This window comes from Amblyomma maculatum, chromosome 8, assembly GCF_055883805.1.
Source record: "Amblyomma maculatum isolate TAMU_Amacu chromosome 8, ASM5588380v1, whole genome shotgun sequence".
Lineage (NCBI taxonomy): Eukaryota > Metazoa > Arthropoda > Arachnida > Ixodida > Ixodidae > Amblyomma > Amblyomma maculatum.
Genome location: NC_139351.1, coordinates 125,011,299 through 125,070,987, shown reverse-complemented (window position 1 = coordinate 125,070,987; position 59,689 = coordinate 125,011,299). Strand labels below are relative to the sequence as shown.

Genomic DNA, 59,689 nt, shown 5'->3' with positions numbered 1-59,689 from the left:
GGGTTACCGCACACGGTGGGACAACAGCACGTGTGTGGCGCCGGAGATGCTCCTTTCTTGTGAGAAGCAGGGTGGCGTCATCCATACTGAGGAAGCGTGGCACTGATGAAGGTAAAGTCGCCTGGAAGGTTGCAGAATGTGCAGAGCTTTGCGAACTCAGTAGGTCATGTGGGACCCACTCCATTCGAATGGTTTGCGAGATGTGAGTCGTCAGACGATGTATTATCTGGCAGATTTCTGGGCTGCGACTGGCGCGTCGGAGAAGACGTGTTGTTTGAAGGGCGTCGGTGTGGATGACAATTTTGGCTGTAGGTAGGATGCAGAGCGAAGCGCGTCTTGGACGGCAACGCGGTTTCCTCTATTTAGCGCCAGTTCAACATAAATGGACATAGTTACAGCAAACGCTCGCTTATTACTAATGAATTTTGTGCTACAATGGAACAGTGCATTACGACAATGAAAGTTATTTTCATCTACACTGACCGCACCACTAAGTTAGAGCGAACCTTGAAGATGCACTGTAAATCTAAGAAATAACTTTCGTTTTCTTCAATGAGACTGAAGAGCACCACGATGCAAAAAAAAAAAAGAGCTAATAAAAATCGTTGTTGAGAAGCGTACTCAACTGCCGATCAAGGGCATGCCGCCAAGCAATGACTGCACTACAGATTTAGCATACTTGAAACCTATAGCGCTTTACCGGGCGCTCTCTTGCACATGCGTACCGGCATATGTGTGGCAGATTGTGGCCGCTGAGTCCGGTAAGTTTTTACACATCTACGGTAGTACGCCACCGGTATGCTAAATCTCTACTATGTCAAGCAGCCAGTGCGTGCATGTGTATTGGATTGGCGAAACGTGTGAAGTGGAAGGCGAATCACGATAAGCGGGAGAGAGCTGCAGCTATGAAAGCGGCACTACTGCACACTGTCAGTGGTCAATCGGTGCTAGCGGTACGCTGGTTGGATTACCACTCAAATTATATGCACTGTCGATCGATCACGTGACATGCTTTGCCTGCCAAATTGGCTCTCGACCTTCTGCACTGCTCTGGCCTGCAAACAGCGTGCAGACGATACATTTCATTCGTCCTGATGTTACGTGCTTATCTTGAGCTAAGGTGTAAAGATAGTTATGTGGGCAACCCGTATCCTCAAAAGTATGCGGATATCTAAGGATGGAAAGTTGAACCGGCCTCGCTTCATCTCGAATGACTTCATTGGGGTGCCTGGTGACGGGCACCGAAGAGCCATCAACAAAAGTAACCTCCATACGTGATGTGCGAGCGCTCTAGGTCTCCCATCAATCGTATAAAAATGACCAGTAGTCCGGGCCACCAAATTAAGCCATGAAGGCTTTGAATGCGATTAGCTGGCTGGGAAGCCAGCCGATGTGATGTGTCTGGCCAGAACTGCAATCAAAATCCGTAGGTGTCTTTGCTCGATCGCAGATTCTGCCGAATAGTTTTACTTTCAACATTGATACTAAGAGTAACGCACAACCGTATGTTTCTTCTAATTTAGATGTTTTGCTCCGGCAGTACAAAACCGCGTCCACTTATTGACCTTGCGCGCTCAACTGCACGTCAGTGGCTGCTTAGCCAGCGGTTATCAACAGTTTCACTGTCAGGTACTTATCACTTTTTTGCGTCGCCATGTTCCTTCCGGGCTGGTAGCACAGGGACGGCGGATGCTCTTGGACGTAGCACCAGGCAGTCGGCGCTTCTCGACTGCTATCACGAGTTCACAGCGCCTATAAAGATTCGCTCTAAGTGAGTTGGGCGGAAAGAATCTGCTCGTTGTGTCAGAGATGCTATGCTGTTGTCCAAACACGTGTTCTTGCGGTAGCGCCCCTCTCGTTCGTAAAAAGGAAGCGTTCGGTGCAACAGCAGCCATTACAATAACGGGCTCGATTGAACATAGCGAGAAAGTGCATCTTCGTTCCTATACATAATCGCTGAATGAGAAGGAAAAGTGCTGAACATTCCGATGACCATGCTGGTCGCGAGAAGTGAGACACTGCAAAGGCTGAGCAAACAAAGGCTGTGATAATCCTTATCTGCGGCCCACTCTCAAGATGGATGCTTTATCTTGTTTCTCTTGCACTTCCTGTTGCGAGTAAACATAAGCGTAAGAAAGTCAGAGTGCTGTCACGTCATTCCTGTTTACCCAACACTAAGCCCCAGAGCAAGGTTGGTATTGTTTGACCACAGAGCGACCTTACGCTCAATCTTCGCGGACACTCGGGACACGAGTCGGCTGCTCTCCCGTCTTCACTATCTTATCTAAACCCCACTTGAGACAGACGTCGGTGGGGCATTGGACTTGGAAGTTATTGAACTCTTGCGGTCACAACTAAAGCTATATGAGAATGCAGGACAGATGACCGGTTATCACTGCAGGTAGTTGCACAAGTGAAACCACTGGAGGATTAAAGCACTAAAGCTTATAGCGCAGTAAAAAACTCATCCATTCTATCCATACATATCGATTATTCCTGTCAAAAACTTGCATATTTACTACAACTCGATATAAAAGCGCCTAATTCCCCTAGTAGACGGCGCTCCGACCTATGGCGTCGGCTCTTTGTCATAAGCTCACTGTGAATCAACTATGTTGTCCCGTTCACTGAGCATTGAGAAAATAAAGATTAGTCACAATTATTATTTGATTTTTGCATCGATGAAAGCAGATAAGCATACAACTACGCTTTGCACTTTGCAAGCTTCCTAGGTTATTTTGTTTTCTGGGTAAGGCTCAATACTTATCAACACATCTCTGTTATGAGCACAATATCTAAGGGATCTTGATTAGGCCAGTAGCATAGTGCACGTAAACGAACGAGGACCAGCAAAGGGAGCCGGAGACGAGTGTCAATAATGTGGTCGCATCATACCAATAAAGGCCATGTTTCAGTACAATTATCAGTGCCGCAGAATATCTCTGTGTTTTTCGGGACTATGTACCACGCACGTTGCAATGAAGCAATTACTCCGGTATAAACTCTTTTGTGCATTGTCACTGTAGTGGGAAGATTCTAGCGGATATTGAGATGTAATTGATGTAAATGTAGCCGATGAAGCTTTGTCCCACAGTCCACTCATTTGCACAATCTTCAAATAAATTTAGAAATATGGTGAGGGCGTCAGATGGAGAAGGCATAAGAACATCAATGACATGGTATGGCATGGTGGGGTACGGTATGGCATGTTATTGTATGCTATGGTGTGGTGTCGAATACGGTACGGTATATCGTCCAGTATGGTATGGTTTGCCAGATTAAATGTCCTGAAACGACCTCGGCTATTGAGGAAAGCCATAATAGAAGGCTAAGAAATAATCAACACCGCGCGAAGTTAACATTTACTGACCTATTTCACGGTACTCACGCGACTTCCGTTTCGCCACCGTGGAGATGCGGCCGTCGCTGCTGGCATCGAATCCACCTCTTTGTATTCAGTGTTCAAAACCTCTGACCGCTTACTCATCACGAAGGGCAATGTGACGGGGAAGGCAGGGTCGCTGCTCCTGGCCCTGCGGGGTTGGGACTGGTAGGTCACCGCCGCTGCATTACGGCGGGGGCTAGCCTGCCACTGGAATTTTGTCTATTGTAGGCCGTCATTGCATCCGCCACCACTTCGGTGGTGGACGACGGCTGTTGTGACGTGCGTCTTTCTCTCCCTTCTCTTTTTCTTTTTTCTCTATTGTCCTTTTTGTCCGCACGAGGCAGCGGATGCGACTCAGCTACAGAACCAATAGCAGGCCCGTGCATTTTCTTTTCCGTCTTCCTACAATCGTAACAACAAAAACAACAAAATCACGTGAAAATGAGCAAAAAACAAAAAAACAAAAACAAAGCGATCGAATGGAGGGAAAAACAGACACTCAGTAAATTCAGAACATAAAATAACAAGCACATGCAATGTCCTGGTTAGCATGATGGCAACTCTGGTCAATGCCATGGCCAAAGGGCAAGCAGCTTTATCGAACTCATTACTGGTAGAACTGCTGCTCGTAAACAAATGAACGACTCGGCGGCGTCAATATCAGCAATTCTCCTTTAGTGACGTCGAAAGGTCGCTATAGCTAGCCAGGTGAGGCGCCAGAAGCACCCAAAACTGTCTCGAATGTTGTAGAAGCAGTCGTGCGAGATTAACATACTTGAGCAGAAATTTGACCGCGCCTGGAATGGAAGAAAAGACCTCATGCCAGCGGCGAGGAACCGAGAACATGCGGGACGAACAAATGGAAGAAATTTTGCAGCAGAATGAACCGTTGTGGCTGTCAGCTGACGAAGTGCCAGGCGTTGGTAGTATAGCATATAACAGCGTGTTTGAGGCGACTGCCGAGAAATAATAATATTAATAATAATTGGTTCACGGAAAGCGAAAGGCGCAGTATCTGTCACACTTGTTTCTGTGTACGCCTGAACCGTGCCGTAAGGAAGGGATGAAGGCGGGAGTGAAAGTGGAAAGAGAGAAAGGGGAGCCGTAGTGGAGAGCTACGGAGTAATTTGGACCACCTGGGAATGTTTAACGTGCGCTGACATCGCACAGCACACGGACGCCTCTTCGTTTCGCCTCCATCGAAACGCAGCCGCCGAGGTCGGGTTCGAACCCGTGTACTCCGGCACAGTAGTCGGGTGTCTTACCACTGAAACACCCCGGCGGGGCCTGTCGAGAAAGCGCAGGGAACATTTTTTAGAGTAAGACAAATTCCTCTCTCAAAAAAACAACAACAACATCAAAATGTAACCACAAATTTGTACGTCACTCCGGATATGAAAAAGATGCCAGGAGCGGGGGTAAGGGGCCTCCTAAATCGGTGGAAATTAAAGTTTAATCATCATCAGAAAGATTGACATGTAGGAGGCTAAAATGACGGTTACCAAATGGAAGACGACACATTATTTGTAATTGTGCGCTATGAGGACACACGGGAAATGACGGATGCCGTAGGGATCTTCAATAACCTGATCTAATATCACACAAAACACAGCCTTTAATGTGTTATGTCACCATTGGAATACTGACGCCAAGGCGATGCCAAACGCGCGGCCTTGGAATTAATAGCCGAGAACACCAAGCCACTGAGCGAGGTGTAGCGCAAGACAAGAAATGTTTGTATGAAAAGGGACTCCACAGTTTGATCTCGAAGCTAACCTACAAACTGCAATTCTTTTTCTCCCCACGTGTTCAATTTTCCTAATGGTCCCCAGTACGCATCTCCCCCGACTTGCAAAGACACAATTTCTTCACTAAATTATTCTTTTCCCGATGTTTCTTGTGCCACTTGATTAGGGATCCGGACTGTGGCTTTGAAACCAGGACCAGCGACAGGTGCTTGTAGCTACACCCGACCCGCGCATGACACCCGAAGTGTCATGCGCGGCTCGCCAGTGAGAAGTGGAGAAAACAAGGAGATGAGTTGTGGTCCGGGCAATAGCATCTCCATCATCAACCCCCCCCCTCCACCCCCCCCCCCCTCCTCCCCACTTCCCTAGAAGCTCTTGAATTCTTCAGCATATGGTGCGGGCTATTATGGGATTTCCGAGGTACTTTCTTTTTATTCGTCAATTCTTTTTTGCCTGATTTATTTTCATGTGAGGTATGCGACTGAAATAGAGAGAGCGCTGTACTTACATCAGGAAGCCCAGGAGTGCTGCCAGATTAGATTAAGGTCGCTTGCGAACTGCTTCGAAGAAAAATGAAGAGAACTTCGCCGAGACACCGGAGGAGTCTGAGTCGCTCGGTATGGCGGAGATGTTAAGATTGGTGCCTACAGCCATAGCTGCGCATATTATCGTCGCACTGAACAGCTCATCTCGGCGGTCAAATTTGCACATTCAGCTCAATCACGTGCCGAAACCTGGCGAAGGAAACGCTCCGAGCTAACTGGACAGAAGCGTATTCTGGTTTGGTTTATGGGGTTTAACGTCCCAGAGCGACTCAGGCTATGTATGAGAGACGCTGTAGTAGAGGGCTCCAAAAATTTTGATCACTTAGGATTCTTTAACACGCACTGACATCGCACAGCACACGAGCGCCTTGCTTTTCGCGTCCATCCAAAGCGGCCGCTGCGGCCGGGTTTCGATCGTGCATCTTTGAGGAGAGTAGTCGATCACCCTAACCATTGCACCACCGCGGCGGGATACTTATTTTAATTATGATTGCGCGGAAATACAGGATTAACAAAAAGTAATTGCAATGTTACAAGGAATTGGTCAGGTTAATTGCATAGCTCGGGTGAGCGTCGACGGTGCTCGGAAGCGATCTTTGGCAAACCAGGCCGAAAAAAGACATTTTAGAATGAATGAGGACGGCGTGAAAAAAAGAGCTGAGTTATCAAATTTAGTTTACACGAACCGAGCACTACATATTTACACAACTTCTGAAAACTGCTTATTTTTTGTAATCGTTTCTTCTGATAGAAAGTTGATAGTTAAGCCCTTCTATCTGTCAACGTAGTCCAACTTCATTCTAAATCGCTGTCTTCTTTTGCATTGCTTCAGAAAAGTATGAAGGCCAACTAGTCCAGAAGAATGTGTTGGGTGACAGCGACGCCATGTTGGCTTATACACCACCACGTACACGAGTTCAGAAGAATTTTCTAAACCTGGCCGCACAACGTATAGAGCTTGAAGAATGGACGAATTTGGAGCTTCCAGGATACGAAACCACAAGGCTGCATATTTTCTGTTCATCTGAATTCGAGGCATATGCCTCGAATACCACGAAGTACTTCCTTCTGGGCGATATGGTTCATATTAGCAAGAAGGAATAAACTTGCGCAACAACTTGAGGAAGAAAGAGACATGACGACAGGAAAGAGCGCAAAGTACTCACATCTCTTTCTTCCTCAACATTTTGCTCAAGTTTATTCCTTCTTTCGCTCTGCCCCGTCGTCAAGTCTCTTCCTCAACGTTTTGAGCAAGTTTATTTCTCTTTGCGAATACCGATGGCAATTGCGCCTCTTACGGCTTCCGCCGTGGTTAAGAATGTTATGCTATACTCCGTCTGCAGCACTACGAAATATAAGGGTGTCCTTTACCATTGATCAGGGTGGCGCACACTACATTATTGTGCCCATGCTATACAATGTCGCCGTTGACAACAGAAGCCTAGGATCAGTAATTTTAGTGCGCGCTAAGCTGATCAATGGCACAGATAACCTCTACTTTTCGTAGTGTGGCAAACAGCACGCGATTGTGAGTTTAGATGCGGGGTGTCCAACCTCCGAGCTCCGAATGCATAGTATCTGCCGCCGCTTAACGCAAAATTTAAATATATAGGTAAAAACAATATTGGAAGATTTCTCAGCTATTGGGGGTTGCGTTTTTACATTGCTTTGTTTCAATTAGCACTACTACGCGCTATATACTCGGAAGTATGTGAAAGTCGCTGATGCCCTTAAACCTTGCGGACTAAAGGAAGGAAAAAAAGTCCATATAATCGGAAAGAGGCGCTCCTTGGCTGGTCTCACGAGATGAGGAGCAAAGAAGAGAGCGATATCTGCCTGGAGACAAGAGTGCGGCCGCTATAGCTGGCTTTGCCTGCGCTCGTTAATCGCCGAGAGAAGTGAAGAGAGAGACAAATCTGCCTTATCATCTAGTGGCGATGGCAGCTTGTATCACGTGTCCCCGAGCGCAACCAGTGGATGCAAGCCATGGCGGTTGTAAGCCAAGCCGCTCTTCGTTGCCTCCGCAGCATGCCATGCGCAGATGGGGCCCCAGCCTATAGGACAGGACTCGCGACTGCGGCCGCAAGCTAGGCATTATCAGCGACAGTGAGCGCTATTCTCAGAAGAACATGGCAAAGGAAAACGAAAGGCTCCCACGGATGCTCCATATCTGACCCAGAAGCGCGCATTGGCGGGACAGTCTTCAGGGGAAGAAACACTCTTGTAAGAGTACCCTTTGTTGCTGCATATCGTCCACGACAATCTCTGACGAAAAAAACCTGCTAACATTGTGTTCGGCACGTGTCTATAGCAGTAGTTTCCCTTCTAAAACACATGTCTAATGAAGTTCCTCTCAACAGGGCTCCACACACACTTATACACTCCAAACTGTATAGATTTGCATTCGTCTCACATATTTCAGGACGGAGACTTTGGTCTGAAGCTTATGCAGATTATTTTTTCTAAAGAGCGCGAGAGGGCACTACAGCAACTTCAGTGCCTGTCCTGTCTGCCTCGTACTTGTCCGCTACCGCTTTCACACTCCTGGTAAAACTACTGAGTTTCGACTTTATGATGTGACATGTCATGTACATCGTAATTAGGTCCTCTTGGTATCACAACCGCACTCAAACGTACATTCCGGTGCCTCAACAGCGTGCCTAATTTGGCCGGACTAAACGCTGCGGGTGTCAAATTGGAAATGCTCGCGTCCTGTCTCCCATTTTCCGTCTATAACCTCATCCGGGTATCGGAGTTGGTCCAGTAGCAAGCGCTTCGCTTCTCTTCGTCGCTTTAGCCCACAGCGACAGGATACCGGGACGACATATAGCCTAGCTTTAATTATTCCCACATAAAATTTATTCTCTGTTATATCATAGGATAAGCCACGAAACGACCCATACAATTTTTCCAGGTCTCTGTCCCTGTTAATGCGCAAATGGCCGACAGTAGACGAGCATATCGAAAGTTATAGTTAGAGAGAAAACAACAAACATATTCATTGCTGCATTTGAAGGTAGCCAAAACAGGCATTCAGCCTGATTTAGAACCCGCGAAATAAATAAGTATGTAATAAATGTTAAGCAATTAAGTCTGGCTTCAAATAGAGTTAATATCTGCAATTATTCGCTCCTGCGCACACGTTCATCCAAGAAACGTGGCAAATTCTCATCAACCTTCGAGATTCTCTGCACACCCCACTTGATGCGATTTCTCGTAGGACATGCTTGAGAGTTTCTGTTAAGATACTTCACTTCACAGCCGGTCATAGACGTTTTGAGATAGCGGAAGCGGGATTACGGCTTCTTCGAACTAACGGTTGGCTCTTGACCAGTGGAGTGGGACATGTGAAGTGATATTCGGCAGAAAAGAAAATAACACTCAGAATTGCGGTATACTTACACTCAGGTACTCGCTTCGGCTAAATGGTTCAGCCTGGCGTTCTATAAAACTGCTAGACAATCTGTGAAAGTCAGCGTTGCCTGCGGCTATGACGCTGCGTAGTATCTGTTTTCAAGATTTTAAGCTCCCACAACGGGAACTATGGCACGCAACTGGGACAGTAATATTCGTAGGGTTTCTATACCGTCTTAAAATTCGCCTGCTACGAGTGGGCGACAAAGCTACTGCACTGTGAAGGGGGAAAATGCGTGCGCTTTCGAGCATGTGTCATCACTGAGCACTGCGTTGATTACGAAGTGTCCAAGGGTTTTGACTGCTAGTCTCAAGGTCAGCTGTCTGCTTATCAACGGAGGCGGAACGCAATTACTCGTGTATTATGCTACATGAGGACAAGAGTAAAGATGCCTAACTTTGGCCCTAAATTATACGTCGCCCCTAATACCTTAAAGCACAGCTTAGTGTTGTACCCTATGTGACGGCATGCGGTACGAGATTGAAAACTTCAAGATTTTGAGGCATGTTTGAAAGAAACATCATTTCATCGGTAACCAAGGGAAGCCTGCTTAATTTGCACACTGCTCAAGGAAGACCTGTTCCCGGTCTGGGCGCACATATCATGTCCTTCAAAACATGAAACCCACAGGTCTTCTCCTCCAGAAAATGCCACTTGTTATGGCCTTAAAGACTTCAAAAACACAGGTCTTCTCTTCCAGCAAGTGCCACATGTCATGACCTTGAAGACATGAAAAACGTCTCCTCCAGCATGTGCCGCATGAGATGACACGTTTGTTTTCCTTCCACTTTAAAAAGTATCGTTATCGGGGTCAGACGGTGATGCTTCCAGCGACGTACACGGGCATCTCGGAGAAGACCGGACTGCCGCAAGAGATTGTCAAAAACAGGAAGTCTCCCAGCCCTCCTCTGTCTCCACGACAGCCAACGAATCAGCAGTGTTTTTCCTCGCTGCAGCTACCGCGAGATCAGGCGTCACCGCAGGTCTGAATGCGCTTCGCATAGCTAGACTGGAGGTCCTGGCGACATACATTCTGCTAGACGATCTTGGTCCGAGGACGGATTACGCGCTCTTACGTTGGCGACGTGAGAGGCTTTTCCCGTTCATATCAGCTTCTGAGGTCCGCCGCCTTTCGTCACTTAGCGGGCCACGGTCAAGGCTACTTAAGAGATCTCGGCAGGCGCTGGGATCGCCTTTCTTTCGCTCTGTGCCTGGCGGGAGGACGGTGTAACGCCGCCATGAAGGCATTCGTCGCTACCATCGGGGTGCTTCTCATCGCCCTGGGACCTGTCGCAGGTGAGTGTCCTTCGCACGAGTAGCTTCAGGAGATCTCCGCATTGTCCTATGAAGTCCAAGTTACACCACACGGTATAACTGGCAGGACTCATTGGCTACGAAGCACAAAAGTAATGGATACCATCACGGACTCTTCCTGCCGCTCGTGTCAGTGGCATCGCACCGTCCTGTGTCTATGATCTTCCGTTTCCACCGTGCATCCCCAGCAGCGTGTTTTGAACTATCGGTTGCATGGCTACGAACCACAGGTAGCATCAGCAAGTTGCGATGTTCGATGTGGAAACGCACACACTCAAAATGATATTATTGTAATACATAATGTGAAATGCGCTCATAATATCTACGAAGGGCATAGCAAAGACAGGTGGGGATAGGGGGAGTGGGGGAGGGGGGGAGGAGGTTCGGCGTTTGAAATCTTCTTAACGCAGCATCCCACCATTCCTTTCACCGTTTTACCTTTTTACCGACATTGAATATGAATAACATCTCCAGCCCGTGTACTGTGCGATGTCAGAGCACAGTAAAAAAAAAAACACAGGGAGCCGAAAGTTTTGGAAACCTCTACGGAGTCTCTCTTAACCTGAGTCGCTTTGATATGGTAAACTCCATAAACCAAATCAAACAATTTTCAGAGGGTGATCAAAAGCAAACGACGGAGCGGGAAGAAGCCTCAGGAAAAACGTCTTTGTCCAGCTCAAACCCGAAAACGTGGGTTTCAATGACCGCTATGTAGTTTTTCGTGCTTTAGGTGAAGTTTTCTTCCAGCTCCCCTCTCTCTCCCTTGTATAACATAACGCACATTGAGGTATTTGTCACTGCAGCCGCGTGTTTCACTCATATGCACGTCCATAGGGATTTCTTGTTTAGAAGTTTGCTCCACCATGGAGGACTGCTCCAACCATATTAGATTATAAGACGATGCATGCAATGTAATATTAAATATGCCGGCTATTCAGCTGACCATACATTTAACATATCTTTTGGATAGTTCAGATAGGATGTTACCCTGACCCCGTCGCTAAACTGGTCCTCATAATTAATCCTTTCTGGTGACCTTGTCAATAATTTTTGATTAATGGGGCACTTTCGTGTTGCTGAGTACCGTACTACGATTGCTTTGCCTTCTGTGGTGTTAATAAACTTATGACCATTCAATCTGGATCCTAATTTTTGCGTCAGTAGTTTTGGCGGCCTATGTGCCTCTCCCCCCCCCCCCCCACCAAAAAAAAACTAAATATAGCAGAGAATAGGGATGGCTTGATTGGTCTAAGTACAAGAAAGTGAGGCGGTTAAATACTGGCTGCAAAAAAAAATATTTGCTTTACATAATAATACTGGCTATTACGGCTGCCTGGAGTCAAAATTATCTGAAAATTAAACCTGTAATTAAATTCAGCAAATCCTTGTGGGACCCTCGACAAGTAAGTTCATACTCCTAATGATATAATGATATTTAAGAAACCACGTACATTCTCTCCAACTGGCAGAATACAATCACCCCATTTCTCTTAAATTCGTCTAAACTTATATAAAGCTTATATATATATATATATTCTCTCTCTATATATATATATATATATATATATATATATATATATATTCTCTCTCTCTCTCTATATATATATATATATATATATATATATTCTCTCTCTCTCTCTCTATATATATATATATATATATATATATATATATATATATATATATATATATATATATATATATATATATATATATATTCTATATATATATATATATATATATATATATATATATATATATATATATATATATATATATATATATATATATATATATATATATATATATATATATATATATATATATATATATATATATATATTCTCTGCACCCAAATCATGTGTGCACGGCGGTTCGTATGATTCGAGTAATATACATTTTATTACTGACAGGCGTGAAACATATCCTGACAATAACCGGTGGTGAACATCTTCCTAGCTAGAGTCATTTTGTTTGCCTCTTAAGCTCATCGTATACGACCACTCTGCCCTCAATAAAAGATGTCTCCAAATATGATAAAAGACTTTTTTTCCATGACGAATCTGTCAGAAATCATTCTGCTTGCCAGACGAGCTGCATTTTGAGTACGGATGGTGGTGGGTGAGTAAATGAGCAAGAAGGAAACGGTAGATATACATGGGCGTGGCTCTGCTGCGGTTTCCTAGCAAACCATGTTGTTGATTTATTTAATTCGTTGCCGTGAAACTTTCCTCAAACAATGCAAAAGCTTCCACATTAACACCGTCCGCCTGTATTCGTTTTAACTGCCTACATATTTTGCCATTAAAACTTCTTGCTGGGCGAGTTGGTAGTTCATCTTGATATAGGGTTTTTTTTTTTAGCTTGTGTGTGTACGTCTCACCTCTCCTGTCCTTGTCTTTGTTTGCGCTAAAAAAAACCCTACATCAAGGTATTTTCCTAAATCTTTGGGTTTCTACAACAGAGCTAGCTGTTTTCACTTTTATTTCGTAATTCAGATTTTAGTGAAACGTTGTTACTAAGTGTGGATTTGTTTAATACGTGCGTCTTCCTTTCTTTCGAAAGTGAAAAAAAAAAAAAAAGCTTTTGTTCTTTGACTTTTTTCAGTTATCTGTTGTGCACTCTCAGACTAAAACTAGGCGAAGTGCTGTAAGGAAGAAAGATTTCACCAAGAGGACAAGAACAGACAGGTGGCAGCAATAAGCCACTTAGATGAATTGCTTATTAACACAAGAAACGTGACGGTGCACAAGCCATAAAGAAATGATCAGAGTGGAAGCCCGGCAGAGCTGGCCTGTCACCCAAGGTTAAACACCACCGAACAATTATCACCGAACTAGACGACTCACGGCAGTTTCTTTCCTTATTCTCTATAAGATGTTACCTGATAGTTATTAAATATACATAGTCTAAAAAAAATACTACTACACTACAGAGATTAACCAAACAATAACTGCAGCCAAGCACGTGAGGCATGATTACAATTAGCGTCACTGTGATGTTCACGGTGGAAGCCAATGCACTGATCAAGACTGTTGTCACGCCAGGCAACGTTGAAAAGCAAAGACGTGGCAAAACAATTGCAGTATCTATCAACTTACTTACATACGTACCCTTTCACGGTGCCGCAAGCAGAAACAGAAGACTGAAAAAAAAAAAAAAAAAGGGGCGAAAGCCTTTCCTGCGACTTTGTATCCTCATTTGCTTCTTTGTTCTCTTTCTTCATTTTCTTTTTGTTTTTTCTACTTTTCCCTCTTTTCGTTCTTTTTTCCCCATTCCCATCTTTTCTTGCACAATTTTAACGTCTCTGGCTGTTTTGACGTCTGCACACTATATCGTTGTCCTTAACTATTTTGACATCTAATTAAATTTTGTGCTCTACTCAATTAACTATTTACTCCACACCAGCGTTATTTTGCACACAGACACGTTGCTTCACCCTCTACTTCTTACAGCCATTCTTTTACTCATCAATCAATTCATTTCTCGATATTGACAGTGTGATACCCTCCACTGGAGCACAAGGCCTGTCCACACTCATGAGCCTATCAAGGCTTCCGCCTCCTTATCACGCATGCCAAATTGTGCTCTACTGTTCGTTTAACTTACGAAAAAGCCTCACAGTTCACTTTGTCTCTCGCAGGATTTGAAAACGGCAAGGAATATGTGTATAACTACGAGGGAAGGATACAGACACTCAGTCTGGATCAGCCACTGCATTCCAATGGTTTCGCTTTCCGCAGTAAGATATCGATGCAGCCTCGGGGGGAGCTCACGTTCTTCAAGGTAAGACTTTCCAATTACGGTGAGAAAGCACTCATACGCTTACCATCAACGACCGTGCCGCCGCTCTGATTGGCTAAGCGGTTTCGTGAGGTCACAATCACGTGATGCCGCACGGGTAATTCAAAATTATTCTGGTATGTAGTAGCCCTGGCAGTTGTCGATCATCGAGGTTCTCCCCTCGCATCGGCGGCAATCAATAAAACAAAATTTCCGGAGGAGGCCGAAGAGGCTGCCATAGCTTTAGCCATTACCTCCACCACTGCCAAATACATCCTTAGCGATTCTAAAACCGCAAATCGAAATTTTGCAAAAGGAAGGACCCACTCCGCAGCCATCAAAATTTTACAAAGAATCTCCCATACCCGCCTTATCACATTGATCTAGGTCCCTGCCCATTCGGACCATCCTGGGAACGAGGCAGCGCACCAATTTGCCCGAGGATTCGTAGTTAACCGGGAGGTGTGCTGCCCTGAGCTCAGGTCGGCTAGGGAGCGGATGACAACCTACAAAGAAATTACTACCCACTTCAAGAAAGAAAGACAAATCTTCCCAGAACCACATCAATCTCTAAGTAAAACACAACAAGTCACCTGGCGGCAGCTTCAAACAGACACTTTCTTTAATCCGTACATGTACTCCATATGGTTCCCAGAGCAGTCCAGCCCTGTCTGTTCTCTCTGTGGACATCAAAAGGCAGACACACCACACATCCTATACTCATGTAATCAAGACAAGCCATCACAGAGTCTGCAGCTCTCTACCCAATCTCAGTGGGGGGCCGCGCTGCTCAGCTCCGACCCGGAGGTTCTACTCCGAGTCACGGAGTGAGCCGATGAGGTCGCCGAACGACATCGTCGGTCGGCCACCTGGCGTCCGGCCTAGAAGAGGAGCCCACCGCGGGGACGGGAACGCCAACCCACCCCGCGCCTCCGACCTCTTCTTTAATAAAGTTTACCTCCTCCTCCTTCAGAATGCGACTCTCTCCGACGGGCCTTTTAAGTTCGCCAGTCAACAGAGAGAGTGATGGAGCCTTTGACTGAACAGTGACCAGTGACTAACCTCTTGACCTCCTACACTATTCTCACGCTATAAAAGAAAATTGGAGGGTCTCTAAGGTGTCTCTTAAGCGAAGAATCGGGAAAGCCTACCCTTCCTCTCCTATCATTTGCCTCTCATTGTTTTCCTTTTATCGGCGTTCGTTGCAGTGCTATATATAAATATAATTGATTTAGAGGAAAAGAAAGGGGCAGTATCTGGCACACTTCCCTGGCAAGTGTTTGTACGGTACACCATCGCTCCTGTCGCGTGGCGTTCCTTGGCACATGTTCAAGTGTGGCATTGCAGATGGCAGAAACGCTACACAAGAACTGTATTCTCATGGAATCTCGCTGAATACGACAGGTCTCGCGCACAAATCTCGCGAACAACTCTCTCGCAGGGAATTTCTTCCCATCAGCCTAGAAAAGCTTTCGCCTTTAAGAAGAACAGCGGAGCTAATTTCAACCGATTGGTTTCCAGCCTACATGGGTAACGTGAATGCAAGGGTCCTGGCAGGCTGAGTCTGATATCAACAACGCACCCACCGTCTTCTACACGTATGCTAATGGAAGAAAAGCAATGAGAACACCCCCACGCGGCGACTGCTATTGTCCGAAGCGTGCGTGTTTGTCAGTAGTTTAGTTGCTTCACTATTATTCTTGTGGCAGTGGCCAGTTCGTGAGGTCGGCTTGATCAAGAAACAAAACTTACTGTAGTGCAAAAAACTGCAGACTGCTGCGGTTTGATAAATACTGATACTTATACGATTGCTGCCTTCGCGAGCATCGCATTAAATAGATAATCGGAGAAAAAAAAAACACGAATCTGCCCCCGAGTTATTTGTTTTTGGCAAAATATTCTGATCCTCAACCTGATCTACTAGCTGCGCTGTCAAAAGAACTGTTTCTTTTTTTTTCTTTTGCCATAAAATGTTATCAAGTGTCGAGAGTCAGCTTCGGCTAGCAGACAGAGTTGCTGGAAATCTTATTTTTTCAAACATCAGTCATGGCTAGTAGGCGAAAAGAGCTTAAGAGGTTATCTTATTCTCATTCATCTGAAAGTTTTTTTTTTAGGTAGACAGTATACCATTGAGCATTGTTTTCATGTCAAAAGCGAAACGTTTAACAGCTTATGAAGGGTATATACATACACACACACATGTATATATACCACAACGCGTTCACAAGGTGCACCTCTAACACTCCTTGTACCAACGACCCTTCTTTGCCTAAGCACAGCACGCCCGCCTATCATGCAGAGGGCCTGCGTTTCAACGTCTAGGCGACATATGTGTCTCGTTAAATTGCGTATTTTTCGACACGATTTTATCAATTCTGGATTAAGGTGACACTTTTTCAATGAACTAACGAGAAAACCTACGCTGCTCCGATGTCGCCCTAGCCCATAGCCTATACCCTACATCCAATTTCCCTCTCCAAAGTCAAATCCCGCCCTTCTACTTCCTAGGGGAGATTACGGAGAATTTCTCCGGGCCCGCTGTTAGTCGCTATGGAGAATTCCCCACGTTTTTTGAAGCCTTTGGGTGCTTTCGCCTACGGGTGCAAAACACAGACCAAGCTTGTCCTGTCGGGACCAAATCAATTATGTTCGATTGAATTGAGCCTGTTATATCTATTGGCACAGGTCTACTTTACTTTTGGCCACCTCACCATATTTAGTTGGTTGGTGGGGTTTAACGTCCCAAAGCGACTCAGGCTATGAGAGACGCCGTAGTGGAGGACTCCGGAAATTTCGACCACCTGGGATTCTTTAACGTGCACTGACATCGCACAGCACACGGACGCCTTGCTTTTCGCCTCCATCGAAAAGCGGCCGCCGGGGCTGGGATTCGATCCCGCGTCCTTGGGAACAGTAGTCGAGCGCCGTAACCACTGCGCCACCCCGGTGGGGTACCTCACCATATTTGATGATGATGTATCCTCTATTGCGTAAACATGTATGGCTTTAAACAGTCAATTGAGTAGGATATGCGAACGCATTTGCGCACAAGAGGAAGTTGGTGACGAAAACCAGGGTGCATAAACCACTGTATCTTCATCAGAACCTGGCCAATAATCCACTGTCATTATCTTGCCATGTCATCATGAGGGAAGAAGAAGGATGGCGCATTGCAGGCGGCGCATGGGGCGATCCGCTGATAGTTACGACGTTTCGCTCTCGCTTCCTACGGAAAACTCTTCAGTTTGACTCTGCTCCACAACGACGTTTATTTTTTGTTTGTTTAGTGCGAAAGCATTGCGAACGAATATACAAGCGTTTTAGTGTTTTCCAACAACTAAACGGAACTGAATAACGAACGATATTTTGCCGATTGTAAGCTGTTGCGAGCCAGTGCGCGGAAAGATTGTAGTCATTGTCACGTGGTGTGCGGATAATTCGCATGCAGCATCTTTTGTATTCTTTTTTTAGATTTCAGACTTCGTGTTCGACCAGTTTCACGGCGAAACAATTGACCTGAGGACCCACGAGTTCAACTTCCACCATGACGATGCGCTGACCGACTACCTGGAAAGGCCCTTCGCCGCAGCATTCAAAGATGGCAAGGTGCGTTTCCGCTTCCGAAAGGAAGTAGCTTCAAACACGCTGGCACTCATCCGACGGCACCTGCCTTCCGATTAATTTTTTTCACGATTCTGCCTAACCCATTTTTCGAAGAGAATAATAGGTAAGGATCATCGATCTGCATTCGCTTAGATTCCTTGCATTCGATAGGTGTCTCGTTAAAACATCAAGCACTTACCTATGACATCATCGTTATAGAGGAAGATGTAAAATTGTGTGTGTTAGGACTGCACAGTCTAAGTTATGACTGCAGAGGAGCTCAATACTTTTTTTTTTTTTTTGTTGCGCCACCTATTAAGGGCAACCTTTTCGGGTTTGAAGCTTTGCCGGAATGCAGTTACGTCAATCATGACAGCCCTGGAGTACACCACTTCGTGCAATACTTAAAGTGACGTCGCGTCTGGCAAGACAGTGAGGTCGCTTGAAATATATGAGACCAGGTGGAGGTCGCTCTCCCCCCATTGCATAATGAAATGCATCTCAGTGCATTTTTTCTCTTTCCTTTTTTTTTTTTTTTTGGCTGTTTGCGATTCCCATCAACGCTTTCATTCCGATCGTTTGCATCTCATTCCTTTTAGTTCCATCGTTATATGCTCGGTGGTCGCTATATTATGCGCCTCATATTTTTTGTTTTCTCTGGCTCTGTTATATTCAGTCTCTTTCTCTCTCTCTTATAAATGGAGTCCGAATTATTGACCAAGTTAAGATATTTAATTCATCAAATTAGTAGAGGGGTTTTTTGGAGGAATGTCCTGAAAAAATATAGCGTTCGGGAAGTCGTTAAAAAGCTCAGAAACAGAAACCACATAAACCTGATTCCAAACATAAAGAAAGTTCATCCTCTTGGCATTGTTTCCTCTGCGTGGTCCATGCATCCGCTGAATGGTTGTGGATGCAAGAGAACGAAATGAGGTTTTAAGAAGCATCACAAGAGGAAAGTGAGTAGGCCCTGGCCGTTATCATGCGCGAGGGAAGTGAAAATTGAAATAGAATCACGCGAGTCCAGGATTTGGTGTGTTGCGAGCATCTGAGCTCATTGTGCACATCGATCTCGGTGCAGTTCGAGCACGCTGAATTGGGCAAGGAAGAGCCCCTCTGGTCGCACAATATCAAGAGAGGCATCCTCAGCCTGTTCCAGCTGGACCTGACCAAGCGAAGCCAGATCAACCCCCTGGGCAACGAGTTCGTCGTCACCGAGGTACGGAAACAAATCTGAGACGAATTGCTTTGACACTATCAACTCTAATACAGAACGACGAGTCAAAAAGCACCATAAGTGTTCGTAGTAACCTAAAGGCGTGATTTAATCAACGTAGCGTGGCCTTTCTGCACATTATTGAAAGCCGATAGGGAAAAAAACATTAAGGACTATACCAAAAGGGGCTATGGTCAAGATTATTGGTTTGAGACTAAGAACGCAATTCAGAATTAGTTTAACCCGTGCGAATAGACTTTTGGTAGAACCGGGCTAGGCCTTCTAGTAACAATATGTGGCAGGTGAAAATAAAAAATGCGCACAAATAAACAGGACACGAAAGGGCGCTAACGAAAAGAAAATATACAAATTTGAACAAGTTACTAAAACAATAAGGTAGTCACTGTAGACAAATTCATTATGCTAGAAAAGGAGCAGTAAGCGGCGATATTTCAAAACAAAATATCAGGTGCCCTAACTTACCAAAAAAGAATTTTCAGCGAATTATTGAGCTACGCACAGCAGCGAAAAAGGAGAAATCTCTCCCATCTTTTCAGCATTCGGGCATGCCTGTTGGATGTCCCGCCAATTAGATGAACATCAGGCGCCGGTGGAACAATCTCGTTCTTTCCATAGCGGCTAAAACGAAGTTACCCAACCTTTATTTCTTTCTTTCTCCCCTCGATCGGTGACAGGACGGTCTGAATGGCATGTGCCACACGACCTATGTGGTGAGCGAGGAAGAAGGTCGGCTGGAGGTAACGAAGGTCAAGGACCTGGAGAAATGCGACCGCAGGCCCTTCCACTTCACTGGCACGCACAAGGGACGTCCCTGTGTCGGCTGCAAGTCGGAGAAATGGGTGAGCACAATCGCCTCGGGGCGCCACTTTTGGTTACTCATCTTAAAAAATAGAGGTAGCCAGACTGCCTTGCCGTTGCTGGCAAGCGAGTGTGAAAACCCTTGGACGCCACTACAGTGACGGCGACGTGTTAGATAGGCTTTGGATGTACAGTACGGTCCACTCTTAAAGGGAACATGAGGCGACGTTGCTGCCGCCCTTTGCAAAGCACTCCCGAGAGAGCCAGCTACAAACGACGGTATAATGTGCTTGCGCAGTAAGCATGGCTGACTGCTCTTCCTGAGCATGCACTTGGTGCTATCCCTTCTTGCCAGCGGTTGGTGGCAGCGCTTTGGTAAGGGTTTAGGCCATACGATCGCATGCTACCTTTAACAGTGGACCATACTGTACACACAAAATGGCCCTCGCTTCTGTGGTCGCAACTCTGTACTCTTCCCTAAAGGTGCACGAGCGACAAGATGTGCTTCCAATGCTAACCACACGAAGGTAGTTACATGACTTCTCGATGGAAGGGCATATAGTGCGCTTTAAAGGAGTAACCGTTGTAATTGCTGTATTGTGCAGCACCAAACTGCAGTACAGTTACACAAGCGGTTTTCTTTCAAGTTATGAACAAGTATCAAGTTTATGTATTCAAGAGCAATACCTGTAGCGACCTTAATCAATGTATTCTATAATTAAATATTTTATTTTTTACTATATACCATATTGGTCAAATAGGTCATAGCAATTACAGTGCAAGACTAAAAATTCGAGATGGGAAAATACGCTTTATACATTTAAGCATTCCCCATGCGCGCTACAAACTCTCTTTTTGTGCAAGGGGAAAAAAATATGCTGTTCTTATACGTTTCTGTGCCAGAAAAATTTCAACGGCTTTTGGTCCAAACTGTGCAATTGATTAATTTATCGTGATTTCCCATCTGAACCAATAGGTATTGTGAGCTCAATTCCTCTTTCGCAGCAGGGAATTATTGAATGTCAATTCGAGAGAGAGAGAGAGAGAGAGAGAGAGATGGGAGCATGGTTCTCGCTTTACGAGGGCTGGATGACATACATTTTCCTCGACGGCCCAATGCTGAGTGCATCTTATCGTTCTCGCCTTCCTTTAAAAGTTGGTGATAAACTGACATCATCATAAGTTAGTCGTGACGTAACTTCCGACTTGTTTATCTTGTAGGCATGCGGCGCCACGCACCCGCCAGAGCATAGACTATCCTCGTTGGACAACGTAAACTTTTGCGAGAAACGAAAGCCCATTTCGCCTAAAGTAGCCCTCCATTGTTTCTCTTCTGTGTGGAGCAAAACAGTGAAACACAGGAAAACTTAATCCAGTTACTATTCTCAGTAATAGTTGATTATCCGGCTATATTTCACTCTATGAGCTCGTATTCAGAAAGAAAAGGCTAATTTATCAGCTAAAAACATTTCGATGCTTTAACGGCATGATCCGGCAACACCTTCATTCTCCTCCCTACTAGTCGGGGAGCAATTTAAACGATGGTTTGGCTACAAAGTGTCTGTGAATGCTTCCTCGAAAGGCAATTTACCCAGCCAAAACGGTAAATGATTTCGGTGAAGTTATTGGTACTGCGTCAACGTTACTGTACCCAAACATTTGCTGTCACCTCTCGGCTTTGTTCACCGCTAGATTTCCGACTATTCTGATTTAAAAGCATCTCATAATGCCACCTAAAATAAACACGCCCCCCAGGGAGTGTTAGTAATTTAGTTTCTCGTGAATTTTATAGAAGTGGTAAAAAACCTGAAGAGTTGGATTTGTTCCTAGAAGATTCTTTTAGCTGAAATAAAAAAGGTTCAAGGACATGTGGCGCCGTAGCAGACGTGCCGTAGCTAAGGTGCTAAATTCATCTACTCTATGGATATTAGAACGAGGACATAAAAACAGGAAATAAAAATATTGTATCGAATCATTCACCGTGAAGTTAGCCTTAATAATGAAACGTATCTGAAAGCTCCATGTAGATTGAACTCCCTTCTTAATCATCTCAAATAATTCGACCATATTTGACCCAAATTAACGTATCTCGCTGATATTTTCACCCTGATTATATTGAGCTCTGGATGGAGGTAACCGCTCATGTTACAAGCCTTCAAGGGTAGCAGCATTTGTAAATTCACTTAATGACTCAATTTAGAAATAAAATTGCTATGTTTGTTTGTGTAATTGACTGCAAAATATTTCTTTTTATACAGAGGGTAACTGTACAATAGTGTGAATTGCATCACTGTCTTATGCTCTCCTGTATTACATATTTGAAGTGATTTTTCGTTTTCTTGTGTAAGCTTATGTTTGCTTTTGCGCGTCCTTATATTGATCATCAAGTGAGGGTTGACCGCATAAATAAACTGAGCAGACAAATTGAACCGAATCCTCCGTTGGATGTTGGTCCAGAAATGCATCCCTAATTCATTGCGCCGCAGAAGCAGCGACAGTAGGCATTTTTAATTTCGCTTTATTCGTTTTCAAAAGGAAAACGAAAAAAAAAAAACATAAAACAATTTGTCCAACATTTCAACGAAATTGAAGTATGCTCTATTTCTATTTAGAACGTGATATACGATAATGAAATAGACCTGCCCAGGTTTTCTTCGCAATCCGCTTAAATTATCGCGAACCATTATTCTAAACGCACTGGCGCACTCACCCCCTACTAAAACACAATGTTTCCTCGCGCAGTTCCAACCTTTTGCTAAATCGATTAATAGATAGCCACAAAAACGTTAATCTCTGATCACATATGGGCTGAACCTGCCTCCAGCTCCGTCTCAACAATAGCTCCGTTGTATCAGGCAGCTATTTCTTTACGAGGAAGACTAAATAGGAAAGTGTAGAACAGCAGGAGCCGCTAATAATCGGACGACACCAAGTTCGTAACTTGTTTTCCGATATGGAGTACAGAAAGTATGTGTTTGGTGTAGCTCCAGCCAGCCTCTACAGCGGATGTCTAGCTGAAATATCTTAGTCTGGGAACAAAATAAAACTCACTACGTAAAATATGAACCAGCGCACTGTCCCTGAACATTTGCAACAGTGATGGAACTTAGTTTTGGTAGTACGACAAACACTTCATTATTTGTCTAGACATTCTATGAACATTGTGTTGCATTGCTTTCTTTATGAGGGCAAGCTGCAGGTGATTTAAAGGGTTGATTTACATGGACACCCGCTGATGTCCACAATGAACACTAGCGGATACTAGCTGGTGTCCCTTGTGCCTCTTCTTCTTTTGTGGCTGTGTTTTATACAGCCAAGAAAATCATTCTATATGGCGCGTGAAGTCTCTTTATTTCAAACAACTAGGCTTCGTGGTAATTCCGCTTGCAGCTGCCGTTGACAATGACGTCGGAGGTGAAATACCGCCTTAAAGGCAGCCGAGAAAACTACGTCATCAACTGCGCCTGCGGAACCTCTGACCAAGTGCTGGCGCCTTATGGGAACGGCAAGACCTTCCATGTGCAAATCAAGTAAGAATAGTGCAGATATCGGTGCTTAAAATTTTGCCAAAAATAAAGGTAGTGGGAAGAAAAAACGTGCTTCCTCGAGCTAATCTACTTAAAGAAAAGTTCAACAGTAAAAAGAAATTTTCTCGTCCCGACCACCGCAAAGATCCCAAAATCTACCTAAGAGAAGATTCCTCCAGACCCTCTCGCCATAAGCGCTGTCTTATATGCACAAATTCTCATTTTTTCCACGGACAATTGCAGACTGAAACGCCCTACCGATTGACTCGCCATTTTTATCACCTTCCAATTGAAGTGTGATATGTTCTATTATGCGTTGTTTTCTTTGTGTTATCAGTTCATCACTGTGTGAAATTATTTATTGTTTTATTGTTTTCGAGCTGGATAACATCTATTGTATATGACCTCTCCTGCTTGGGCATTGTATGCCTGCATTATTTTTTACATAAATAAATAAATAAAGATGTGCCACATAGATGTACAGTCTTTGTCAAAACTATACAGCCCAAGGGGTTTTCTTCTTAGCCCCGTAACGGGGCTCAGTACGCATCTGCACCGTTCGAAATCTAGTAGACGACAAATCTAGTCATCATTCTTCTCTTTGCTTACCTATATACTCCAGTATTGCTTCCAGGGGCTTAGTTAGAGTGCTTAGAAGCGAACTCCTTGGGCCGTATTTTTTTGACAAAGGCTGTACATGGTCATCCACCTCTCTAGCTGGAACACGGTCACTGTCCTCAAATCTCCAATGCGTCCGACGCGGCCGCATATGAAAGCAATGGGATGCAAACACAGAGCGACCTGGCGGTGGTGCTTAGCATAGCCTGCCCCCTGGCCTCACATGCGCCGCCAGATAGGAGAAAATGGCACTTTGTAGACAGCAATCGTTGTTGTTGTTGTTCTCCTCTAATGTGCTGGCACATACCCACATAGGGGGATCGGCCAAGAATTGGGGTGCAGAGATATTAGATTTTGAGATGTATAACTACATCGGAAAAAAAAATAATAATAAATGCTAGGGAATAGAAAAGGAAATGTAGATATGATAAACCAAAATATATAATAGTAAATACTAACGCACGCAATCGTGCGTTAGTATCGCAATCGTGTTTAAGCTAAAAGTGAACGACCCTGTACCTTCTTCGTTTCTAAAGCTTTTTTTTTTTTTTTATAACGGCATAGCCAACAGGGGACCGGTTATCACGCGACTGCATCGCGACTCTCTGCGACTCACTTTTTTGGTAGCGATTTTCTCTTTGTATATCTATCCTCATTTTTTTATTCTATGTGGTTTTGATCTCGCGGTAAATGCAAGTCGAGGTAAATTGAGACCGCGCCAAGTGCGTAATGGTCCAAGCACTATTTCGCCCAACTGCGCAAAGATGGCGCCCCATAACAATAACGCGACGCTTGTCTAGTCACACTGCGTTCACAATTCTTTCCATAGAGTTCCTTACGCTAACTAGAGGGAAAGCTGAGGGCGCTGCACTTCAGCCACCATGGGCGCGCTAAGAATCATGGGCCGCTGTGCTACTTGTTGCGGGACAGTCGGTTTTTCTCGGGTACGTGGAGTGGCGTTACTGCGATGTTTTTTTTTCGTCATCATCATCATCATTTGAAGGTGCGTACATAGACCGCGAAAGCCATAGTAGCGAAGGCGCAAAAGCAGACGTCGCCAATAAATGGCTTCTGTTTTCAGAAATGCCACTAAAAACTTCCTTAAGTGATTGCACAACCATAAATATTTTCATAACATTTTTTTTATTTCAAAGTTTGCCTATTAAGTTCGAAATATTGGTATTTGTGCTGCTCAAAACTAAGCCAATAGGAGAAAGAGCCGTCGCTTATATTGGATAAATATCACACTTGCATGCTGTTTCTCTCTCTTTTTGCAATTTACAGTCACAATATTCAATCTTAGGACATTATTTATGGTAAACAACGTTTATCTTTGCATTAGTTTTGGCCAAAAGTTGTAGTTCTGCACTCGGTAGCTCTCCGGCCCGTGATGCTTTGAGCGCCCATGGTGGCTGAACTTGCCGTCTGGAAACTCCATGTAAACTCCCATAGACGGCAGCACAGCTTTCCCTCTAGGTAAGAGTAAGAAACTCTATGTTTCTTTCTCTCTTTAAGGCTTAGGTCATTATAAGCTCATGAGTGTTTACAGGATTTGTTCGCCCGCCGAGGATGTGACACCATCATGGTCGAGAATGAACTGATTGATGAGTAAAATAATGGTTGCACGAGGTAGTGTGGAAAAAAAAATGTTTCAGTGTGAAAAATTTTGTTGATCAGTAATGATTATTTAGAGCTATAAAATTCATTTTCGCTTCAAAATAGTCAACGACATCGACATAGTGTGCGCGCGGCAAAACAACTATGGACGTCGAGATGTGCAAAGTACGTCCAAATTGTGCAAAAAACGCGCAAAAACCTTGCAAAGCTTAAATGTCAAGCCTAGTCATAGCGCTGCAACATCGAAAACAGTCAAGACTAAAAGAGGGGAAAAAGTAGTAAAAGAGAAAAAACAAGGAAAACAGTAAAGAAAGGAAAAAACACAACCAGAAGAGAAAAAAAGTTTAAAGAATAAAAAAGAAAAGAGGAAAAGAAGGAAAGAGGAGAAAGAGAGAAAAAAGAAGCAAATGAGTGCAGAGTCGCAGGAAAGACTTCCGCCTTATTGCACTTAAGAGAGATCGAAATGCCTCCAATGAATTTTTGCTCACTTTTAGTCCTTCATTATAACACCTTCGCCAAAGTACGGGAATCGCACCCTTAACTCCTGCCGTCGAAAAAGCGTAGTGTGCACTGTTCAACCCTTTAAGCCTATTGCAACCCTTTACGTTACACCCCCATGAGGCAGTAGGCAGTGAAACATGGTCCACACCTAAACAAACATTTACTTATATTCCAATCAAGTCCATATGCCAGAACCACCTTTATTACAAGGAAAAGTGTAGCTAGCGAAAAAACCATATCAGTCTCAATAACCTCATACACATGTCTCATACTAAACTCATACAAATCTCCAAAACCTCATATATTTCTGATATATTGATTGATACTTGTGTGAGATGATATGAGATTGATGCGAGTTTAGTATGAGTTTAGTATGAGAAACCTATATGAGGTTATTGCGACTCATAGGTTTTTTTCACTGGGGTGATCTCATGTCCCCCACTTGCCTCCTTAATGACTACTAAAATAATTGTAATAATAAAGGTGAGTAAATGTGTAACAAGTCGAATTCCTTCTTTGAATCAACGCAATAGACGGTGTTATATTACAATGGTCGCGCAGCTTCGCTATCGAAGCTGCCTTGAAGACTTCGCGATCCAGCTGCTCTTTGTGTTTAACCAGTACATAGCATTTGCAGAGCTCAGCAGGCGTACATGTTTCTTGACGGACAGTCTCTACAACTGATACCTAGATTTCTGCAAGCTTGGTCAAAATTCGTTTTGAGTTCTAAAAGCCTTTCGTTCAGGTACATGCCAGTCTGTCCTGTGTATGACAAGCACCTGAGGCGCATATCGTGGCTGGTTCATGGCACGATGGCAGGAGTATGAACAGGTGCATGAACAAAATGAAGGTACAGTTAGGTGCGTGTGTGTGTGCAAGGGTTATGTTTATGCGTAATTAGTAGTAGACATGAAAGCTGGCACGAGGCTGGAGAGTGGGTGGCTAACGGGCAGCCCATGTGGGTCCCTTTCACAGCAACACAGCTACTCTCATTGATGAACATGACAACGCCGCGGAGATCTCGCTTCCAGAGGTGGAGAGCCACGAGCGTCTGTCACACGTATTTCCCAAATCAGAAGACGCCGTCAGCGGGGTGGAGCTGCAGTCCTCAAACCACTACGTCCATGAGTTCGGACTCACCGGAAGCAAGGAAACGGTAATCTGATTACAAATTTGAGAGATGATTAAGAAATCGACTTGCTTCAGCATGCGTGGTATCGAGTAATGTAGTGGGCATAATCAACTAAATTTCCAGCTTATTGGTAACTAACCTCCTTGATGCTCAGAATGTCAGGAAGGCGAACCTCAAATATACGCGGTGGTCTTGAGACTGTTCCTTTTTTGAGTATTACAGCTCACATACGTCTTGGTGTCAACCCTCTCAAGGCGGCCGGTCATTCGTCCGGATTCAGCCTGCACGACCCCCCCCCCCCCCACACACTTCCTTTTTCGACAGCTTAGAATAGTATGTGGACTAAATGGAGTAGCCATGCAGGCCGTCAACGATATGCCGACAGAATGACACGAATAAAGAAATTCTATTGTGGAAGAGCGGAAAGCAGTAACTAGCACAGTGATGACTTCAGTATGATTTTCACACAATCACCCCTTATCATCAAATCACTGAATTGTGTAACGTTAATATACTTGAAACATAAAAACGCCGTGCTGAACGGTGCCGTACGTTCGTTCAGAAAAGATTTCATAAGTATCACCCACAAAAACGGAATGCGATGCGCTCTGCACTTTTAAAAAAGTCTTGAGCCTCAACATAGGTGCAACAGCGAGGTTGTCCACAGTGCTTTCTTCCCTCACCAGTGTACAAAAATATATTGTAGCTTTTATGCTAAACCAAGAATTACGTGTGTACGTCAAGTGTATTATCCGTGCTACGTCCGAAACGAACACGAAGGCGAAATGATGCAGCTGAAATGCCTGAATGTCAATTAGAGCACTTGAAATGAAAAGAATAATTAGAATATTCGGTGATACGTAATCATTAAATTCTGACTCAAGTTTCACCTTAACAATGCTCTCATTCTGAACAGCTGTACTCGTACTAAGGTTCCTTTTGCAAGCGATGAGCATAGAGCTTTACATAGATATTAAGCGTTAAAAGAACGTGAATAAGTTGCATGACGTACAAGATATACCATCTTAGTTCTTGAATATTTTTGTAAGGAGTACATATTATCGACACTGTACCGTAGAAACAGCCGAGCATATCGAGTGGGGGCTATTTTCCTTTTTTTCCAACTGTGTCTGTTCACATCAGTTTATCGAGGGACTGAAAAGGCTGGCCAGCGTCGAATACAACGAAGAGGATTACAAGAACATGCGTGACAAGCCAAGCGCAAGCTTGCTGTTCCTGCAGCTTTTCTCCAACTTCTTGACTTTCTCGTACGAGGAAATATCGGACACCTACAACCAGCACGTGCTCAATGCACCCAATGGAAACAAGAAGCACATCAGGTTGGTATACCCCCAACTAGCAGCTTCCGGTATTCGGCGTCAAATGCCTCAAAAACCGCACTTGAACTGTAGCACTACCCTATATAGCGATCCAGTCTCAAGTGTGCGTGTATCAAATGTACCAAATCAAATTTAGGAAATGTATCAAGTGGGAAGTGTACATGACCGACGTGAGAATCTTGCTGATCCTCGCTGAGTTATCCATTGGGATGAAGCCGAAAACGAAACAACGTGATTACCGCTTTGCGGCAAGAAGACAGCAGCACTACCTAAAAAAACAACCCTATTCAATAATGTATTACTTAACATGCACTGTGTAACGCAGATGGAAGTTGTTTTCTTAGGGTCATATATACAGTATACGTTAGGAAAGAAGATGTAATCACGGGGGATAGAATGCTAGATGGAGAGATCGTGGTGGGAGATGGGCTAGTGCGCGGAGAGGGCCAAATTGGGAAATGTCTCTGTCCTTGCTCATAACAATGGCACAATCAATGCACCCTTCACAGGAACGCTTTCCTGGACCTGCTGGTCGCATCAGGAAACAACCCCCACATCGCCTTCGGTCTGAAGCTCATCAACGCTGGACAACTCAGCCTGGACGAAGCGGATCGCCTGCTGCTCAAGATGACTAGCAACCTCAAGGAGTTCAGCGTCGCTGTAGTCAGCGAAATAGCGGTGAGCAGATGTAGGGTGGGGTAAACTATATGCTCGAAACGACGGCGCAGAGAGAAGAATTGGGTCAGCTGGATAAACTCAGTCTCTAAAGCGTTCATTCTTTTCCCTTCAGGTGATTCCAACCCATGAAAGTTGGCCGAGTTGCAAAAAAAAAAAAAAAAAAAGAACGAGAGAACACGAATTAAATTTGAAGTTCCCCTCACGATCTTGACGTGCCACCAGTTCTACCGGCCTCCAAATGTTGAGAAGAATGTTTAATGCATTTCTGCCTTAGCTAACCTACCCATTTGGTTTGAGTTTTATTTTGTACCCGTTTTACGACGCGCCTGACTACCGAGAAGGTGTGGCAGACTTAAAAGGAACTTTGCGCTTTACGTTGACATGACTTCTGGCTTACGTTGCAAATTTCAACTGGAACTGCGGAAAAATAGGCCCATGCAACTTAGGCTTATGCTTAAAGTGCTGCACACACGTCGGCACGTTTAAACAGTTGGCTTATAAACTAGTCAGTATTCATTCTCTGCGCGGTGTGATATGCCAAAGAGCAAAAAAAGAAGCTGGATAGCAAAAGAACAGAGGCGGCTTCCTTACATTACTTATTCATGCCTTTCTTTCCTGCCAAAGGCAGACTTTTTCGAAGAAAAAAAGGAGCTCAGATACATTTATATTGCGTGTTCTCTGCGTGGACCATTCTTAATCGCTTTCAAATCTAACAGCACTAGCGTCTCTTGGGCGGTGTGCCCAAGCATTGCAATTCCAAGCGCGAATATTCCCCACAAAAACTTGGCAATGAAGGGTTCTACGCTTTTACTTGCAAGACGAGACCCACAAACTCGCGCTTTTGGCGGAGCCTGAAATTTTTGAAAAAAGAAGAAAAAATTGATTGATTTTTCTTCAGGCTTAGCTTGACGAGAAGTATGAACAATGACGTGGGACACAGCGCAGGTTTTCATTGGGAAAAAGAGCAAAGGGGCCTCGCGGCTAAATCCACCATTTATTTTGAAGTCGCCCTCTTCTGGTAAGCCTTTCGTGTTTTACTCATATTTCTTCGCTTCGCTGAGCGTACTGGTCTATAACACTGGCTCTACAAGTCGAAGTACAAAATTTCCTTGCCTCCGTAAGTCTCAAGTGAAAGCAGGAATTTCGGCAATTTTTACATTTCTTCATATACATGTTAGGAGACTTACGTGACGGGCAGTGTCAACGCCTACGTATTCACAAAAAATGGAAAAGTTAACTTAAGCGCGGTAGTCGGCTCTGGTACAAGGCGCCAACTTCTCCTTATACGTCCATGTAAAAATAAACAAATTGGCGCTCTTTGTCAGGCCACCATCTCATCCGTAGTGCTGCTCAGAGGCTGTTTATTACATGCGTGTGACTGCGCTTCGGTGCAGAGTGTGTGCAACTCGGAGTTCGTGTCCGCCAGCGAGCCTCTGCGGTCCACGTGCATCCTGGCCGTGAGCGCGCTAGTAGGCGGAGCCAGGTGCAACCGGGCCACCAACCTCCTGGAAGCAGACTCTGGACTCTGCTCGCCGCACATTGTGGAGCTCTTCTTCAACGTGAGTGCTACCCCTATTATCTCCTCAGAGCTTTTTGATTGTACCAGTTTAGATGACCCGCCTAATGAAATGACCAGGTTTAGTGTCTATTTGGGTGGTTTTGGATTGTAGCGCCTTCTAAGAGCGGCCAGAAAAGCTTTGAGCTGTTGCCGCCTTCGCCTTCTGGAAACCGATTTTCTTTTTCTTTCTTTGCCTCTAAACTATCGCTATGGTTGTTAATTATATTATATTTGATACTGCGTCTCTTCAACTCAATTTATCTGCCAGGCAGCTCTTTTTTATCAAAACTCTGACAGCTTGCAATTCAAACACAGTTTACTTCAATCACCACGGAGGCCACTACTATCTCTAAACAGCCGCATTTCGACCTATAACGATCATATTTTCCGTATACGTGAACCCTATGGGAAGTTTGTCTAATAGATAATGTTACACAGTAATGCTTCCCCTGGGGAAATAATCAGTGATGACGATGTGAGGATGTTGCCAATATCTGGTAAAGATATGCTTACAGTCAATTGTTATCTATTTGCCTTGTTTATATAATATACTCACCGTGGAACATCTAATTGGTTGTATGCGGAGTGTATGTATGGCTTGGTATATAAGGGCACAGTGCGTGACTTCAAAAAAAAAAAAGATTAGGTTTCACAACCAACTTAAGGATGCATAGAAATAAGGTAGTGAAATTAAAATTTTATGCTTATATATCCAAACCAACTAGAATAACATCTGTTTTTTTTTTTTTTGTTGTTGTTTCATTCTGCGTACGGGCGCAGTGAAATAGTGAAATAGCCAGTATCTTTTCTTCGTATTAAAGAAAAACGAGAGAGTTACGAGCCCTTGCATCTTCTTTTCATGATTCGAAGCAACCGGGCATAAGGCCTTTAGAAAAGATTTCACGATTCGTCAGACATTTCAGTGTGTGCCCTTTCATCGCAGTACTCGGTGACGCCTGATGATGTGCGGAGCCGCTCTGAGCAGCGGGTCACCTACTACATGAATGCGGCGGGAAACCTGGCTACGTCTTCGGCTGTGCGATACCTTCAACGCTTCGCGCACCACCACCAGCCCATCACACGCCGCACGGCCGCCCTGTGGGCTCTGACCCGCACCGCGCCCTTGAACGCAGCCCTGGTAAGCTGCTCTTCTCAACCTTCTCTCTCTTCCATTCTCTCTTGCCCCGCCGGGGTGGTGCAGTGGTAAGACGCCCGACTACTGTGCCGGAGTACTCCCGCTAGCGGCGGGGGCTAGCCTGTCACTGAATGTTTATCTGTTGTGGGCCGTCGTTGCACCCGCCACCGCTTCGGTGGTGGTGGACGACAGCTGTTGTTGCGGCGCGCGTCCCTCTTCCTTTTCTTTCTTCTCTGCTTTCCCGACTACTGTGCCGGAGTACCCGGGTTCGAACCCGACCTCGGCGGCTGCGTTTCAATGGAGGCGAAACGAAGAGGCGTCCGTGTGCTGTGCGATTTCAGCGCACGTTAAAGATCTCCAGGTGGTCGAAATTATTCCGTAGCCCTCCACTACGGCTCCTATTTTCTCTTTCCACTTTCACACCCACCTTCCTCCCTTCCCTTAAGGCGCAGTTGAGGTATCCACAGAAAACAAGTGAGACAGTTACCATGCCTTTCCCTTCCTATAAATCAATAAATCTTCCCTCGTCGATTATTCTAGAGCCCTCCACTATGCCACCTCTCCCGCATTTTGTTTTCCACTTCCTTTCTTCCCTCATGCCAAGCTTAATGTGTCCACCGATTTAATGCGCCTCTCTTTACATAAAAAACGAACAATTTTTCCCACGTCCTTCCCTTCTCATACGGTGCGGTTAAGGTGTATTTAGAAAAAAGTGTGGCAGATACCGCGTATTTCCTTTCCGGTAAGTCAGTGATTGTTATTATAAATAATTTTACCCTTCACTGGTTATGACGCCCTACTACTGAACAGGAGAATCCTGGTTCGAACCTGATGCCGGCGGCTGCTTTTCGATGGAACCGAAACGGAGAGGCAGCCGTGTTCTGTGCTGTGTGAGTGCGCGTTAAAGCGTTAACTTAACTTACTACTTAGTGTAGGTGCGTTAACACCACCTAGACTAAGTAGTGTAGGTAGCGTTGGTTAAAGATCCCCAGGTAGTCTAAATTTCAAGATCCCTCCACTACGGCGTCTCTCATGACCTGAGTTGCTTTGAGACGTCAAACTCCATAACGAAACTAGACCTTTCTTTCACTTTTCACTTCCAGGTTCCTCCCATTTATTACGGCGCTATTCAGGAATCTATATGAAGTGTGACAGATAATGCGCTTTCCTTTTCTATAAACAAATTATTATTATATTATCATAATTATGTTTTGTCGTTTTGTGACGATGTGCGTCAATTGCCTCTACCGAGAAGGAGACCGTTACCGGGAGCCGGCTCTCTTCGTAGCCTGACGCATCCAGTACAGGACTTTCTTCGTCCTGTTTCTTTTCGTTTAAACAATAATGCCTTCACTGCCTAGCTTCAAAGCATTTATAGTATTGGCCTATGAATCGGCCACTGAAATGACCGGGGCAGCGAGGTGTAATTCTCTTTCGGTTCATTATAAGCCAAACAAGGTGCACAAAAGCTCAAGAGTAAAGCCTGTGACACGCACACACTGCACACGATCCCCGCCACCAAAACAGATCCGCAGGTGGTGGAAATTATTTCGAACCTCTGCCTGCGGTATCACGTTTTCTCTTCCTTTTTCCATTAGTGCATGTTGCATCCCTTGCCACGAGAAATGTAGACCGCAAAGCGGAAACCTAGGTCTTTCTTTTCCTCAAAACCAAAGCCCCCTCTCCCCGCCCCCCCTTCGTGTGATCAATTGGCAAAAACAAAAACCCTTTGAATTCCACCTCCATTACAACAGCAATGAAAACCATTCTTTTCTGCAATGAACTTGGACGTGTGCAGTGAGAGCATTTGCGTCGCTGCATCTAATAACGAGATGTAGGGTAGTGATTGCTGAACGGTATATAAAACATTGCACAGTTTCCAATGCAGCGAGGTCATCCGTGAACGACAATTACATTACATCATTTATTATTATTATTCTCGGTAAATTATTGTCTAGCAGCAGTGTCTGTAAGCACTGGAAAGACATTTCAAAGCTGTCGACATTATTTGTAAAGCGTTCAATTTAATTAAATTGATCATCTCTGAATTATTTTTGACATAAACATAAGAAGCTTGGAATTGCTTCCTGTCATGTATTACACGCAAATATGTATCAAAGTAACTGAACAGAAAGTGAATAGAAAGCGACGAAACGTCTTCATGCCAAAAGAAGATTCAATTCCAGCTTCCATCAGGGTTAACAGTTTGAAATTAATCGCACATGTAATAATAACAAAAAGCGGGGCAAGACTACTGTTTGAAGGTTAATCAGGTCAGTAATAGTCCGTACAAATAAGATTTTTGCTGTCACTGAGATAAGTTTACGTGCGGTGCCTGCTACGTTTGCAAAACGGCTGGTTTGAGCACTTTAATGACATCTGCAAATGCACAAATTGATAGATAATAATGTTATCAGCATGTCTACCTGCGTCGTACCGCCCATTATGTCAAAATATGGACGGTATTTTATGACAAAAGAAGGAGGGTAAGTACATGCCGCTCGTAGACGACCACAGTAGCAGATCCAGGGAGAAATCAGCATTGCGATAATGGCCTCCAAAAAAAGTAGAGATGCGTCACAACTGATACAGACACGAAAAACGCCTGTTATTAGCTATAAAGCGCGACATACTAACCGACTCTACAAGAGCAATAATAATAAAACCAGCTTTCTGCCTTCTAAAAAAAAAAAGTGTGTCTTTCGCAGGTGCGCTCTATTGTGCTGCCCATCTATGAGAACACGAGCGAGCCGTTGGTAGTTCGTGCTGCAGCTTTCATCAACATCCTGCTGACGGAGCCGGACGTGTTCTTGCTGCGCCACATCGCACGCAGCCTCATCGACGACCCCAGCGACCAGCTGGTGTCCTTCGTCAGCACCACCTTACGAGGAATCGTCGACTCCAAGTTTCCTTGCGCGCATGCCATGTAAGATAACCTTAGAGCTGCTACTACTATATCTTACAACACGCGGTACTCGTGACAAGAGTAATCCATGCTTCGTTCAGCCTGGCTCCGCCTGTGTCCTTGATGAGACTCTAAAGCACCGCCTCAACCATAGAGGACCACGTGAGGAAGTGGTGGGGAATAAATACTCAGAGCTTATTCTCTTCTTTCTTCTTTTACATCGCATCGGTTCACACCCCACCAGACCACACACCACACTCCATCGCACAACCGCACCAAACAAAGCACCACAGCGCACCACACAATCACAGCCTTCAAGGCCACACCCCGCGACGCCACAGAAAACCAAAACCAAACCTCACACGCCAGGCCAGGCCAGGCCAAACCCAAACACCACACCTCACCTGCTCATCGGCCTGCTCATCGCATCACGCCGCAAAAAAAAAAAAAAAAAAAAAAAAAAAAAAAGAAAAAGAAAAAAAAATCTCGCCACTTGACACGACATCACGCCACGTCAGACCATGCCACGCCACGTCACCCTAAATCAAACTACGCACCGCACAAGGCCACATTGACACAACTTAAAATTACATTTGCCTTAAAAGCATTTTTAGTGTGTTTGATTACTGTAGATGTGTTCAGGAAGTGTACTGAACGGTGGCTGATGGCAAGGCTTGTTGGAGGTCAATAAGATGTTTTTGACCTCTAACGGGCTTAGTTATGTTTTTAATGATGGTGCTGGTAAACGGGCTGTGCGAACAAGCAATCTAGTATACCCAGCAATCCCTGTGCCTTGGATGGCTAACAAGCGACGCTTGTTATTTCGCTGCGCAGGGCAGAGAAGCTGCGTTATGTGCTTCCTCTCTGGGACAACGTGAGAAGACTCAACAAGCCAGTGGATATCACACAGTCAGCAACGTACACAATGTCGGGATACAGCCGTAAGTTGCACACAAACCCGACAGTTCATATTTCTCTCTCTCTCTCTTTCCTCTCTCTCTTTTTTAATTGCGAATGTACGACTTGCCAGGATCAATTCGGAAAACTGAAGCTTTGACCTTTGACCTCAGTTCACCCCCCCCCCCCATAAGAAAAGGTCGTGCCAAGGGAGCGAATTCGAACCCAGGAATTAACCATTAGCAATAATAAGGAACCAAAAACTATTGCCGCAGCCGATATCCACGCTACCTTTATGGCCACTCTCTCGCGCTGAGCATTTCGCGTCGTCATTTATAGCAGCTTCCGTCACTGCACAGTGTATAAAAACTTAATCCGCTATCACATTGCCTCCTTAGGGTGCGTTAAAAGGTCCAAAAATTGCATACTGCAGCGATATTAAGGTCTCCATCAGCGATATAGACAATGTTTGCCTGAAGCCTGACCTCGAAACCCTTGCGTTGAACCGAAAGCGAAATGAATCGCTACGTGCTTTGACATGTATACTTTGCATCTGAACTCTGTGTTTGGCTCACGATGGCCTTAGCTGCCTATGCACCCCAAAATCCAACCGAACACAACTTCATATTTGGACAGCTTTGCTAAATCGGCTACTGCCTCTTTCTGTTAGCTGTATGGTCCCTGAACAGTAAGCTCAATGAACAATCAGAAGAAACGTAAGTTTTTGTTCAGTTAGCATAATATAACCGAAGAGGTGCACTCCCTAACCGAGTCTCAGATAATGTAAGTTAACGTGTTCAAGCCCATATGACATTATTATTCATTGAGAATATGACATAGCCCCGTATTTAAATCTGGTAGATTTAGTGTTGCACGCATGCACACAAGTTCTATTTTTATCTGTCCTAATAATAGTTCAGTGCTTTTAAGAATGCCCGACGGGGAAGCTTAATTTAATTAATGAGTAATTGTTCAGTACCATCTCCACGAGCGAGGTCATACGTTTACAAAGAAAAGCTAGACAACTTCTTGAGGTGATTTGCATTTTTAAAAAATTCGCAGTATGCCTAATCACGGTAAATGTACAGTGAACAAGAATGTACAGCGTAGTAAGCGAGAGGGATTCCGCACGGGGTGCTTGCCTTTGCAAATAGAGAGCGAAGAGGTAACGCTGCTGTCGCCCTCTCTTGAACGCGTTGCTATGGCGCCGACTGTGTCTCGAGTTCGTCAGCAAACAACAAATCATATCCTTTTTGGAGCGCAGTTTATGATCCGCTATGGTTTTGGACAAGAAACGGCAGCCTATCAAGTGCCATAGTAATCCGTAGGTTTCTGGAGACGCTGCGAGCGCAGCTTCATGAAAAAGGGGCGAAACAGGCGATGTTTTGAGGGGACCTGGGGAGACCCCCGTCTGCAGTACTACATGTTTTAGTTCGCTGTAGTGTAGGGCTGGCTCGACTGTGTCAGCAGCATTTTATGAAGAATGTGCGTGGTCAGATTTATGATTTAGCCATCACAACGGCCTCTTCTGAGGCTATCCTGCGATTTTGATGATTGTCATTCTCTAATTTATCGTTAGGCGCCTCCGCTTCTGGACATTTTCACCGCTAGTTCCCTCTCAAGATCGCATTTTACCTCGCGCCATTGTATCTACACAGCAAGCCTTTTAGTGCTCCCGCTGTAAAAAAAAAAAAAAAAAAAAAAAGAAAAAGAAAAAAAAAAGAAAGAAAGAAAGCAAATGTGTGTCAGTAGTCTGACGTATCCGAAATAACTGCCCCAATAAAGTTACCAGCATTTCGAATGCACTTTGTTCACACTGCGTTTCCAAGGGCTCGAAAAATTTATAACAAAAACATGAAAGTACTTCCATTGACGTTTCCTTGCAACTATTCCACAGTAAAAATGGCTGAACATTTTGCGCTAGCTAAACCTGGTTGGGCGAGACGAAAGCATCGTTTTCCTTTTATCATGCTTAGGTTTAGATATGGGCAGACATTGGTGTGCAGCAATTAAATTTGCCGAGACTGTGGAGTCTAGGACGCCGTCGACTACAAGAGGGAACACTGATGCTGTATCTGCCCTCAAAGGTCAAGTGGTGGTACATCCCAAGGGGGTACCATAATTAAGCTATGGACCCACACTGCGACATCTGGCTCGTTGAAGGACAAGCGGCCTGCCAGGTCGACTTTAGCTGACACATGGCGTAGTGAAGCTTTCACTTCAAACATTGTGGGCACTGTTCGGTGACTCTTCGTTCCTGAAGTTTTTCTCCGTGCAAGCAACTATGTTCATGATTCCACAGCTGCTGTCCTGTTGGACAATATACTTTGACATTTCCTTCATCACAGATCAGTACGACACAGGCAGCCAGACTATCGTGTCCATCATCCGCTCCGAAGACAGCTTCCTGCCACACTCCATCTACGCCAGCAGCCAGGTGTACGGTGCAGGCAACGTGTACGAGCTCTTCGCACTCACTTTCGAGCAGTGGGGCCTCGACCGGCTGGTAAATGCCTTGGTGGGCCCGACGCCCGGTTCTACCAGGAACCTGTGGAATGTCCTCGGAAGACGCCGCTTCACTCGACAGGCCTCCGAGACGAACCGCAAGCACATTGAACAAGCGGTGAGCGTTGGGAGGCCAAGATAGTAATGCTATATGGCCTCGAAAACTGAATTCCCAATGTTCTCGGAAGACAGTGAAGTTTCTAATCATGACATTCGCTAGTAGGGACAGATTTACTGTCTAGAGTTTGTCGTAGGGGCTGCGCTGAAGCGGGAAACATACTTTACAGCTATCGGATCTTACAGATTTTCTTGTTCTTCAGAGCCTTCGTCGCCTAAGATTTCTTCAGGACAGAATACTTAAGCAGTGATCAGAACAGATGCTGTCTATAAAGCATATTGAAGTTAGGATCGCATTATTTTAGCCGAGGAGGTTTAGACACAAATATTCCGCAGTAACATGAGCACTCATTACGCCCCGGGACCCTTGAACTTGAAGAAGGGATGCTGCACGAACTGAGCCGAGCCTCCGGTGCCAAACGGCAAGAGAGCCAATAATAACAATAGTTACGGGAGAAAAAGGCCATGTAATTATATCTGTCATTATGGCCGCCAAAAAAAAAGCGCCAATGTATAAAATATCACAACTAGAAGTCAGTGCCTTCTGAGCATGCTAGTCCCTATCCTAAAACACTAATAAAACCGATATCTGAAGAAGAGGCCAGCAGCGTCGAGTTTCGGTAATGCTGAGGTTTGAGCAGTTTTATTTCAATTCTGAAAGGCACAATTAGGACACAAGTACACATAAAATTAGACCTTGTAGTGCTTTGGCCTGCCTGTACTTTAAAATCAACATGTTTCCGCTGTACTCATCATCATGGACTCTACAATGGCTGATGTCTAACTCATCCAACTGGTCAGCACAGGAATATCCCGGCATGACTCTGCGACTGCTGGCGATACCATCACACATGGAATGTAGCCATAGAAAGCACAGTCAATTACACTGACGAAAGCTTGTTCAGCACAGAAAGTGACATCTGTAGGCTGGAGTTCAACTTATACAAGGATGCAAGCTAAGAGCTCTAGAGCAAGCAACCTCTCCGAGTACGCTGTTTTAGACAGGACTCCAAAACCTTAGCAGCACAAGTGCCTCAAACGAAAACCGTTGCTGGTATTACCTGTAGTCTGTTGGTGTTAATAGCCTATACTAATTAGTTAATATTTATTCGTGCTGTTAGCACAACCTTTAGAGTGTCTCTGATCACTTTGCATGCTTCTTCATGTTCCAGAACCGAAATAACTTCTGTAAATACAGTATATCGTGACTAGCCGGCGAATTTATCACTCTCTGCCAAGCCTACGCTGTCTCTCGTTGACTGCGCTTTCATCGTTCGCCGTTCGCACTGACGCACTTGATACCACTGAGAACTGCCTTAGCGTGCTACCAGTCAAACGGTGTTCCTTTTCTGAGGAGCCCTTTTCTCTCCTTCGCAGCTTCCCATCGCCGACCGCGCCTACGAGCCCCTTTACGGACGGCTCAACCTGCAGCTGTTTGGGCACACCGTGAAGCTGATGCAGTTCGACGAGTCTATACTCTCGGGAGTCCAGGCTAACGGTGAGCAAAGTTCTTGGAAATTATGCTTAATGCAGACGTGTTACAAGGCCTGAGGTTTCACACTTGTTCGCTATGCCCGAGGTGCTGTCTCTGAAAGCTGTAAGCAACTCATTAAACTGGGACGTCGTACCCTACTGTCATCGCGCCAAGGTAACGCCATATGCGGGTTGAAAGCAATGGACATTTTGTGCGCATTTCAGCAGGATGAAGTGTGAGAAAGACGACGGGAAACAGAGCTTGAACAGGCCAGAAAACGAAGTACACGTATCGCCACCGCTGGTCGTTTTCGCCAGCAAAAAACAGGTGACGTCAGAACAGTTTGCTTGGTGGGAATTACCAGAGGCAGGGCTGAACCGCCGACGCCCAATTAATGTTGGTGATAACATAATCACGGAGGGTTATAACAACAGTAGTGCGAAATGATTGACTGTAAAAAAAAAAAGAAAAAAAAAAGCTCTGCGTTTAACCTGAATATTCTTAGTAATAAATGCATGTTTTGTGCCGACCAGACATCACCGTAGCAGATATAATCATAGGTTCCATATTTAGGAAGAATGAAAATTGATCTGAGGTCGCACTAACCAGTCAATGATATATTTATTACATGTCATAAAATAACAATTCATTGCCCGTATAGGCATCTGTCACTTGAACGAGAAACTTCGCTGGCATAATTGGATACATAGCGTCACGAACCGCGTTGCAAGTTGTACTCGTCATACATCGTAAAAACATATCGGTTTTTGTCGCATCTATTAAAGAGGTTAAGTATGTTTATGTTTTCTTTTCAGTCACCTTATCATGAAAGCTATTCGGTAACTGCTTCTCAAGAAATAAAGAGACGCAGATAGGAAACTGAAGTAGGCCTGGTCACAGCGTGCCTCGTTTTAATCAGAAGGAGACAATTCTTACCAAAGGTATAAATTTCTGAAGGTAAAAATAAGAGCTTAAAACGAAATACAGGTATCGTTATTGCATACATTCTTTCGTAAGTAAAACGCCTACACTGATATCGACCGTTTTTCGCAGACTTCGGAAGCTTTGCTACAACTCCGCTCACTTAGAAACTGTGGAGGCTCATCCTTTTCAATGAAGTCATGATATTTGATCCATGGGCAGAAATATTTAAAACTAAAACGTTTCTCTGTAATAAACTTATAATTTCCGGCGAGAGCAGCCTCAACAATGATAACATAACCGGGAAAAACCTACATATAAAATAAAGAATACATTTCCTATGATTTCTTTGTTGTCAATAAGAGTTGACTTTATTTGTAAGTCTCTCATAACGAGCCCATCTTTCCCTTACATTCGTTTCCTGAAAAGCCGTACAAGGGAGTCAGTTGTGGTAGCATTGATGTTATGTAGCGTAAGAGGCTACCACCCTCCCAGTCCGATCTCATTCGACGGGACATTCGAGGTAATAGAGAACGTACTACGTTCGCCACTATGATGCTGACGAACACTCTCAAGAATTTGTCACGCGCAACAATAGACACCTAAGAAAGTAAAAGACTGAACAGCCGTCACCACGGCTGACTTGCTAGAGCACCGGTTTTGAAATTCAGGAGGTTTGAGTTGGGATCCAGCGGGCCGCACACGATTGTTTTATTTTATTCTTTTAATCGAATATTTCTATGATTGCATCATAACTTCGTACTGAATAACCCCAAAATTCTACTTCGCTTTCCTTGGTTTAGATGGCTCTCATGAAGAGCTCCTCGTTTCCATATATTCCCTTTCAAAATAGAAGTGTTTACAGTGAACACTTACTGCATGGAGTAATCCTCACCATGCAATTGGAGGGATTGTAATTGAAACTACGCTGTCTTTGCGGCAGAGCCTCCCGTAGCCACGGTGGCTCGCGCGCTAGGAGAGGAGGTCCATTCGAAGCACTTCAATCTCGTCGAAGACTTGATCGTGTTGGTGCCAACAGAAGTGGGCTTCCCTACTTATTTCGACGTCAAGACGGCCGAATTCACCTACGGAAACCGAGCCAAGCTGGACTTCGAACATACCGAGGATGGAAAGTTCGTGCTGGACTTCAAACGCCACTTTGTGTGAGTTTCTATCAGCCATCGTTATTTATATATTTTTATTTATCTTTTCAGCGGGGCACTCACGTAGCACTTTGCTCGTGTATCGTGCAATGGAGCTTAGCTTGTACTGAAGTACGCAGTCCATATATCACGCAACGTCTCCGCAAATCAATATCACAGCTGACTTGTGTTCATAATATTACAATTCCTAAAGCGATTTATTTAGTTATTTTGGTCCCCTTTGTCTCATTATTTTATAACTTGTTCCTAGTTATTTGGCCAGTTTTTCTTCGTTCTTTAAATTTGACTCTGTTGCTCAGTATGCTGACCTATATTCCTTGTGCATGCGTAAATTGTGTCATCGCTGGTTTGATTGTTGTTTTTGTGGCTGAGCTTTTCTGCCACTTTTACGTAATTCCACTATGGGAGCGTGGGTATATGTCACGGTGCCTTTGAGACATCTTTATCTTCGTGCCTCCAGCATCATAGCAGATTGTATATAATGTGATATAAATTAACTTCAGTGCAATCTAATTCTACTTAATATAATTTTTGAATTTCTCGCCCATCGCTGCTGGCTGTAGTGACGTCACGCTGAGCTTTTCGTCTTCGTCGCTGGCTGAAAGCGAGGGCGTGGCGTTTCTTCAGAAAATTTCAACCGTCGGACAATTGAAAAAAAAAAACGGTATTTGGAACGAATTCTCGTGTAAACAAACTGATTTATAGCTGGCATCATCAGCAATGAGCTTGTGAATTTATTGCCTTAGAGCTTCGCATGCGTAATCATTCATGGCACTAATGCCGCTAAGCCGAGCAGCGTATACCTACTTAAAAAGTCCTATCAACGTGTTGGTGTTTGCTTGGCAGAAAGTAGCGCATAAAGATGGAAAACATTGTAAGAGGAGAGATAAGCCCGAGGCCCTTCGCCGTCCCTCTTCTGCTGTTTATTGTCTCCATATTGTATTTTCTATCATGCACATTAACCAGCTTCCCCAACTTTCTGCGATTATCCGGTGTTAGCTTGCAGTGTCATATTTGACGGAAAGTTGAATATTTGTTTTTGTACAATTTTCTTTCTTCTATAAGAGTCAGCAACAAAGGGAGGAGAACATTTTTTTCTCTCTCTGCCGTTTGTCCACAACTGTCCAAGCCGTATACGGGGTTGCATTCTTAATGTAGAGTGCTCGGACATTCTTCTGTGCGGGAGCTCGCGGGGCTACTGCTACCTTAAGGTTGCAAACTGTACAATGTGCAGCTCAACCACGCAACTATAATTTGCTTCATGGTAGAAAAGCAGCTGTATACTATTTCTATCCAGTTCTGTTCATTCTATGGCAGAGTGTTTGACGCACCCACTCACTGCTGTGCTACAATCCCCTTATTTTGACCCTGCTGAAAAGCCAGAGGGCAAAATATTCAGATAAAATAGGCATTATACTCAGCCTTCGGACAAAAAGGAGGCACCGCTTGACAAGAACACCAAGAGTTCTTTCATGATTACAGGCATGTCATATACACTGCTATTTCCTGAGGACTAAAAGGGCCCATGATTTGTTTGTACTTTGTACAAACTTTTTGTACTTTTGTTTTTTCGTATTTATCCGATGCGCATGTGTCCTCCAGTCCACTTCACTTACGCTGGTCTCCGCATGCAGGCACGAGAGCCGCTCGTACAAGATGATCGGCCTCGCGCTGACCTTCAGCCGGACGTCGCTGGGCTCGGGCTACGACTCGCGCCAGCTACTGTCCGTGCCGCTGGAGTTGCAGGTCACCCTGGACCCTGCGCTGCGCAAGCTGAACATCAAGCGTCCCGTGTCGCTACCCATCGACCTGTTCAGCTACCACTTCCTTCCGTACAGCTTCCAGCTCCCCTACGACCGAAGCTCCATCGACGTGCCCCAACTGCCAGGGTATCCTCTATACGGCGGAGACGACTTATACAGGGTCAGTTGACGGGTACTGCGAGAGGCCAAGCGCTGTACATTTCTAAGCTCCCCTAACTTCATTCTGTGGTCGGTTGTTTAACGCACCCAATCACTGCGGCGCTACTTAGCCTCGTTCTTGTCAACGCTCAGATACAGATTAAATGGTATTTTCCGGATGGAGTTGATAGTCGTAAGATATTATTAATCGTCTATACTGTTCCTTTTAGGGTAAAGAAAAGGCAGCTTTGCGACATTTTCACTCCTAAATATTTTTTTTATTCGCTTGGCCGTAGCGAATACTGGTCACTCCAAATATCTTTTAAGATGTGCTGAAAGAGCGGACACCTAAATGACCGTTCATATGAAGAGGATGGAAATGTAGAGGAGCGTGTTTTTATTGGACGCCTCAAATTTTACTGCAGAAACAGCGGTTGTTAACCAGGTTTTCAGCAGTGCTGGGTGAGCCGTTCAAATAAAACCAACTGGATAGGAAAGACGTTTGCCATATTTATAAAGAAATTGTCTAAACATGCCTTTCATTTTTTTCTCGCAATCACGCTTCCTTTAGAGGCATTGGTTTCTTTTACGCTTTCAACCCATTTAATGTCTGTTTGGGCATAAGAAGGTTTTTAAGAAATATTAATGTTTTTAAAGCAATAATCCCTGAATGACCTTTGCAAGTTATTGAGAAAAATGCCTGACGACGATATCGCAGCAACAACACGCATCGCTGTTATACAAATGTATCTTTCGGTGAGATAAAGAAAGTTCGGAAGGTTCGGTGCTGAACCCTCCGAACCCCCCATGGAAATGGAAATGGTGGACGCTGAAATGTGCTTCACCACCAAATGCACAGAAGCAGTTCACTTCATGTTCATAATGACGAAACGTGATAGCTGCGACCGGCGGCTAAAGTTGCGGTATTGGATAGGGTGATTATTATCACAGCTGGTCTTGGAACAAGGAGCCCAGGCGTGTATGAGCGACGCGCATAGGAATATTTCGCCTACACTCATGAACCGAATATATTTTTCTGTCAGCTTGAGCCCAAATTGGGAGGAACACGACGTGCATCAAAAATATTGAAGAAAAAGTATAAGACACGATTCTCTGTTTCGCCTTTGGGGTAATTGTTGTGAGGGTGTTATTACGGTGTCCAATTTATTGTTTATTCAGAATGCACTTATAATTAAAACTCTGCAATGTAAGGACTTTGTCCTAAAATGGTGCTTGTGCAGTGGGCTGCAGTCGAGTCCTAAGCTCACCCCATTTCCGCCCTTCAGTTTGACCGGACCTACCTGAATGATACACTGGGAGTCGCTGTGAACGTGCAAGGCCACGCCCTCAAAAAAGACCTGAAGGACAGCTGGCGGGACTTCTGGCACCACATGGACCTCCGCGAGAAGCTCCAGTACCTGATCATCAACCCGCAATGGAGTCCACGAAGCTTCCGCGTCCAGCTCCTCCCTGCGGAGAACGACGCCACCAATCTGGTGAGTTCGATGTGTATGCCAAGGCATGGGAGCTCTCGTATACGAACACAGTGCCGGAAAATTGGCCGTGCCCTGCGAGAGGCATTCACGTTAGTCAGTGTTTGTTATTACACCAGTGAAGCACTGTGCCAGCAGAGTTCTCCATTCGAGTATGATCACTGTTCTAACGTAGGAGAAAGATGGCTGCGGAATTCGTATCTCGGGCCTCAATTGTCTTCTCTCGGTGCGCAACTCTATGTTCATCGAATAGTGCGCCAACAACTACAAGGACGTATATATATTCGGCTTCTTATCTGTTTTCGAGGTATAATTTTAAAGCTATCCTTAAAAATGTTTTCCTTTTCTTTTCTTTTTTATCAAATGCAATTAACCTAGGCCAAATCATTTTTAATGCTTCAGTTCGGCCGAGAAGGGAACAGGTTGCCGACCTTAGAAAGGTAAGTTATAGGTATTGGCCTGAAAGCTGGGTGCAGAATCACGGGAAAGGTACCCAGGAGAAATAACCATTACAGGAGTAATTCAAGAAAATGTTATCAAATTTTTCTTGTACTAGGAGGCCATTGTTACGTGATCGCTTTTTGTGTGACCTGTCAACTTGATATACTGTACCATTCGTCTTTTTTTTTTTTCTACATCGCGAAAATATGAAGTACTTCGGTCTCGCGCCGATAGGGAGCAAGAAGATAAGAAACCAACCTGCAGAACAAAGCAGAAGAAAACAAGGGCTTAGTGTCACTTAAGACTGCTGTACTAAATTCTGATGTCTTGCGACACTCCTATGTAGGACAAACTGGCCGTTGTGTAATTGAGCAAAAAAAGAAAACAAAAAAAAAAAGAAGGAGAATGAGGGCAGTGTAAAACAGGCTGAGGAAGGGTGCAAATTTGTGGAAGAATATTATTGCGTGTCCATCCGCATTGATGCAACTATAAAAAATGACAGTAGTTCTTAAAAAATCGTGCTAAAAGTGGTAAGTTCATTCATATATCAATACCTATTTTATCTATTTTTTCCAAGGTTTAGGAAATAAAATTTCTAAGAGAATATCCAAAATTTTCAACAAATTTACTCTATAGCCTGCGTTTCTATGTGCATTTTTTCAAGAAAGGTCAAGGTAAACGAATTGTCTGGCGCAAAAAGGAATAAGCCTGGATGTCTTTGAAAGTAAAAGAGTTTGTGCAAGAATCTTCACATGCATTCGCAAACGAACCTAAAAAGGTCGTGTCTGCACCAGTCCAGATCAGTGGCTATATTTTGCATTGACGATATCGTGAGGGTGCCCCAAGTACAGGTGAATTTAAGTGGCTGTGAGCCATGAGAAGTCATATGCATACCAGCATAAATTTAAAAAAAAATTAAAAAAATTGTTTCGCATCAACCTAATGTGGATGCTAATAGGAAGCAAGCCTGTAAGAATATGCGCATGTTCCACTGAACGTCTCATACCTTCCCAGGTATTATCACTCAGTTTGGATCAGCCAGTGATTGATGTGCTGTCCAATAAGTGTCGCACGTTGTCAAGACAACATGCGAGACATCACTTCCTTCGGACCAATGAGCGTGGCGCACTGCTCCAAGGTGGACTACGCCAACGACATTCACACCGCACAAAATGAGAGACGTGTTATCAATAGCTGTGACGACAGAATTCACCACGCATCTCTGAAACGCAGGTGGAGTTGGACCTGTCGCACCACTTCTACACTCCGGAGGATGCCGAGAGGGAGACGTCTTTCGGGCTGTCGGACACTCCACCGGAGAGCCCGGAGCATCCTTACACGCATGCTCTGATCGGCCAGCTGGCCTACAAGGGCGACGCTAGGGAACGGAAGCTCTCGTGGGAGCTGCGCTACTCTTTCAGAAAAGACCTGCTCCGGCACAACGTGCTCTTCTATTACGACAGGGTGCCGTTCACACATTCTGAGCAGAGCCATACCAAGGTACCTCACTGTTTCTGGCCTTACTTCGGAAGGATATATGTTAAGAATGACACCTTTGAACAGCTGTGGTCGACGGTTAGGAGACATACCATCTGGTCAGCAAACGTAGTGCAAGTTTCAGGTTTTTTAAGGCGATAGCCTTTAATGGCTCATGCTAGCTGATCATGCCCGTCCTTCCGTAACGCTTTCTTTACGTGGGAGCCGATAACTGGCAGCTGACATGGCCGAGCACTAACTGGACGTAGGGCGTCCTGACATTATGTTTGTCAGCAGCTGCCAACTCGGGGTTCTCCCTTCAAATGGGAGGGTGGTATCAGAATCAGCCTGCCAAAACCCTTGCATTCACGTTATCCCTAGGCCACGCAGGCACGTTCATATGGCTTGGTTAAATCGGGGCTTTATATATTGGCTGGTAGCTTCCACTCTCGAGCCATCGTGAAGGTGAGAGTGAAAACAGGGAGGGAGAAAGAGGTGCCGCAGTGAAGGCTTTCTTACCACCACGCGATGTAGGCTTTCGCCTCATCATACATTCAATATCATACATAATAAAACAAAACTGAATTTTCAGAGTTACATGCAATACAACACAACACGCCCCACCCGTAACAGACACGAACGGACTATCTTGATGCCACGATGCCGAACAAAAGCATATTCTTGTTCCTTCTTTCCACGCACCATTTCCGAATGGAACCGACTGCCAAGCGATATCGCCAACCTGGTATCTTCAGAATCTTTCTTGTCTGCTGTTTCGGCTCATGTATCGCAGTAGCGCGTCTAGTACACAGTGTATTTCGATTTCCTTGTTTTTATTCTGCCCACTGCCAAAGGGCAGTCGGCAGTATTTATGAAATAAATAAATAAATAAATCACAGTTTAGTGATCCAAAGCGTCCCTTAGAATTTCTTATTCGCAAAAATTGTGCTACAAAAATCAGTGCTGGGTAAACTGGTACAGACAGAACCCCAAAGCGAAGCTGTGAGGTGGTGCAAAAGTTCAAATGTCAGTGCCGAGCTTCATGAGATAAACTGGCATTCTTGAAGAGCTGCTATTTCATCGCCAGTTGTAAAGTCGGCTTCGCTGGCAAAAATGGAGCCTGAAACGTTAATCATTCGTCTCAAAACCAGTCAGTGAAGTTTGAGCTTCAACTTTGCAGTAAGGAAACAGATGCCACAATCTCTGAATAAATCATCTGCTGTATTAGCCATCGCTGTCGGAGCTGCGTTTACTACGGCGTTCACTCCATGGCCGGGGTGCAGTAGGGTAAAAGAAAAACCTTGTTTTTATTAAATGCAAACTAAACTTCTGCCTGTCTGCTCAATCTCGCAGCCATCTAAAGGGTCTTTTGTGACAACAATCTCGTGAACTGTTTTCAGGTATGCCTGACTGCGTCCGCTAAGTTCCCGAAGATCGATCCCACTAAGCTGAACCAGATCGCAGAGTTCCACCGAGGAAACGAGATACAGGCCTATCTCAAGTTGTACTATGGCAGCGAGTGCAACGAGGACTCCGTGGTGAGGAATATCATATAGATGTTTCGAAAGCCATCGTTCAGTATGAACGCAAGATGGCCATCATGTACAAATCATCCCGCGGACTTGTGTGTATTTGGGTGTGTATGTTTAATTAAGGTTTAGACGCCTGTTTACCTGGGCTCGAACTGAAGCCTAATCACATTACGCTGACAGGTTGGGCATTTTATCCTGTACAAGAACGTTGCTAAGCCGAATTTCGCATTCGAACCTCGGCACATATTTGCACTGATTTCTCTGAATTCCCTGCGCATTTTCACTGCTTTGGCGCGCTTCTTTGCGGAGCTTATACAGTTTCTGTGGTTTTCGGTAAGCCTTGATTTTAGTGTTTCAGCTGCACCTTACGCTAAAGCACGCGCACAAGAAATGCAGCACGGCTTTGATGTCGTGAGGTATGAATGGTACACTACCTCTTTAACACCACTATATACTAAAGCCTTAAGGTTTTCAACCTTCCTATGGACAAATATAACAAAACGGCAAGCCTCTTCCTAATTTTCATAGCATTTATTATGCCCCTCTTCACGACGCCCACCCAGATATACTTCACCGGCAAGTACACGCACACGGACGAAGACCTGAAGGAGATCGAAGCCATCGCCTCCGGTGCTGCAGGGTCCTCGAAACGACCAAGCAGACTACGTGAACTACACACAAAGTGCACTCAAGACAGGGAGCAGGGAATCTTCCTCAGCTACCACTGCGTTCACTACTTGTACCTGACCAGCCGCCTCGGAAAGCTGATCCTCGACGTGCAGTACAAAACCCAGGAACCGGTAAGATTGCTGTAACTTATCTTGCTTGAACATGGTCACCAGTGCTTTCGCCTGAAGGCTGTTATTTGGTGTCACGTGTAGCGCTGGAACAACGAAGAAATATACGAGTAATCCTCGAAGTCGACGAAGAAAGCGACCGAGCAAATTGAGGGAGCTACCACACCAAAATATATTCTTACCACAAAATTGAAATTTATGGGTACAAGTAACAAAAAAGGACACAGGACCGACAATAACGCTTTTTGTTTCGAGTGCATCAAAAAGAATTAAGGCGATGAGGCAAAGAGTCAAAACAAAAAAAAAAAACTGGTGCAACATTTATAAATGCAAGTCGGGTAGTGCAGATAGTGCTATTTTATGCACTCAGGATATCAGCAAAACGGTAGTTAAAATACCATTTCGAAAAAAAAAGGAATCAATCATTTATTCGTAGCTTTGCTAATGAATGGCGATGGCCTTTAATAGACTTTCAGTCGATAGGTCGCCAAACGGAATGACCACTTTCAATAAAAGTGAGGAATCCCGCCCATAAGTCGCGATGGCCACGTTCCCGGATACCGCTATGCAAAATAATTTGTAAAACGTAATTGAATAGCCGAAGTTATGGCTTTCCTAAGGATTGCAAAATATATATTAAATATATTTTAAATATTAAATTGCCGTGCAGTTAGTACTCAAAATTAAGGACTCTGCATTATAACTACTTGCGAAAAGTGATGCAGTTCGTTTCGTATTACTTTTTTGGTTCCCACGCTTTTAAAGAATTCCGCTGGAACAAATTTTACAAGCATTGCAGTTCCCTTAATTTATTGTGCCAGAGGACGAGGTAAAACAGGGGGGGAGGGGGAGAGAGAGCGAGGACTTTTGCTTTGCTTTGTAGGCATGAAGAGCCAAGATTCTACATGAATGATGTTGATTTCTAAATCAACTAATTTCGCTGCAAAATTACTGTTATTCCGTACTTCATTACAGTGCTAAGGCTATACCAAGTAATGATTCTATTAGATCCCAAATCGCTAAGAAAGGCAGTGAATTACTACTACACTATTTCTGTTGCGTTCTGTGACTGCCAAATCTGTGCCCCAGTTTCCGCCCGTGGTGCGGCACTACTTGACGTACACCCGGAGACATCCGAGCCGCCGTGGCTTCCTGAGCACCATAGCCTCCCACATGACGGGGCCGTCGGGGGAGCTACACGTGGAGTCCCAGGTGCCCGCTCACCCTGGGAGGACTCCGCACTCTGAGGTTGTGGTCACTGGTGCAGACGGCCACGTACATCACTACGACCACGTACCCACCTACACGCATCTGCTGGAGCCTCGCGTTTTCGTTGCTTTCCGCTACTCGAACATGGCCGAGTACTTCGCTTACTACAGACACAGTGAGTATGCGCGCGTGCGTGCGTGCGTACGTGTGTGTGTGTGTGTGTGTGTGTGTGTGTGTGTGTGTGTGTGTGTGTGTGTGTGTGTGTGTGTGTGTGTGTGTGTGTGTGTGTGTGTGTGTGTGTGTGTGTGTGTGTGTGTGTGTGTGTGTGTGTGTGTGTGTGTGTGTGTGTGTGTGTGTGTGTGTGTGTGTGTGTGTGTGTGTGTGTGTGTGTGTGTGCGCGCGCGCGTGCGGGCGTGCGTGTGAGAGAGAGAGAGAGGGGGATAATTTTTCATACAGGGCAGTGCGCACACGGTTGCCAAAAGACGTTACAGTCGGCCTAATGTTGGTATCAACTGGTTATGCTCGCGTTAATACAGTTTTTTCCTCTCTGCCATATTTGTACGAGACAAGTAAGTGGCTCTTCTCTCTTTACCTAATTCAGTAGAAAGAGAACGATCTCGTAGTGCGGAACACGCGCCCCTAGAGTCACAGCGCTCCTAGGAATTCGCTTTCTTTAGTGTTCTTTCTTTTGAGGGGGAGTTGGTTCTAGGAGGTAATCTCAATGCGGACGCCCCATTCTGCAATCGTGACACCGCATTTACTGCACTGCCAGAACATGAGAACCGTATTTTCTTTTTCTCAAATTGGGCAACACTACTCTCGTGGAGAGTGCTTCAGATCGAAGCGCGCTGATACTTTTCAGCCAGACCTGAAGCGGCCCCAGGCAACAAAACCAATTGACCAAATATTGGGTATACATTGATAAGGTCTGGCCCAACATAGGACCAGTACATCGCCGGCATATGACCAATATTCGTCCGATAGTTTGTGCTGCCTCGGGTAAGGGGTCTTGAATGCGGGGTATCAAGTTCCCGTTCCTACAGCACATAAGTGAGGCAGGTGATCCTACTTAGACAAAGTGTATTCAGTTTCAAACGTCAAAATAAATTTATACCACGCAAAATGCTGGTGTATATTATTTATGTATTTCTTTCTTTTTTTTTTTTTTTTGCTTCCACAAATGATTTTCTATGGTAAATTTCCATACTGATCGTTCGCCGCTGAGATTCAGGCTTAGCGGGAGGCTCCTGGCCCCAGGAATCCTCGTTCGAATGGCAGTTATTCCTTTGGCAATTGCTGCTCTGATTTCCGACCACTCTGAGAAGTGGCCTCTGGAGCTGCTTCAACACCCACATGGTCTGGACGTCACTGCTGACCGGGTTGATCATCTCGTATTATTACTAATATGTTGACTTCGTTGTCTTGCTAGTAACTACTGCGCCACCTTTTTGTTTGTCCAAAACTCAGGATACTGTGATGTGCAAGGCCATAGTGCGAAGACATTCGACGGAGTGATCGTCCACTTGCCCAAGACAGACTGTTACAAGGTGGTCGCGCGAGACTGCTCCGTGAACAAGCGTTTCGTCGTACTGGCAAGGGCCCTGGCCAACCCTGCCTTCCCCAAGGTAACAAACAGCACACAAAAAAAAAATTAGAAAGGTTCAAGGCTGCTGAACCGAATATGAAGCGAAAGCATTAGCTTCGGGTGACCGAGCGTCCTTCTTCTTCTTCGTCTTCTTCTTCGCATTCTTTTTCTTCTTCTCCAGCCCACATATAAAGCCCCGCTTTAACAAGCCGTATGAACGTGCCTTAGTGGCCTATAAGAGTAACGTGAATACCAGGGTCCTGGCAGGCTGATCTGACATATCACCCTCCAATATCAAAGTGGCGACCCAAGTTGGCAGCTCCTGCCAGGGGAGCACGGACACGGACACGAACACGATACACAGCGACTAGCGGTTAGACCTGGTGTAGTACTGAAAACCGAGCGCCGGGTAGCAAAGTATCGTGACTCGAGGAGCCCAATCAGGAACTTAATTCAAGCAGCGCAATATCCTCTGGGGCATTAATGGAGGCGGGAGCTCACAAAAGGTGTACGTTCAGGCTGATTTGCGCCCAGTTCAACCGACTTTCATAAGACATGAAGCAATTTGTTCTGCTCTTATTGCGCTGAGCTCTAGCTGGGAGTCGTGACGGGCTTAGTGAACTCTAGCTAGGAGTCGCTCTGAAGTGTCAGTGACTTATTTGCAGCAGAAAGCAGATGACATTGTAACGCAGGACTACTAAATTGATTGAGGGGTCACGTGAACGGCACTCGATTGCCAAAAGTACTAACAAGTCGATTGATATCACGGTGACATCGTGGTAGCAGTCTTGGTGGTTTCGAGGCACTTTATGCGCTAAATTGGCTACTTTGCTTGCTCGCATTTTTTGAGGGAATACGTAGCAGAGCCTGAACATGGTATAGAATGCTAATGAGTGATGAACTCTAATGGGCAGCTCAATTATGTTATGTTTACCTCCTTCATCGGACGGTGATGTATCCTGCAGGGTGAATCTAGAACGCAGAATCGCTGACCTTGCTTTAAAGAACATCCAGCATACTAGAGCAGGTTAAGGGTAAGGGCTGCACAGCAAACCAGACAAATACCCACCACCCATCTTCGCGTTATTGCATTCAAATCTCTTCTTTCGCTGGTTTAATTTTCTTCTAAATCTATTTTTGTAGATCGACACTGTTTGGCTTTATTAACAGGTATCAAGGACAGCAAGAAAACTCGTAATGAAAACTTGTCAGAAGATTGCTTACCGGGATGAGAGTTCGTATGAATTAGGAGACGATAAGCAAAGAAAGTTTAGCAGTCGTAGAAAACGCATTCGAGATAAGCATCAGAAATAAAGTAAGATAGATGATATCGCAGAAAAAGCTATTGTGGACGCGTTTGCTGGTTCTGCTGCGTCGCCGAAACATTTCTCCAAGCTGATTGCTTAGTACGAATAGACGTCACGCTTAACGCCACTTAAACGCGTCTCGCTGAGTAATCCATGGTGACATCACTGTATAACGAGAAACATCAGTGCACACAAGATTTTAAACAACACGTGTATAAACGATGCTCAACTATCTCGACGAGCGCCTTTTCTTACGCAGTGTGAACTGCCGTGTTTGCCTTTTTGTTTTGTTTCTGCTTCTAGCATTGCGAAAAACATTCATGTTACGCGGTTGCTTCCCTGCAGGCCCTGAAGGTGTTCATCCACAACACGGAGATCGAGATCCTTCCAGCCGGGGACCACGCCGTCGTGAAAGTGGACGGAGCTCCTGTCACGTTTGGCGACGGTGAAGCCTACGCGCACGCAGTGGATGGCGCTCAACTGCTCACCGTCTCAACATTGTACGGCCTCTACAACATAGCGTCGAAGTCATACGGCCTTGACGTCTTTTTCAGCGCCAAGTTGCTCTTTGTGCAGGTACGTCGAGCTGCACACATGTGGCAATGGGCTTTGCCTTTGCCAGGAATGATTCGGTTGTTCAGACGTCGTAGTCGCTTTGTCTACCAGTATTACATGTACGCTACATATATCCATGTATACTAACACAACAATAAGGGAGTTATTGGCATCCACCTTAGCGCAAACATACGGCTGCATAGGAAAGCTGTTTTGCTTTCTCACAAACATCTTATATAGATTAAGAAAAGTTCCTTCTGTAGCAAGGAGTTCAAAACCGTGACCACCGCCTTTCCGAGGCAGTCCGTCTACCAAATGAGCTAACCAGGAAGGCTATCAAATGGCAGGACGAGAGCGAATTGATGAATAACTCGAAGTGAGATCGGTGTTAGTCTAAAGTTTAGGGACTATAATTAACTTTGGGTTATTGGACTGACAACTACCGTATATTTAAAAATTGTAGAGTTTCTGTGGCAACGCAACCACGTGATTTTCTGCTGGCACAAACAGCTGGTCAAAAGCATCGAAAGGAGCCAGAGCTACAAGCGCATTGTCGATTGCGATTAGTAAACAAGCAGGCGTCGGCGGCAGTCCATCCAATTGTCAAAACACACTTGTCCAGCCCCAGAGCGTAGCTATGGTCTAAGACTAACAGAGGCGTGTAGATGGTGATGCGTATTAGAAGACGCAGTGTAAAAACCCAAAATTAGAGACGCAAGAACAAATAATTTGTTAAGTGGGATTAGCTGAGGTTTACTTCAAAGATACATTGCATACGTATGCATAGCAGCGAAGGCATAAAAGAATAATGAAAAAAAAAATTACAAGGGTTCAACGCTGCTGAACCAAATATTGAGTGAAAGCATTAGCTGCGGGTGACCGAGCGTTCTTCTTCTTCTCTTTTTCTTCTCCCTCAGCCCACATATAAAGCCCCGATTTAACCAACCCGTATTAATGTGCCTTAGTGGCCTATAGGGGTAACGTGAATGCCAGGGTCCTAGCAGGCTGATTCTGACATAACCGTCCCATGTGAAACGAGAGACCCAAGTTGGCAGCTCCTGCCGACCGCTTGAGTTGGTAGCCCAGCTCTCACCCTAGTGTCACGTGGGGTGTGACGTCACAGCGTCACATGGGTAAGACGTGGCTACCGGCCGCGCTACGCTCAAGGCTCGAAACCTAGAGCAGTATTGCTTTCGCAATAAAACCAGAATACGCCATGGTAGGCTGTGATGCAGGCGTGTGTCACGCATTCTTTCATCGTGTCTTAACTCGTTTTTCTTTCTCGCGAGTGACAGGTACGGTTTGCTAGCATACTTATCTATTTATGTGTTTATGCAGCTGTGTTTATAAGTTAATTTGTACCAGTCAGAAGCGAATGCGTTCATTACAAGCGCAGTGTGAAACAGGCAGAGTATCCCGATGCCTTTTGCATCTGTATAGTTTGTGTAGCCTGGGCTAGTAAGAAGGCGAGCAATTTTATTTCAGTTCTTTTCAACTACCCTGGAAATGGTCTCAGATCACTCTGAAGGTTCTGCTGATCTGGCGTAGAGAAAGGTAGAGGAGGTGGTCTTGATGAGAGTTGAATATGAAAGGTGCATTATATATAGGAGCGAAATGAGGCCAAGGCTGTAGAGTCATTGAGATAAAAAAGTTAAAGGGTACATCTAGCACAGAAACACAGAAAAGCGTAACGCGGAGGACATATGACACAGAAAGAAGCTCAGCATGGAGTCGCCACTTGGGATCGACTGGATTGGATTGATCGGCGTAGTCTGACGGGTACGTGCTCTCGGAATGAACACTTCCTATGATCCGCTCCTAGAAGTATGCAGCCAACCAAACCTCTTGATTAAAAATCCACAAGCCAAGGAAAATGCAAGGTCATCAACACACCCTTTGCACGCGCGAGCGCAAACTCTGTCCCGGTGTCGGTTGCACGTTTTTTCCCCCATGAATTTTCTTAATAGCATCCCTTGCACCGTCAAAGGCCAAAAAGAGGAAAAGTCGGCGAGTGGCCCTTCATCATGAGCGATTTCTTGTACCCACATGAGATTTCAGAGAAAGGAACCCCCTTCTGGCACTAAGGCTAAACTTTTCAGTTTACGCCCGGGGCCTATCGGATATAACAGGTCGAATTTCTCAAAAAAAGAAAAAGGACAAAATTACCTTAATTACTCGAAAGGCTGCTAGCACACACACACACACACACACACACACAAAAAAAGCGAAGACAGGTCCAATAAGACAAAAAGAGGAATTGACCGAAAGGGATCCTGAGAGATTGAGTAAATATACATGTATAGCAAAGTATGCATACACAGCAATTTGGAACAAATAATAAGATTCCAAATTTGTTAATTGAAATTGCAAGTTATCTATAACCATCAACGTCACATTTTAGAAGCACGTAACTGCCGACGTGTACACTTAAATAATAGTGAACTAAAGGATATAAAACGTACAACACTCTTGCTTGCAATATTCTAAATACGACAAAAAATGAAACAGTTGTTCGAAATAGTGGTGTTTCCGAAGCAGCGCCGATACTAAAAGGAAGTGAGTTACACACTTTAGTATACAGGACGCAAAACGAGTAGTGGTGTCATTCTCCTCAAGCGAAAATAGCTATGATCTTTTTTAAATAATTTGCACTGACGTGCGACGCCGGGAAGATATCCAAATGGTGCATTTCTGGTATAGGGTGCAAGTAAAAAGATAAAGGGACGAATTTTCTCTGCATTACTTCAGGTGGGAGATCAAGCAATAATTTTTATGTTTTTGCACTCTGGTGCCGAGAGTACCGTCAGCGACTCTTTGAACTGATTCCAATATTTTAGTAAGCGCGGCTTATCGATAAACAAACCCTCAGCTGATGCCCATGACCTGTCCTCTCTAGAGCCTTCCTGCTTATCTGTAGGCTCGCTCGTGTAACGATGTAGTAGGCTTAAGACTGTCCTGCAATAGATTTCAAGAAGTTCGCTTGTGTTTTCCCGCCTTGCAGGTGGCTCCGTTCTACCGCGGGAAGCTATGCGGTTTGTGCGGAGACTACAACTACGAACGGCACCGTGAGCTCGTCGGCTCCAACCTACACCTGTACGGGGACACGCTGAGTTTCGCCAAGAGCTACGTGGTTCCCTCGGGAGACTGCACACCGCCCTGAACAACATCTCTCCCGGAATACGTGCACCGGTCAGCCGACACAGGCGAAGGAAGACCTCAGATATAGATCGCACGCGCTGCGACTGCTTTGTGATCAAATGTAGAAACTCATCCAGCGACAATGGCTACGGGACTGCAGTCTTCCTTACTCGAGGATCTCGCTAGGTTGACTTCACACAGAACATTGGAGTCGTCCCGTGACGCTTGGAATATGACCCTGCCAGGTTCATGGGGAGGGGATGGTGAGAATCATTATTGTAATTCAATGACATTCGGAAGGAAAGTTGTACAGCATGGGCCACAGTCTCCTTGAGGAAGCCACCTTCGTACTGCGCCGGGCTGGTAGGGAGAGAAAAAGGGAATGACACATTAGCGAAGAGTATTAACCAGGACGAGGGAGGGGGTGCGTTGTATAAAGGGACAGCACAATTTGGGGGCAACTCCTAGGACAGGCTGTCTGAAGGAGGGTGACCCTTCTAGCGGCATCCGGATCACGCGTGCTCTTTGCGATATTTCCTATAATGGCAGTGGCCTATCAGTGTCACTGGTACGTATTAACTTTAAAGTGAGACTTGTAGGCAGTGTGGCGCTTTTCAGAAGTGATTTTTTGACTGCGGCTCCTGCTGTGCGCAGACAGCTCCTTTCTCGAGCGAAAATAACTGGGCGAGTACACCGTTTTTACGTTTTAAATAGCAAGATGCGGTATCAAACTGTGGATTAAAGTCCGTTTTTAATAAAATGTATGAACCGAGGAACACTGTGCAATGGTGTGTAGCTAATCACTGAGGTGCAGGGATTGTAGAGGATCATAGACATGGCCTGCGGCTCTTGGAGTTGAGTATCTTGTTGGTCGCAAAGCAATCGCATTCTGTCCGAACAGTATTTAGGCGGAAGAAATGTACATACTAGAAATGAAGAAGACATCCGGGATCTGACTGGAAGTGGAAACCTGTGGTGGACTTATTCGTGAACAAAAACTATAAAAGAAAAATAAGATGCCACTGAAGATGAATAGCAATGCTCGATGTAAAGGTGCTGAGTGCATCAATAAACACTTGTTGGCAAATAAACCCTAACTTAAAACGATTGTTTTTCCTTTCAGCTTGATTTCGATGTTTATTGAGTGCAGTGCATAGATTAGACGGAAAATTTTATAAACGGGAAACAATCTTTTAACGGTACTCAGGAACTGCAGTAGCCCCCTCATAGCTTCTGCCTGCGACATTATGTTTTGATGGGAAGCATTATCAAAGCAGAAAAGTCGCCCAACGACAGCCCTTGTCGTCAAGAATACGTAGTGATGCTAACGTAGTCAGCCATCTCGCTGACCAGCGTGATGCTGTCGCTAGCAACAAATTCAGAAGCGCACAATCTCTGGCGTAGATAGGCAACCTGCGCGGCACTTTCAACGCCGATTACTACAGCGACGTCTAAAAACTGTCACCCCCCTTACTGTCTATGACGAAAGTTGCTACGCTATGGAACAAGTGTAGAAGAATGACCGAAATAGCGGTGGACTGTCAGAATCGCAATGTGTCCTCAAGTGGCAAATTCAGGAGGGCTACAATAGAAGTATTTTCTATTAGTTGCTGGTGTGGCCGATGACAAAGAATTGCTGTGATTTAAGCCTGGTAAAGCCAGTAAAGCAGAAGCTTCGTTAGGTATGGTTACGTATTTGCTACTCATCACTATCGCTTTTATCATCGTTATCAAATGAATGCACCGTCATTGTGACCGGTGCTATCATCCTCACGCTAGAAAAGCAGAATTATGGTATGCTTCTCATAAGTCCGACGTGTAGTAGTCTGTAACACGTCGCAAAAAAAAAAAAAAAAAAAAAAAAGATAGCGTTCTCACAATCTTAAGAAGAAGCTTCCGTTTACACTGCAAGCTTTAAGGTTCTTGCCCGTTCACGACCACGCAGAACCATACGAAGCTATATTCTTATTGGGACTACACTCTGTATGGCTCAGTGCTATGAATTATCTACGTTGGGACACGGGAGCGAGATCTGCGTATGAATACGTTTTTGAGAGTGTTGTAAAACTCCACGATGTTCTGAAAAATGCAGACTGTGATGCTGAAGCGAAGTCGGTGTTTGTAAAGCTAGCGCAAATAAAACGACTCCATTTTCACAGCCGACAAACGGCCTGGCGAACTTTTAAATCTATATTTATTTATTTATTTATTGAAGTGCATTTCTATTTACAATTCAGGAAGGAGACCAGAAGACACTACGCCTGACGTGGGTCTTCCTCCCTGGGGGAAGCAAATTGCACTTGGCACATGTATAGAAAACAAGCAAATACAATGTGTGT

General features: G+C 44.8%; 1 protein-coding gene across 1 annotated transcript; it reads left to right on the top strand.

Annotated features, from left to right (window-relative positions):
- The first annotated feature begins 10,157 nt into the window (after nucleotides 1-10,157).
- LOC146182480 (vitellogenin-6-like) lies at nucleotides 10,158-58,441 on the top strand. The gene is made up of 25 exons (XM_084577611.1): nucleotides 10,158-10,389; nucleotides 14,051-14,193; nucleotides 17,662-17,796; nucleotides 18,875-19,012; nucleotides 19,705-19,869; nucleotides 23,219-23,358; nucleotides 27,067-27,247; nucleotides 28,367-28,563; nucleotides 29,073-29,241; nucleotides 30,636-30,800; nucleotides 31,743-31,937; nucleotides 34,643-34,860; nucleotides 35,674-35,780; nucleotides 38,085-38,359; nucleotides 39,736-39,856; nucleotides 41,697-41,916; nucleotides 43,551-43,839; nucleotides 45,104-45,313; nucleotides 46,985-47,251; nucleotides 48,628-48,765; nucleotides 49,323-49,559; nucleotides 50,646-50,940; nucleotides 52,233-52,390; nucleotides 54,003-54,233; nucleotides 57,214-58,441. The coding sequence occupies exons 1-25, from the start codon at nucleotides 10,332-10,334 to the stop codon at nucleotides 57,370-57,372; spliced, it is 4,611 nt and encodes a 1,536-aa protein (XP_084433737.1). The 5' UTR covers nucleotides 10,158-10,331; the 3' UTR covers nucleotides 57,373-58,441.
- The last annotated feature ends 1,248 nt before the right edge of the window (nucleotides 58,442-59,689 follow it).

Coding starts and splice junctions, on each gene's coding strand:
- LOC146182480 (XM_084577611.1), top strand. CDS start 10,332: ATGAAGGCATTCGTCGCTACCATCGGGGTGCTTCTCATCGCCCTGGGA. Junction 14,194..17,661: donor GGGAGCTCACGTTCTTCAAG/GTAAGACTTTCC, acceptor TTCTTTTTTTAG/ATTTCAGACTTCGTGTTCGA. Junction 28,564..29,072: donor GGAAACAAGAAGCACATCAG/GTTGGTATACCC, acceptor CACCCTTCACAG/GAACGCTTTCCTGGACCTGC.